Genomic DNA, 57,500 nt, shown 5'->3' on the forward strand with positions numbered 1-57,500 from the left:
TTTCTTCTGCAATGGAAGTGGCGAGACATATTTGTTCTATTTAAACAATTGAAATTTTAAGTGTCCATTCCTGCAAACGATGGCCTCGCAGCAGATTCTCCTCGATCTGGAACGGCGAAGTTCTTCCGATGTTGAGCTTCTTGCTGAAAACCGTAGCTGAGGAAAATCCAAAGGAAACTGCTTGTATGTATATATTCATGGAAAGCGGAATCAGTGGAGATGATAGTGAGGAACGAAAAAACGTGAAGGACAGAGTACAAAAGAGAAGTGAAAGAAGGCGCTGAGAAGGGTAGAAACACGAAGGAAAAGAGAACGAGTGAAAAAGAAAATCCCAAAATACGAAAACGGATTGAGTATAAAACGAGAGGATTCGGTCAAAGTGAGTAAAAAGGTAATGAAGGAACGACAACACAGCTGTCCCCTGGCGGCAGAATCTGTCACACACACACACACACACACACACGCACGCACGCACGGGATACAACATGAAAGGGATGCCGCCTCACAGTTAGCTAGCCATTAAAACGGTGTAAATTCTGGCAGTGCAGATATTTTCATTGAAGAGTGGAGGGACTTCAAAAGTAACAGGAGACCCTATGAGGGTGGCGAGGGTGGGTGAGGGGGAGGCTGGTGGAGGAGTGATGCTTGGTACACGACACAACTTGTGTGTGTGTATGTGTGTGTGTGTGATGTAAGTATGCATGCATGTATGTGCGTGTGTGTATGTATGTATGCATATATGAGTGTAATGTATGTGTGTGTGTGTATTAGCTAACATACTTTTGCCAGTATTTATATGCGTGTGTATATGTGCAGTTATGTATGTGTATGTATTCACATATTTGTGTGTAATTGTTTGTGCTTGTGTGTGTGTGTGTGTGCGTGCGTGCGTGGAAGCTAACATAGTTGCGTTAGTGTCTATATACGCATGTGTGTTTGTGTGTTAGTTAACACAGGTGTATGAGTATCCGTGTGTGCGTGATTGTGTTTGTCAACTTACACACTTGTGTGTTAATCTATGGATGCGTCAGAGCAAACACATTTATGTACGAGTATTTATCTGTGTGTGTATGCACGTATGGGTGCGTGTGTGTGTTGGGTCTCACAATTATGTATTTGTGTATTTGTGTGTGTGTGTGTGTGTGTGTGGATTATTTAACAAATGTGTGTGCCTGTGCGTGTGAGCTACGTTTGTGTATTCTGCGTGTATGTGCATGTATTAGCTAAAACACACACACACATATGTGTATGTGTGTGTGTTTGTATATGTACCTATGTATTTATGCATTTGTGTGTGAACTCACTTGTGTGTGTGTGTGTGTATAAACCTCGTCTTATGAATATATCACCATTTAACATCCGTTTTCTATGCTGGCATGGGTTGCTCATATGTATATAGTCTTTTCAAAGCCCGAAATTTTGGGGGAGGGGATCAGTCGATTAGATCGACCCCAGTACGCAACTGGTACTTAATTTATCGACCCCGAAATGATGAAAGGCAAAGTCGACTTCGGCGGAATTTGAACTCAGAACGTAAAGAGAGACGAAATACCTATTTCTTTACTACCCACAAAGGGCTAAACACAGAGAGGACAAACAAGGACAGACAGCCGGATAAAGTCAATTAGATCGACCCCAATGCGTAACTAGTCCTTAATTTATCGACCCCGAAAGGATGAAAGGTAAAGTCGACCTCGGCGGAATTTGAACTCACAACATAACGGCAGACGAAATACCGCTAAGCATTTCGCCCGGCGTGCTAACGTTTCTGCCAGCTCGCCACGCCTTTGTATATATTCGTGTGTGTGTGTGTTTGATCCCATAACAACTTAGTGGTTCAGCAAAAGAGAAGGAAAGAATAAATAACAGGTTTTCATCCTTTTTCGGTGGGAGGGGGTCAATAAAATAATTACCAGTTGATCTCTAGGGTCTATTTAATCAACTTAGTCCCATCCCCTCCTCCCGAAATTGTTGTCCTCGTGCCAAAATTTGAAACCGATACGGAAAAGAAAGAGAAAGCGACGCGTGGGCAGAGTTGTTAACACGCCGGACGAAATGGTTTGTAGCATTTCGTCCGTCTTTATGGTCTGAGCTGAAATTTCGTTGAGGTCAACTTTGCCTCTCATCCTTCCGGGAGGCGATGAAACAAGCACAAGGTCAGCAATTTCGGGGGTGGGGAATGGGGCTTCACATTTGACCACAATGCCAACATGCTGCACCCACACATCTTCTCTTTAACACTTCCCCTGTCCCTTTCTCTGACCCCCATTCAAAAGGTTTCTGAAATTCAAATCTCGACTTCAGCTGAAATATTCTTAAGCTTCCATTTCTTCTTTTACCTTTAATTTTCCAAGTTCAACGCACTTTCCAGGCTAATGCATATACGTACCATACGTACATACATACATACAGACACACACACACACACTCATACATACATACACACACACACACATACATATATACAGACACACACATACATAAACATATAAACCTATGCATGTGTATGTACGTAATACACATGTATAAATTTAAATATATATATATACACACATATATATGAATATATATGCATATATATGTGTAAATATGTATATGTATATATATACATATATATATATATATACATATATGTATATAGATATATGCACACACACACACACACATATATATATATATATATATATGTATATATACACACACCTGTCGATATGGCCAAGCATTGTATCGGTAGATACGCTGAACCTGTGCGTACATACATACATGTATACGTACACACACACACACACCGCGCGCGCGCGTGCATATATTTGTGTGTGTGTGTTTATGTACAAAAAAGAGTGATAGAGAGTTAGTAAAAGAGAGAGAGTGGTGGTGGTGGGGATATGTGTGTAAGTTCGTATCGTGTGTGTGGATGTGAGGGCATGGCTGGAACCCCTGACGCCTCCCTGTGTCAGCAACAGGCTGTAATTGTGAATGCAGACGATGCGCCCAATGCCCGGCATTGGCCTTTTATCTGTTGTAACGGATAAGCTGCCCGTGTTTTGACATTGAAAACCGGCTCTTTGATCAGAAGCCGTCCTCCCGGGTAGGCCGAAGCCGGTCTCCACCCACCGAGCATAGGGGGAGAAGTGGGGCGGGGTTAAGCAAAGGGAGACATACAGACAGATGTGTGATGTAAGTAATATGGGAGGAGAAAGACAAGAAGATGAAGAAAAAGAAAAGAAAAGAAGAAAAAAGAGGAAGAGGCGCAGGCGTGGCTGTGTGGTAAGAAGCTTGCTTACCAACCACATGGTTCCGGGTTCAGTCCCACTGCGTGACATCTTGAGCAGTTGTCTTATACCAAACCTCCGGCCCCACCAAAGCCTTGTGAGTGGATTTGGTAGAAGGGAACTGGGAAAGACTTCCTTTTGTACCCCGCCAACACCCCTTTATTTTTTAATGTTTTAATTATTTCTTTTTACAGAAACCCCCGTTTATTTCAGAGAAATTTCCCGCGGTAAAAAAGAGGTATTATAAAAAAAAATTATTGCCAGGAACTTGGGCCCCTAACCAAACAAATGCATTGCCCATCTTGTAAAACTATACAGAGCAAAATTTACAAAGGCACAGTCTTAGGGGAGGGCGCTAGTCGATTACAGTGCTTGACTGGTACTTTTTTTATCGACCCTGAAAGGATAAGAGGTAAAGTCGACCTCGGCTGAATTTGAACTCAGAACGTACAGGCAGACGAAATACCGCTAAGCATTTCGCCCGGCGTGCTAACGTTTCTGCCAGCTCGCCACCTTAATAGTGAAAGTAATGATTTCTTTATTAACCACAAGGTTTTACATTCAGAAAAACATTACGGAGAGCACAGGAAAAAACAAAGAATATGTTTGTGTGGATGTGAGGGTTTTGAGTGCAAACAAGACTAACAAATTTTTTTAAAATCAACAATGAGTGATCCTCAACAGGGAGGAGACGTTTGAGGGCTTCTCATGGAAAACCCCCGAAAGAAACCATGGGTTCCCTGACTTTTGGGGTAGGTGCCTTTTTCTCCTTCTCCTTTTTTTTTCCAACTACAGGTGTATGCTCAGGGCAGGCCAATTCATTCGTACCATTCTCATCCCTTTCCATAAACTGGTCACAAGACAACTCTTCCCTCTCAAAACCTTATTTTATTTTCCAAATGAAGTTTATCAAAGATTGGTGTAAATGCAGGCTCATCAAGTTTCACCGACGGAAGCCTCCCCACTAAAATGTATGTGTGTGGCTGCTATTTCTAGCAGATCGAACAACTGAATAGATGTTTCTTGGATGGGTTCTTCATAACATTTGTTAATTCTCAAAGTAAAACTACAGAAGATGTTGATGAGGACGATGTCAACGGAACCGTTGGCGTGTTAGTGAAAGTAGTTTAGAGTTGCCTCCCCTACACTAAGTTTCTCCAAAGACGGTGAACACAAGCGTTCGTCCGCCCAAGCTTTATGGGGAAAAGTCTCTAGTTACTCCTGAAGGTCGCAGATATTTTGATGAAACTATTTTTCTACTGAACCAAATCTAAAACTATTTATGCCAAAGTGTAGCTGAGGAGGTGTCCTCTTTAAAACTGTTAACAGTTTGCAATTTAGTCGAGAACTGAATTAGTGGTGGAGCTTGGAAGTTGCTGTGATTGACAAAATGGTGGACTTATGAATATATTCAACCACTGCCGTGGTTGGATGGTAGGTAATATAGAAGCCATGGCAGTGGTTGAATGACATGTATATATAAATATAATTTTCTTTCTTTTTTTTATTTGTTTCGGTCATTTGAATGCGGCCATCCGGGAGCACCGCTTTTAGTCGAGCAAATCGACCCCAGGACATAGATTGTAAGCCTAGTACTAATTCCATCGATGTCTTTTGCCGAACTGCTAAGTTACGGTGACGTAAACACACCAACATCGGTTGTCAAGCGATGGTTGGGGGACAAACACAGACATACACATATATATACGACGGGCTTCTTTCAGTTTCCGTCTACCAAATCCACACACAAGGTTTTGGTCGGCTCGAGGCTATAGTAGAAGACACTTGCCCAAGGTATCACGCAGTGGAACTGAACCCAGAACCATGTCATTGGTAAGCAAGCTACTTACCACACAGCCACTCCTACGTCTCTCTCTCTCTATATATTTATTATACACACAAGTATGGTGATGCAAGCAGAGCTCAAAAGATGAATATATTTATTAATATTTAGCAGAAGCAACTCATGTGGCGAGAATTTGGTGCGTTGTCACGTGTCGTGCCAATGTACGAAACTTTCGGCACTTGAGTCACTCTGTTTGCTTCTGCTAAATATTAAAGCGCGTGTGTGTGTGTGTGTATTGCTGAGAATTACATTTCCCACACCAGGCAGTGTCTTCCACGATGCAGTAAAGTACGGTGATGCCGACAGACTGAAGAAGGTCTTTCTACGGAAGAGATCCCAAGGGTAACAAGGGAAGTAACTCTTGACATTACTAAATGCATTTTTGATTTCACTTGAAAAAACGGCTGCTTCCAACATTTTTTGTTTTGAAGCCTATTCTGTTGTGTCTGAGGAGAGTAATTTCCTTTTTGTGCCCAGACACAACAGAATATGCTTCAACACACGAACTCATATAAAAAATGTTTTTGTTTTGTCGACATTATCGCAGCGGACGCCAATTGGAGTCGAAAAGGTGAAGTTTGCTTCGTAATCGCGAAGTCCCCAGTTCGAAGCATCTTGGACAAATGTTTTCTGTACCCTCGGGAATTGAGCAGGTGGAAACTACATAGAAGCCCATCGAATGGATTCTAATTAGTAATTCAATTAGTACAGCTCATCGCTTCCTTGTTCCAGTCCTTAGACCGTTCCCATGCTGGAGCACCACTCGGATGGTCTTAATCGACCCCAGATCTTCCCTTTTAAGTATTGTCGTACCACTAAGTTATGGGGACATAAACACACAAACACGGGCCGTCAACAAAGACGCATAAATATATATGTATATGTGGCGAGCTTCTTTCCGTCTACCAAATCCACTCACAAGGCTTTGGTCGTCTCGGGGTTATAGTAGAAGACACTTACCCAAGGTGCCACGCAGTGGGACTGAACCCGGAACCATGTCATTGGTAATCAGACTTCTTACCCAAGGTGCCACGCCTCCAGATTAAGCGAAAAACGAATGTCTGAAGAATACTCGACCATTTAGACGTTAATTCATTTGATCGAATAGAATTCCTCATCGTCAAACGACGGAGATCCACTATCACCATTATCAGAACATGCATTCTCCCCTGCATCAAGCTTTTCCATTTAGCCAAGAATAATGGTCAGCAAAAGGTTCTGCCGTTTATTTATTAGAAATGGGATTAATTCCGATCTTTTAATCTAAGGTTTTTCATTGAATATTTTTCTTTATTCTAAGAACAACTTACGGAACCCTCGACGTTCAAAGTTGTCTCCCTTGCATACCAGATGGGCGTCGGTTATTTAATCGTTTTCGACGCTTGTCATTCATTATCCACTCCTCGGTAGTATACCCGCTTGTCACACGGGAGACCTGGGTTCAATTCCTTGCCGGGGAGGTTACTTTTCTTTAGTAGATAATAATATACCTGACGGCTGCATGGTTTTGGGTTCAATCGTACTGCATGGTACTTAAGGGTAAGAAGGTCTTTTATTTGTCGTTTGGGTAAAATTTCGTAGTTGGAAAATTCTAGGTACAAGGTCTGAGATTTTGGGGAAGCGGGTAAGTCGATTACATTTATTACTACAAGGGCTCTTGATTGACCTTAAGGGTAGCTTACTCTGTTGCAAGTATTCTGACTTTGCCCCTTGCCTGAAGACAAATATTTTAAAAAAGAATTTTCAATTTTTAAAATAGTTATGGGCAAACTAGAATTTCTGAATGCACCTATTTTTTTAGTAGTGCGACCTGCTACTAAAAAATAGAAAAAGCCTGGTCATGGGGAAATATTATCTTGCTTAGAAACAGGAGAGGATCGGTGACTCTGTCCAATCCATGCAAGCATGAAAGAAAAGTCATCATCGTTTAACGTGTTTTCCATGCTGGCATGGGTTGGAAAGTTTGACTGAGGTCTGAAGAGCTATGATGTTGGTTATACTTGACTCAACAGAGGGACTCTTAACTGGGCCGAACATGCATGGCTCTAATCTCTGTCACGTATGCACAGACATTACACATCCAGCAGATCAAACTAGCTTCATTTCTTTCATGTCCTCAGCAGTCATGGCCCATCTGTCACTGCCGTGTAGCATGGCTGTTTGCACACATGCAATCAGTCTACCTTTCATCCGGAGAGAGAGGCCTTTTATTGCCAGCAGAGGTAGGAGCTCTCTGAACTTTGCCCAAGCTATTCTTATTCAAGCTGTTACACTCTCAGAGCATCCACCCCTGCTACAGACCTGGTCGCCTCAATAGTGGAAGCTATTAACTACTAGTTTCTCCTCCCTGGCATGCGATGGAATCTGTTTTCTGTACATCTTCAGTGTTTATTGCTCCTGAGCATCTGCCACATACAAAAACTATCTTCCCAGTTAGCCTTCCTTTGATATTGCTGCACCTTTTATGTGTCCATAGCTTACACTGGGTGAGCAGGGTCATCTACTTGAAAGGGTTTTTGATTTGACAGCCTTCCTACTCACTAAGACTTTGGTCTTTGCTAGGTTAACCTTAAAGCCCTTCGATTCTACATCTTACTTCCACACCCTGAACTTTGTCTCTAGTTCTGGCAGTGAGCCAATAGACCAAGGTCACCAGCAGAGAGGAGCTCCCAGGGGCAGAATGTCTTCAATTCCTCTGTTATTGCCAATGATAATCATTTTTGTCTTTAAGCAGTTGAAATACATCACAAACATATTTTAACTAACCTACCTTTTGATTATATGTGTGTGTGGTGTGTGTATATATATATATATATATGTATGTACAGGTATGTTGGTGCAAACAGAAAAAGTAGAACTCAAAATACGAGTATATGTATATTTTTATTAATATTTGGCAGAAGCAACAGAGTAACTCAAAGTTTGAGTTTCGTGCATTGACTCTCATCAACATAGGAAACTCTCAGACCTTGAGTCACTCTGTTGCTTCTGCTAAATATCAATAAAAATATATATATATGTATGTATATTGGTGTTTCTCTTATTTGTAAACTTAAATGGGATTTGAAAGCCCCACACACTTGTGTTGGCACCATAACCATCCATAAGGATTGCAATGCAGACAGTAGCACAGAATGCGGCAGCAGAAGGGTTCCTAAGAGTCATGAACTGGATGTGACCCAACCCCTTAGAGTGTAAGGAGTAAAGGGCCTGAACGCTACTCTATGGTAGTTGGTTTAGTTCTCTGCATGCCATGAGACACACAAGACCACAATGTGATCTCTGCAACCAGCTCTGCTTTCTGCCTCTCTTCTGCTCTCATTCCAGCTTCTCCACTGTCCTTGTCTATGGTCCTTCAACATGTGGTTTTAGGGTACCCTGTTGCTCAATCTTGTCCGATCCAGTTCCAGTGTCTGTGTTTTATTTTGTCACTGATTACAGTAGGGATGCGAGGGTATTCTCATCTGAAGACCGTCTGCTGTTCAGCTCTCCCTTGGGTCCCTCACTCCTCTATACCATCATCATTATTCAATGTCCGTTTTCCATGCTGGCATGGGTCGGACAGTTTAACAGGCAGCCCCAGGTCACCATTGGCATGGTTTCCAAAGCTGGATGCCCTTCCCAATGCCAACCACTTTACAGTGTGTTGGTGGTTCTTTTTCATGCCACCAGCACTGGTGAGGTTGCAAGACAGAAAAGAGAAAAACCTGCAAGACGAAGGGTTAGCGTGGGTTTTGACCGGATGCTGAGAGGCTGAAGTAGGATGGAGAGAGACAAGAACATGTATTTCTTTCTCACTATCAAAGAGATACATAACTACCCGACATTACAAGGGTGAACAGCAGAAATTGGAAATATATATATATACATATATATACACATAGGTGCAGGCGTGGTAAGAAGTTTGCTTTTTACCACCGTGTGGCATCTTAAGCAAGTGTCCCCTACTCTTAGTCTCAAGGCAACAAAAGCCTTGTGGGTGGGGTTTGGTAGATGGAAACTGACAGAAGTCTGCCGTGTGTGTGTGTGTTTGTTCTGCACCACTGCTTGACAACTGGTGTTGGTGTGTTTACATCCCCATAACCTAGCAGTTCAGCAAAAGAGATCAATAAAATAAGTACAAGGCTTGAAGAAAATAATAAGGACCGGGCTTGATTTGTTTGACTAAAAATTCTTCAGAGGGATGCCCCAGCATGGCCACAGTCTAATGACTGAAAGAAGCAGGAGACAAAAGATTAAAAAAAAAGATACCAACAAGAACAAAGATAAAAAAAGAAAATTTTTGTTTTTTTTTAAATAAAAGACTTTTCTTTCTTTCTTCACAAAGGAATTTGTAAATCCACAAATGTTGAACGATGGAATTTGGACTGGTTTGTTTCTTTGAATTAGAAAAGCACAACAGCACCAGCGCCACCGTGAGGACGCTTCCCCAAAGTCTTGTCAGTTCTTCTTGTGTCCAGTTGATGCTGTTGCTGTGGTGCCAACCAATTCCTTTACACAACAGTCTCTCTCCATCTCTCTCTCTCACTCATTCACTCTTTCTCTCTCTCTCTGTGTTTCTGTCTATCTGTTTCTCTCTCTCTCTTTCTCCTCCCTTGCTCACATTTCATCCACTTCGACTTACTCTTCTTCTTCTTCTTCTCTCGTATTGTCAATGTTTCACTCCCGCACTTTCCCCCCACGCCCCCTCTCATGAGTTCACCTGCGAATTTATCCGAATCATCTCCACGACAACATCATCGATTTTGTGTTCACCAAAGTCAATGTTTGGCACAATTATTTCGATCAATCTCTTCACATTTTCGCGCAACTCATTCAACCGTTTCTTCACGCAATCCAGGTTCTCCTCTTCCCCGTCTTCGCTCGCAGCAGCCTCGGATGCGAGCCTCGAAGCAGAAGCAGAGGAGGAAGGTGGGGACGAGGCAGTTGCACTTGCTGCAGATGCAGGAGGCGCCGCAGCAGGGGACGCATTGTTCTGTGGCAGTGCAGCAGAGACAACAGAATCGGTTGCAGCCGCCTGCGCTGGCAACGAAGCAACAGAATTCACAGAGATTATCTTTATGCCGTCGTCCTCATTCCCTGCCCTGTTGGCCGATGGCAGCACAGAGACAACCTCGTTGGCACCAACCGAAGACCGATTCCTTGTTACCTCCATTGCTGTTACTTCCATGTCTATTGGTGTTTCGCTGACTTCAACAGCCACCGACACGTCTGAGGTAGGCATCATATTGCTATTTGATGCTGGCAGAATACCATTGGTACCGTCCATTTTGGGGTCATCTTCGTCTGTCAAATCAATCACCCCAACAGGCTCCTGGTTACTCTTCTCTTTCTCTTCTCGCCGACGAGTGGCCAGGTCAGGTACCGGAGCAGTGTCCTCGTTCAACGTCACTGTCACATAGTTACCATCCTCTGTCTTGATGCGATGGCGCTTCACTAAAGTGACCGTTTCTGGTGCTGCGTCTAAGGAACGTTTACTGGGAGGAGTCACGCCAGCTGCGGGTATCATGCGGTTCGGTTGGCTGAAAGAGAATGAAAACAGACACACGGTTACAAGAATGCTATAAACAGACATTAATACTTTAGCATTTAAACTGGCTATATCTGGCCTCTCACACCTATGCTACAATGTCATTCTAAAAATAAACATGTCACATCATTGAAATTTTGAAGCTGAGATAATCCACGATAATTCAAAACATGGAAGTGGATAAGTGTTACATCCATATTAAGTACAGCAGAACCTCGCAGTATGAGTGCCCCATTGTACGAGTCTCGGCTCGTACAAATTTTCGAGTGGAAATCTGCAGTACAAGCAGTTTAATCAAAGAATTGCTGCCTCCTCATCTTTGAAGAATAAACTTGCCACTAAAACTTTTCCTGGGTAGAATCATCACAAGTGATGAAAAGTAGATTCTCTATGATCATATTCAACGGAAAAGGCAATGGTTGGCACCGAATGAAAAAGGAGAATCCATCCCCAAACCAGGACTGCACCTGAAAAAAGCTATGTTCTATGTTTGGTGGGATGTCATGAAGTGTTAAACTAAACCAAAGAAGTTCATGCGGAGAAGTATTGTTGTCAGTTGGAAACATTTGCAGAGAAACCATCCGTGACTGGTCAGTCCGTAAGGAGGGGCTGCTCGGACATCACAAAGGGTCCCAGTTACTAAGAAGAAAAAAATTATGATAGTAAATACAGAAGTTTCCCCTCATTTGCCTTACTCTTCTCATCTTCATCCATCTTTGCAATTATTTTTAAAATAAGAGAACAGTTAATTAATTATGAAGAAGATAAAAATGATACAAAGGGTTTGGTTCCAGATTCGAAGAATTTTATGCCCAACGGATGGAATTATGTTGAATAATGGAGGGGGAATATTATTTTGGTTAAATTTATCAATTAAGTCCCAAAGAGGAGGCAGTTATTTGTTTCCCATTTTGAAATAGGAAAAGACTTTTCTTTCCAAAGCTGGAATGGATTTTATATTTATATGCTGAGGACGGCCACCAATGCCTGTCTGAACTATTGGTTTGTTTTGGTTATCAGTGCTCTGCCCATGCTGGAACTGTGTACACACCAAACATACAAATATAGAGAAGTGATCAAGTAGACAAGGGTTTGATACACTTACCTTGTGGAGCTGACATTTGACCAGTTTGTGTCGAGGTAGTTCTGCAAATGAGATTGGACATTTCTTTAGAAGAGATCAGCTTTCAAAGTCAATCAGGGAATTTAACAACTAAAACAGTCAAAGTAATTCTTGGTTATGGAGAAACTACTTGACTTTGAATAACAGGAAGAAGAAGAAGATTAATACAAGAAGTCAATGGAGCGGAAACAAAAAATTGTGTTCAGCAACAAAGAACAGCAAAACACAAGAAGAAACAAAAGCGAAGCTGGGGGAGGCAGAAAATATAAAAATAACTTTAAAAAAAAATGAAACAAAAAAAAAGGGTAAAAGTAGAAAGACTGAGAATTACAGAAAAGGACTGTCTTTTTTATGAGTACAACATTAGTGTGTGTATATGCATAAATATAGGCATATGCGTGTGTGTGTGTGCATATATATATATATATATATATATATAATATATATATATAATGTCTTGTTCATTTTATAGCAGTTTCTTATCCACAATGGCATGGGCTGGTCAGAGTCATACTAAAGTACACTACGGCCAGATACCTTTTCTGTTGTCAACCCTTACTTGCATTCTCAGGTAAGGGGTTTTCCTTCTACTGATCTTCAAAATGGTAGAGCTACAAGACATTGTCTTCAGGGAGTGTTATCATGACATCTTCCCTTTCCTCAGACAGTGTCAATGCAAAAACATGCAACGTAAGGCACTGATATATACACACAACAGGTGTCCATGCAGTTTCCACGCCCAAGGTTTTGGTAGGATTGAACCGAAAACCATTTAGTTAAAGAAGCTAACTTCTTAACTGCACAGCCATGTCTGTAGACAATCTCCAAGAATCCCTCAAACAACACACATTGCTGCAAGAACTCCTCTTTAAAGACGAGAGAGAAAAGAAAAGACGAAGATGCTCACATCGTTACGTCGTTGCACCATGTGAAGAACTTCAGCTGCTTTCAAGATCTCAACTTGCTTCGTTTTGATGTGGTCCTTTTGTGACTTTAGTTTTTGGATTATCTTTGCTTGGGTTTTTTGTTTTTGGATTAAGGATTCTAAAGCCTTTTGAGCCTGTGTCAATTCTGTTGTGCTGGGTTTCTTCTCTGTTGAACTGGTTACCTAGAAAGAGAGAGAGAAATAAGAATGAACATCTACCGTAATAACCATTGCTTAATCTCCACTTTTCCATGCTGGCATGGGTTGGATGCTTCAAGAGGAAGCAATGAACCAAAGGGCTGCCCCAGGTTCCATGTCTGTTTTTGGCAGGGTTTCTGCAGCTGGATGCCCTTCTCAATGCCAACCACTCTACAGAGTGTATTGGGTGCTTTTTTCATGGGACCAGCATTACTGAGGTCAGCAAGTGTTTGCAAGACAAGAGAGACCCCTTAACTGAGTTGGGTGTGGTACTGAAGGAAGGATGCCAGAGAGAGGAGTGTTGCCGGAATAAAGAACAGCTTTGCCACAAGTCTGTTCTGTCTCTTTTCATCTGGAGCTAAACAACAACAACAACAGCATCAATAATAAAAATTGCTGAATCGTTTTCTTACCTCCACAATGCCTTGCCTCATGTCTCGGTCTCGCCTTTCCAATTCCTTTTTCATGGCCACCAACTGGGAATCTTTTTCTTGCTGTTTCTGGAACTGAAAACAAAAACAAAGACATTTTGAAATTTTTACCATTTTACAACCATATTTCCACACTGGCATGGAAGTATTGGAGGTGGGGGGGGGGGGGGCAGGAGAGCTGTCATTTATATATATACATATATATATACAGGGTGGCCCAAAAGTAGGTTTACAGTTATCACGTAGGCACTTTAAATTTCTTTTAAAACATTTCATTATGCACAAACATTTGATCACTATAAACAAATCATGTGTGGTTGTTCGGTAAGAAATTGCCGAACCCTCATACGTCGTCTAACAACGGGAGAGTCCATTATATATATATATCATCATCATCATCATCATCATCATTTAATGCCTGCTGTCCATGCTGCTGGCACAGGTCGGAAGGTTTGACCAGGGCTGGTAAGCTGGAAGGCTGCACCAGACTCCAGCCTGATTTGGCATAGTTTTCTATGGCTGTGCAGGTGCCTCTTAAAAAGTATTCAGTCCATATTGTAAATAAAGTGGTTAGAATTTGGGAGGGCATCCAGCTGTAACAACTGTGCCAAAACTGACCTCACCTGTGCGAGTGCCACGTAAAAAGCACCAAGTCCACTCTGCTGAGTGATTGGTGTTAGGAAGGGCATCCAACTGTAAAAGCTGTGCCAAAACACTAACCCATGCCAGCATGGAAAATGGACGTTAAATGATGATGATTTTATATATGTGTATATAAATATATATATATACATACACACACACACAAAAACACACATAGGTATGTACATATAAACACATTCATACACATGCAATATGCACATATACATGTGTATATATATACACACACGCATTGTTAACATTCCATACTCCTTCACATTGTTTCACACCCACCCACCCACACGCATCATTTCAGAAATAAACAATGCAACACTTACTTCTTCAATTTGTTTTCGTTTTCTTTGGATTTCTCTGAAAAACACAAAATCGACAATTAAGCATCAATATTTCTTCTTGAATGGTTGTGTGGTTGTTTCCAGTTCAATCCCACTGCGTGGCACCTTTGGCAAGTGTCTTCCCCTACAGCCCTGTGCCAGTCAATATCTCGTAGGCAGAGACTGTGCAGAAGCCCATCATATAGTCAACACCCCGCTTGGCAGCCGATGTTGGTTTGTTTACATCCTTGTAACCGAGCAGAAAAGGCTGATAGAATAAAAACCAAACTTTAAAAAGAGAATATTTCCTCATTATTAAACAAGCCTTGGAAAACTGAAAAAGATGGACAGTGATGTCCACAGCTGCCACACACAACAGGCTTCTTTCAGTTTCCATCTCGGAAATCCACTCACAGGGCTTTGGTTGGTCTGGGGCCATAGAAGAAGATACTTGCCTAAGGTGTCATGCAGTGGAATCGAACTTGAAGCCATGTGGTTGGAAAACAAACTTAATTACATCAATGTGCTGCACACAATAACAAATATTGTTAATATATTTACTGCAGCAACTATTATAATGGTGATGGCATGGGAGGAGAGTCTGAAATGAAATGTATTGAGGAGGAGATTGAACCTTACGTAGATGATACTTACTGAGCTTTTTTGAATGTTTTTTCGTAGGAGGGTCGACGGAGGGCTTCATCTTCATCTTCTGGTTCCTCTTCAACATCACATCGACTGAAAATACAAAGTGTAAGAGTTACACCAACACTAGACACACAACTACATATACACACTCTACACTAATATTACACACTCACACACCAATATTAGACACAAGACTACACACACACACACACATCAAAACAATGAGGCACCGATACTACACACAGACCAACATACACGTCACAATGATTGGTAACAGGAAGAGTAAAGTTACAAACACACCAACACCAACTGATTTATATGGAGGACACACACGAAGTACCAGCCTAATGTATTTGATGGCATATAAGTCACAATTTCTTCCCCAAAACAACCTTAACAAGACAAAAAAAAAACCCCACCTGGATCTTGTATGTGAAGTTTCGACCTATATTATTACATGCTTGAGTGCACTAAAAAATTTTCCTCTGAATATCTGTTGTTGAAATTGGGGTGTGCCTGAGATACCCAGGGGTATTTTTTGTCTTCAGGTACAGTAATTAGTACACACACACACATACAACAATAACAGTTCTCACACACATCCATGACTGATGAAGATGCTGACCAATTTAAAGAGTTGGAAGGAAAAATTCTTACTTATGAGAGGCATCAGGGTTCATGTGACAATACCATTTCTCTGGTAAGTCTCGGAACCCAATCCCAGTTGGCAGACGGCGCCATTTCAAGCAGTTATCACACTGCACCCATAACCAGTCAGGTTCTGGAGCAACTCTGTAAAAATAAATCAAAGAATTTTGGTGAACAGGCAGCAAATTACAACCACTCTTAGGCAAATATTTGTATTCACTCTGCTAAAAATAGCAGCCAAATCTCACTTGTCTTCAAAGGTGAAGGACACATTGGATAATGTGGTCCTCAGGGTCCTATATCTGAATAAAAAATGGGATAGTCATGGATGGAACCCTCTGGAACTCTATGCTCATAGGCCTGCTTCATCAGGGCTAATTAAACAACAACATTAATAACTGCTGTTAAGATTGTAATTAATCTCGTCTTATTCCTGGATAAGTACATCCTTTAATCCGATGTAGCATTTACCATTTGTTTAGACATAAAAAGTTCCAGGTTCAAATCCAATCTGCTATTATGTACACATCCATGAATAAAACATCCTGATGACGATTAAAGAATTCATTAATCAACCCTTTTGGTACCAAATTGCTGCTTAAGAACATTGCTTTTGTCTGTAAATAATTCTGAAAAACCATCTGTTCGTGGCCGTTGCCAGCCTCGCCTGGTCCCCGTGCCGGTGGCACGTAAAAAGCACCCACTACACTCACGGAGTGGTTGGTGTTAGGAAGGGCATCCAGCTGTAGAAACACTGCCAAATCTGACTGGGCCTGATGCAGCCTTCTGGCTTCACAGATCCCAGTTGAACCGTCCAACCCATGCTAGCATGGAAAGCGGACGCTAAATGATGATGATGAAGAATTTTGTTGTTATTAAGCTGACATTTGAAACAGATTCACATGGAATTTTTATGGAAGTTTTAACCCTTTCATATTTAAATGGCCACATAAATAGTCTAAATAGTCTCCTTGTTTTATGTTCAAATCAGCCACATCTGGCCTCTCACACCTGCCCTACAATGTCATTATCTCAATGCTTTGAGATAATCCATGATTAATTTAAAACAAGGTCAATAAATAAGCATTAAATTTGAGACAGGATAATCTGAATGCCAAAGGGTTGATCAAGATTACTTTAAAACCAGTTTGTACCAGATAATCAGGGATAATCTCAAGCAGGATGGTACCAAAATGGTTGCAACATAGAATAAATATGAAAGTTTTGAATTTACACTCTGAAGATGTAGTTAAGAAGCTGGGAAATGACAATGTCCAGGTTCAAATCCTTGTGAATCCCCAGGAAGAGGACACCTGATTAGGAGCAGAGATTAACCCGATTAAAATGTAATGAGGATAATTATAATTTTAAGTAATGATGACTCATCTCAGAGATTTAGATCATTAACCATGCCTGGCCCAAATGATCAAACCAGCCAGATTTGGCCTTTCACACCTACCCTACAATGCCATTCTAAAAATAAACAATCACATCATTGAAATCTCATGATATGAGATAATAATGCAAGATTAATTCACAACAATATGAATAAATAAGTATTACATTTGAGACAGAGTGATCTGAATGCTAAAGCGATAATTAATTACAATCTTAATTAACAACAAGTAAAATTCAGAAATTTAGACATTTAATCCAATAACAGTATTTGACTGGCAACATTCGTGCTGCCACCTGGAATCAGATGGAGTGACTCTCATCTCCATCATAATAACAAATATTAGAATAAGGAATAAGCTTTGAGGCAGAAAACAAGAACAAACACAATACTAACTAACCCCCCCCCCTCTCTGACCATTCAAGAAGACCCTCAGTATGGTGACTTGACTTACTAAAAAGAACAACAAAATCTCCCTCAAATCACAGCATATAGTCATTAAAAAAGAAGGGTCACATTGGATAATGTAGTCCTTGATACACTACATCTCAATAAAATTCAGGGTGGTCATGGCAAGATTGACTTTGGCCCTGTTCAGTCAGGGATGATGCAAGGTTCCACAGTAATAAACCAGTGTACACCTCCATACCAAACTTGTAAAACTGTCGGGTGTATCTGTGTGCTGTGAAGAAGTAGGGCCCTTCCTAACACCAACCACTCCAAGAGTGTGTAATGGGTCCCTTTCACGTGCCAAATTGCGTGGCACCAGTACCTTGCATGACTGCAATTTTGCTTGGCCTGATGGATCTTCAGCTCAAGCACAACACAATGCTAAAGGCCCCAATCATTGCCTCCATGGGGCCCAATACTTGAAAGGAATATTAATAATAATAATAATAATAATAACAATGGTTTCAAATTTTGGCATAAGGCCAGGAATTTTGAGGGTGGGGGTTAAGTGGATTATACTGACCCCAATGCTCCACTGCCACCAATTGTAATGACCCTGAAAGGAAGAAAGGCAAAGTCAACCTCAGCGGGATTTGAACTCAGAATGTGAAGATGGATGGCATGCTGTTAAACATTTTGCCCAGCATGCTAAAGATTCTACCAACTCTCCAAACCATGGAAACCAAATGCTAAATGATGATGATGATGATGATGATGATGATGATGATGTATTTGCAATGGATGTGGTGGAATAAAATGTTTAGGAGTCACTGGTTAATTCTTCTAACTTTAAGAAATATCATCAAAAACACAAGACAATAATATTGCAAGTCCTCTACAATTCTCAAAGAATGGATGCAAAGAACCAGTTGAGTTCTGAGATACTCGGAGTAACAACAGAAGCTGCTACGATCTACTGTTAATGCAGATTTCATGGCAAAATGAAGACTTGAGAGAAAAACGGACAACAACTAACTACGGTTGGAAGAACTCTGCTGCGAACAAGCGGAACGAAACGATTGAGGTGTGGCTGTTAGGATGCTGATCAGTTGGCATGGCTGAGGGGAGAGTGAACCTGTTTTGGCAATTGTACTTTTGGATGCTGAAGCAAACACACACACACACACACACACATACTTACACACATCTGTGTGTGCATGGAAATACTGTGTTTTCTGGCATCAAAGTCGAGATTTTCAGACCAAAATCTACAGCCAAAACAAGCAGACAGACTTGACAACACCAAAACGAGTTTGGAGGACCAAAGATTCCATGAGAAATGCAGCAAGAATTGGGAAGATAGTGAAAAATGGTTGAAGGTTTATACTATACACTACATAAACTTATTTGTTGGAAAATATGGTAGAGAGAGAGAGAGAGAGAGAGAGAGAGAGAGAGAGAGAGAGAGAGAGAGAGAGAGAGAGAGAGGCATACACACACACACACGCATGAAACTGTCTGGTGTTAGAAAAGTCAGCAGGGAATCAGCAATGCCAAATGGGGCAGCATCAAAATGGCCAAATGCCAAAACGTCTCTTACTCTGTTGCGCTACAGAGGTGGAAAGTGGAAGGTTTAGGATTTAGTGAACGACAGAATGATACAGCTAAAAGCATGGACTACGGTGGCTGGCAGGATTGGGTTGGAATTATTGCAGTGGTGACTGATTATGTTAAGACAGAATTAGTAGACATTCATGTTAGTAAAATTGTATGGAACAAGAAAAACAAAAACAACAAAATCATGATACAGTATGTAAAAAAACAAAAAAAAACCCAAAAAACTTTTCATGAAACACAGTCTGAAATCCTACATGCATGTGTTAAGTGAATGACCAATGGCTGACTGCCACATGTTTCACAGTAATTGGATAAGAAACAGAACAGCAGCTGGATTTACATCAGACCAAACTAATCCATCAGATGACATGACAAATCAATAGTTTTCTAGAAGACCTCTGTGTGTGTGTGTGTGTATAAACCCTTGCCATCATCTGCCAATTGTAAATGCTCATCACCATTAAACAATGTTGCTTGTTTCCTGTTTGTAATGGTGAAATGTTTATGTTGTTGAAAGCTGGTAAGGGTTGGTCACAGTAAGGGCATCGGGCCACAGAAAATCTGCCTTGACAAAACCCCTCTCACGCATGTGAGCCTGGAAAAGTGGACGTTAAATGATGAGGTGAAAACACTTGGACACTGAATTAATTTGGTCAGCATGTCTTTCCAAATTTCTGGCTGAGTGAATTGCATCATGGTGCTGTTTTTCTCACAGACGGTGCCCAACTGACCCTACTATACTGTGTAGTCGACGAAATCAAAGACAATGTGCATATGCGAAATTAAGAATATAAAATGGCGACAATTTATCCATTGCACCATGTATATGTGTAACAAAATATATACATATATACCAGGTATGTTGATGCAAACAGGAAAAATAGAGCTCAAAACATGAGTTATGTATATTTTTATTAATATTTAACAAACTGACTCAAGGTCTGAGAGTTCTGGGAGTTGGCACTCATCAAGCTTATCGATAGGTGCCACTGCATGACATTCCAAGGCCTTGCATCACTCTTTTACTTCTGCTAAATATCAACACACAGAGATAACAACACTCACCACCATTATCTAAAACTGATGTAAAAACAGCTGCTGACATAAACAAACCAAACAACGAAACATATGTAACATGGATGTGAGAATCAGTGTAGAGTGGTATGCTGGTGGTTGGGAACACAAACGGACTACAATCTAAGGAGCAAATATCCAGTGATGACAAGAGAAACAAAAGGGAGAAAGCATTCAGCTACAAACTAGTGTAAGAATGAGGCAAGGTGAAAAGTAGCAGGCAAAAAGCAGGAGGAGTAGGAGAAGTAGTAGTAGTAGAAGTAATATGAGGTAATACATACGAAGGAAACAGCGTTCTAGAAGTCAGGAGGGAAAAAGATTAGTAAAGCAAGTGAAAATAATAATAATAATAATAATAATAATAATGGTTTCAAATTTTTCCACAAGGGCACCAATTTGGGGGGAGGGGATGAGTCGATTACATTGCCCCCCTCCCAGTGTTCACCTGGTACTATTTTTATTTACCCCCCCCCCCCAAAAAAAAGGATGAAAGGCAAAGTTGACCCTGGCAGAATTTGAACCTGCAACGTAGAGTTGGATGAAATGGTTCTGAGCATTTTGCTTGCCTCAGCAACAATTCTATCAGCTCACAGTCTTAATAATCCTTTCTGCTATAGAGAGGAGGGGGTAAGTCGATTACACTGACCCCCCCAGTGCTCAAATGGTAACTTATTTTATCAACCCCTAAAGGTTGAAAGGCAAACATCGACCTTGGCGGAATTTGAACTCAGAATGCAAAGACGGACAAAATGCTGCTAAGCATTTCATCCAGCATGCTGACCACTCTGCCAACTTGCCACCTTAATAATAATAACAATAATCCTTCCTACTAAAGGCACAAGGCCTTGAAATGGGAGGTGGGGATTCGATTTTATTGACCCTCCCCCCCCCGTGTTTCACTGGTACTTAATTTATTGACCCCCAGTGCATAACTGGTACTGAATTTATCGACCCTCAAAAGGATGAAAGGCAAAGTTGACCTTGGCAGAATTTGAACTCAGAACATAGTGGCAGACAAAATACCGCTAAGCATTTCGCCCGGTATGCTAACGATTCTGCCAGCTTGCTGTCTTAATTATAGTAGTAATAATATAACAACAATTGTTTCCAATTTAGGCAAAAAGCTAGCCATTTTCAGGGGAGTATATTTCATGGACCTCAGTAAGTGACTGAGGGATTTGAACTCCTTCGAGGGATTTGAATTCAGAACATGGAGAGCTAGAACAAATACCACAAGGCATTGTTCCAACATTAACAATTCTGCCAAATACTGGTTTTTATTAATTCAAGCACAAGGTCAGTGATTTAGAGCCGGATGAGGGCAGCAGTAGGCACCAACGATCCCCAACCGCTTGACCGAGATTTTATTTTATCAACCCTGGCGGGATTTTAACTTGGAAAAGTTAAACAATAAACACCACAAGGCATTTTTTCTGACACTAACAATTAATAATGATGATGATGATGATGATTGTTTTTACTTGCTACCAGGGTGACAGATGCAGGGACCAATCTCAAAGATATACATAATGGGGGTATTTACATGGAAAAAAATCAAATAAAGAAAAAAAGGAAAAAAGGAAAAAGAAAACATGAAATACAAATATACATGGCACACAAATAATGGTTTCATATTTTGGCAGAGGGCAAAGAAGTTTTTGAGGGGAGGGGCAAATCAATTACATCACTCCCCCCCCCCCACTACTTGAGTGGCACTTATTTTAACAGCCCTAAAATGGATGAAGGGTACAGATGACCTCGACAGAGATTGAACTCAGAAAGTAAGGATGGACGAAACTCCGCTGCTGTTAAGCATTTCGTCCCCTGTGTTGCCAGCTCTGCCCATTCCCTGCCTTTAAAGAATGAGTCTAGAGGTCAGGGGTCATGCAATTGGGGGCCTTTCGCTTGCAAAGCAATACAGGGCACACAAATAATAACGAAAGAAGATAATGATGTACTTTATGCCTCCTGGTACAGGAAGACCTTCCTCTAGAAACCCCACAGATCCAGGATCACTCTGAACACTAAGGGCAAGTCAACCCCATGACTGCTGTGGACTGCATCCAATCTGGCCATTTTCACCACCCTCATCCATTCTTCATTAACCCTTTAGCATTTAAACTGACCGCATCAGACCCAAATATTCTACATGGTTTACATCCATGCAAACATGGGAAAGGGGATGTTAAATGATGCTGATGATGATGGTAATGATGATATCCCTCATGCGACTTTCTAAATAGAATATCAAACTTATTGTGCTACATATGATTGTGTAAGGCCCTGAATGTATTTGATAGCAGGCATCAAGTAGGGAGTAAACAAATTTGGGAAACACAAGGGCAACATGAACCAAATTTTTTCAAAACAACCTCTAAAAGAAAACCAACAGAATTTTAGATGTAGCTAATCCCTCAAGCAAAATGAGGATTTTGTTTTAGTTCCCCGAAAGAACTGAAGGATTCCTTGTAACAATCTGTTAAACCAGGAGAAAGTGGTGGATGTTCATAGCTGCACCTTTTCTCTCGCTCTGGTTTCTAGTTGCATCTGAGATGAATTGTCTTCAGTGAGTGTCCCAAACATCCATCAGACAGCAGAGCAACAAACAGGAGATGAAAATATTTAATAGAAGACATTGAACAGGGGGTGAATGTATCTAAAAGAGGTGTCAGCTAGAAGGGGAGGCACATAGCTTAGTGGTTAGAGTGTTGGACTCATGATCATAAGATTGTGGTTTCGATTCCTGAACCAGGCAATGTATTGTGTTTTTGAGCAAAACACTTCATTTCATGTTGCTCCAGTCCACTCAGCTGGCAAAAATGGGTCAGTCTGCGATGGACCGAAGTCCCATCTAAGGAGGAATTTATACACCAGAGGAAATGGGAAATCGGGCCTCGGCTCCTTATGGAGTTATGCAGACAAACCAAGAACAAGAAGGTAAAATATATTTAACAGAGAGCATCAAGTTGGGGATCCACCATCAGATCCAATCCTTGTTGCAGTGAAATGATTTTGTGTGCTTCCGTGATCCTGAGAGCTGTGCCAGTGGAGCATAAGCTCCTGGTAGAGTTATCCTATGCTGTACAAGTAGAAGGACAGAGGCCAGGCTAACAGGGACCACCTCTTCCTAGACTTAGAAATGGGGTCGCATAGGACCAAAACATCTTAGAAAACAGTAAATTTACAGAAGCATCAATGAAAATTTCAAACCAAGAAGACCTGGGCAGAGGTAGGGCTTCCCTTAGGGAGAGCATGATGGAGGCAGAAGAGAGGATGAAGACAGGATGTGACTGGAGAGAAGCAGAAAAGACAGCCCAGAGTTGAGAAGAGTTGTTGAAGGCCTCTGCTCGATAGGAAGCAAAGGGTTTTAGTAAGAAAGTAATCAAGCAGAGGCTGAACATATTTAACAGGGGGCATCAGAGTAGGGGATCAATGCATTTTTAACAGATGGCATCAAGTATGGAGTGAACATTTAATAGAATGCAGTAAAAATATGAAGAGAGAGAAACAACCATAAACTCAATGACCAATGCTTTTCTGGCAAGAAGGGAAGACAACTGCAGACATGTTTCAGTCCCGTTATACCTCTTCAGCAAATAGGCTTCATATTTGCCAGTGGTGATAGAAGACACGTTCTACATAGATGACAATCTTCTACAGCAATTCTATGCAGGGTTCTCTCAATGTGCTATGTCTCCATGAACTCACTGTACCTACTAGAAATAGCTGTCAAAAACACTCCTGCTAATCAGGCCCTTATAACTTTAAAAACAAAATGCACATTCTTTCATTCTCTTACAGGTTTCAGCTCTAAGGCTGTGGCCATGCTGGAGCAGTGGCAGTATGTAGATTCTTTTATAGAAGCCAAGGGTATGTACACATGTGCATGTGTATATATATATATATATATGTGTGTGCTTATGTTTACCCATCATAAAAGCAAGAACATTCTGTAATCTAGCAGTTCAAAAAACAGAGATCAATAAAATGAGTATCATTGGGACTCGATATGATCAGCTAAATATGTAAAAGTGATGCTCCTGCATGGCCTTGAACTGATGACTAAAACCAATAAAAGAATATGTAAGAACATGCCAGTGTGTGTGTTGTGTGTGTGTGTAAGCTTCTTTCCTGTGAAGCAACCCAATTATTTTATATCGCAATTTCAAAGAAAGGGATTTGTTCCACAACATCTCCTACTCACCCAGTGGCACTAGACACTGACTGGATCTTCACACTGCTGCTACCACCACACTTCTCATTCCAGTAGTCGTTTAATTTGGTCCCTAACGATGTCATGAATGTACTGCAAAAGACAAACAACAACAGAAATTAGAATCAGCAAACAATAAACATTTGACGGTTGGGGATCAATAACGAGCTTCAAACTAATTAGTAATTCATTCTAATTCTGGCACAAGGCCAGCAATTTTGAGAGGAGGAGGAGGAGGAAGTTGGTTACATTGAGCCCAGTATACGACTGGTACTTTATTTTATTGACTCTGAAAGGATGAAAAGTAAAGCAAACCTTGGTGAAATCTGAACTCAGAACATAATGAGCTGAATGAAATGCAATTAAACATTTTGTCTAACAATTCTGCAAGATTACTGCCATGATAATAATAATAATAATAATAATAGTAAGGGTTTCAAATTTTGTCACATGGGCAGCCATTTTGGGGGAGGGGACTAGTCGATTACATTGGCCCCAGTATTCAACTGGTACTTAAATTTATCAACACCGAAAGGATGAAATGCAAAGTTGACCTTGGCGGAATTTGAACTCAGAACATAGCGATGGGTGAAATACTGTTAAGCATTTCGTCCAGCGTGCTAACGATTCTGCCAGCTTGATACCTTAATAATAATGATGATAATAATAATCCTTTCTACTACAGGTACGTGGCCTGAAATTTTGGGGAAGGGAGTCAATTACATCAACCTCAGTACTCAACTGGTACTTATTTTATTGACCTTGAACAAGTGAAAGGCAAAGTCAACCTTGATGGAATTTGAACTCTGAAGGCAAAAATGTACAAAATGCCACCAGGTATTTTGTCCAGCGTGGTAATGAGTCTGCCAGCTCACCTTCTTAATAATAATAATAATGATTTGCATCTGGCATAGGCAAAAGACCTGTGATCTTAATTGTGCGATGGATCAGCGTCCTGTCCAGAGAGGAACATATAGACAACAGAGAAACCGGCCCTGTGCTCCTTATGAAGTAAAATGGACTGACCAGTGATTGGTGTAATTGGAAAATTGTAACCAACAACCCAACGGACATCAATTGTTCTATATTAAATACATATAAATAAAAGTGTGTTTGGACAGGGATGGGAGAAACACTTACTTATATCGGTCTGTTCGTTTAAAATCTTGTTTGTTGTGAATGGGATCAAGAAAATCCACTTCAACGACTCCGACAACACCAACACCAAGTTCATTGGCCTGGAACAAAAAAAAGAGAATGTTGTATTTTATGAGGGATGGAGAGAAAGCGAGGTGAGGAGACTGTAAAGAAGCCTGGTTAATGTCAGCCCTTTAGGTCCTGTGCTCAAATACTGCTGACTGTTTGTGTGTAAATAATTACACATGCTTGACATTTCGCCAAGCATTCTAACAACCTTGCACCTCCCTGCCATTTCAATTAATATTGAAAATAACGAAGTGAAATTAATATTGAATAACGAAGTGAAATAACCATTATTATCAAGATGGTATTTGAGACGTATTTTTAACATGAAATTTAGATAGAAGCTTAAATTTAGCACTTTAAAACAGGAAGTTTCTATCATGGGACCAGAGGAGATCTCAGACAGGTTGGCACCAAAAGGGTTAAACAGTCACATAAGACTGCAAAAAGAAAGAGGATAACAGAAGCTTACCTGTCGCTGGTAACCAACTTTCTCATAGGCTTTGATCAATCGGTTCCGATGATACATCAACACACCATAATTTTCTGAATCAAACTCATTCTTGTTTGGACTGAAGCCGAACGTAAGCAGAATTGGTTTTGGCTGGAAGCAAAGCTAAGGAAACGGACAATTTCTTCATGTCGTAGTAAATAATAATGTAGATTCAATAAGGTGCATACCTCACAATAGGAATAAGTGGCCCAAGGGAAACACACAATGTCTTAACCCTTTAGCATTTAAACTGACCAATATCTGGCACAAATATCTACCAGTTTTAGGTTTAGGTTTTAAACTGGCGAGATCAGGCCTCTCACACGTACCCTACAATGTCATTCTAAGGATAAACAGTCATCTCATCAAAATCTTGAAGCTATGAGACGAGGCATGGATGATTCAAAACTGCGAATGAATAAACCTTGCATTTGACAGAATACTGAAGGGTATTTTGAAGTCACTGTCAGTAACACACACACACACACACGTACATACCTACATGTAAAAGGGTCATTTTTGGTCATTTTGAAAAGGATACAAGCCATGTAGGTCGATAGATGTCTGTTTCTGTTCTGGACAAACTCTTTGAAATTAATTTGGTTTGAACTTTTTTACCTCGAAGTATAATCTTCATCCTAGGTTTCAAATAGAGGATGGAACAGTATTCCTGAAAGTCAGAGAAGATGGAGTTAAAGAAACAGAACCAAAATTAACCAATTACTATAACAACAACAACAACCACAAGAATCACCACCATTTGATAGAGGGAAACTGAAAGAAGCCATTGTATATTATATATATATATATATATACATTTGTATGTGTATGTGTCTTTCTGTGTTTGCCTCTCAGAACCACTTGACAACCAGTGTTGGTGTGTTTATGTCTGTGTAACTTAGCAGTTTGGCATAAGTGATTGATGGAATAAGTACCAAGCTTAAAGAAGAAAAAATAAAAGAATAACTACTGGGGTTGATTTGTTTGACTAAAAATTCATCTAGGTGGTGCCCCAGCATGGCCACAGTCCAATGACTGAAACAAAGAAGACTGGAGAATGTAATTACATTTGCCCAGTCTCTGATGGAACATGTTCAGAATGAATATCGTCAGCGTCATCAAATGTCAGTTTTCCCATGTCGGTCTGGGATGGACAGTTTGACAGGATCCGACGAGCCAGAGGGGGACTACATCGAACTCCCTACATCTGCTTTGCCATGGGTCTAAGGCTGGAAATCCTTCCTCACTGCACTGTACCTGGGGTTAAACAGTCTTCTAACATAGCCCCCAGGTTGACCAATGCCATTTCGAAGAACTTTTTAATAGATGGAAGTCTGTTGTTGTGAATCATCCTTTGACATTTTCTATCCAAAAGGAGTTTTCCAACTCAGTATTTGCTAGTATTTATAGCTTTATGTGATGTGTCTCCAGATCCAATGTTCCAAAAAAGAACTGCTTTGCATCTTTCTAAAGTTTGTAAAATTCTTCTTTATATTTTATGTGGTGATGTAATATCAATTATGCAATTAACAGTTGTAAACTAAAGGAATAAACATCCGTGTTCTCACTTCACTTCTCTTATCTTATCTGATCAATCCACATATAGTGCTAGTGCCATGGAAAAAGCACTGGGTCCACTCTGTGGAGTGGTCGGTGTTAGGAAGGGCATCCAGTCATAAAATCCCTGCCAAAACAGACACAGTAACCTGGGGTAGATTTTCTACATTGCTGGCTCCTGTCAACCGTCCTACCCATGTATGCATGGAAGATGGATGTTAAAACAATGATGATATATATATATATATATAAATAATCATATATATATATAGTCAATTCAAATAAAAAAGTAAAAATTTACGGGTAACAAGATGTGCACAAGAAATGCGTTACTTGATGCTTGGCGAAAAGAGAGAGATTGACATTTTGAGCATAGCTCTTTGTGCAGAAAGGAAAAAGGGAAAAGTTCAAAGAAAGAAAAGAAATCACCAACAGCACGTGTGTAATTACATTGCTGAAGTGTGAGCCATCATCATCGTCATTGTTTAAGGTCCGCTCTATGCTAACATGGGCTGGAGGGTTTGACTGAGGACTGGCAAGCCAGAAGGCTATACCAGGCTCCAATCTGATTATGTATATATATATATATATACACACACACACACACATATATACATGCGTCTGGTGTATCTATGCGTGCGCATTCACTCACAATCAATGTACATGTATGTTGACATTCCTTGTTATCGTTACGACTGGTAGCTCTGCACTTTCAAAGTGCCAGTGGAATAAAGGAAACCCTTACTTGAAAAGCAGGTATGGTTTGGCAAAAAAGGAAAGCATCCAGTCATAACACCCTGCCCCATGTTGCCCTCTGTCCAAACTCATACCAACATGAATGATGAAAAAGATTTTAAAAAAATGTTGGAGGAAGAAGAGTAATCCATCTTACTCTAAGTGATCTACGGTACTCGGGTGAGTACTGGCTGAGAGGACGGTTGATAGAGGAGTAATCAAACTCGTGACTCTCTGGATTTCGGATGTCGGCAGAATCACTTTCGAAGTCCAGTTCGAGCTTGCCATCATTGCCCCTGAAACAAGGAAACAAGAAATAATACAATGGTATAACTATGTTCTTACTTGGAAGAACAAGACAACAAGAATCTGAGAGAGAGAGAGAGAGAGTTTTAAGTAGTAAAAATGATTGTCATGTGATAAAACTTATAGTTTGCATAAAATTTACAGATTACTGAAGAGTAGGGGTGGGGAAACTTTTTAGTGCAACGGTCAAAAATTTCCAAAGAAAAAGGTCCATGGGCAGATCACAAGTCCTAATTCTTACAGGTGTAAATCTTATACGTATATTTATAATTCAATATTCATTATTAATAAAGGTAAGTTTAATACATTAAATTAACGTGTAACATCTTCATTAATGCCGCCACTGAATTTAGGACTTATATTACTTATGAGGTATTCTATGTTTTTCAAAAGGTACCAATCCTAATGTTGGAGAAATCCTAACAATCAAGCACAGACCAAATTCAATTTTGGAAAATTCTACACTTGTAGAGTAATAAAGTAAAAAAACAAAAACTTTCTTACCTTTTCAAATTGTAGATAATAATTTTGGTTCCAGTTTTGAGCATTTCAAGAGTGCCAAGTTCCTCAAGTAAGCTGCTTTCTTTGCGAAATATAGAGTACTTGAGAATTGCTCTTAAGTTGTTTAAACTCCCTTGGTTGGCAGAGCGAGTTTCTAAGAGGAACAGATAAGGAAGCAGAGACACGGGAAAACCAGAAATACATACAAGTACGAACACAAAGGCAAGGGCTGAGGCAGATACAGGGACCGTCTGGTTGGATTCTTCTCTCAGGCCACACATTCCTAACAGTTCTACAAACAGATACCATTCTGTGGTGTTTTGGTAGAACAAAGAGAAATACACCTGAAGTCTGCTGGATAACACTCCAGGCTGAATGCTTTGTTTGAGTTTGCTCAAATCATCCAGGACCCCAACCATATTACTGCTAATGTCTTTAGATCTGGTGATTATGGATAATATTGATTTCAAATTTTGGCACAAGGCCAGCAAGTTCAGGGGAGGGGTTAAGTTGAATACACTGACCCCAGGGCCTGACTGGCACTTATTTTATCAACCCTGAAAGGATAAAAGGCAAAGTCAGCCTTGATTGAATTTAAACTGAGATCGTAAAGATGGAGGAAAGGCTGCCAAGCATCTTGCCTGGCAGGCGAAGGAGTCGGCCAACTTGCTGCCTTAACCATGGTTAAGAGATGAGAGATAAAATGTTAGAATTACAAAATGATACACTCCAAAATTTCAGGCAGTCCACCATCACCACCGCCAATACACACATTTTACAAATATACATCTTGCAAATTGGTGGTCTGGGGTTCAGTCTCAGCGCATGGCATCTTAGGCAAGTGTCTTGTACAATGGCTCTGGGCCAACCAGTGTTTTGCGAGTGAATTTAGTAAATGGAAACTGTGTGTGTATCTGTCCCACTCACCCATCCGTTTGGGAACTGGTGTTGGTTTGTTTACATCCCTGTGACTTAGTAGATCATCAAAAGAGGGTGACAATAAATACCAGAATTAAGAAAAAAAAAGAAACAAAAGTACTGCATTTGATTTTGTCTCACTAAACCATTCAAGGCAGTGCTCCAGCATGGCTGCAGTCCAATGATTGAAACAAGTAAAAGAAAAAAAAAAAAACGATTTTTATATAAGAGAGGATACTCTGAGGAAGTTTCCAGGTGACGATAGGGACAAGCACAGTCTCCTCCCGGACAGCTTCGAGGTATGATTGTGACAACATGCCGACACTCATACTGTTCAGATTTCGGGTAAAAACAAGAGCATCACGACCGAGACGCATGGAACCAGACTTGAAGCCGTTGCCATATTGCCCGATCGGTTTGTGTCCGCTAACGGCAACCTTTTCACAGAATCCAAAACTGGAAAAAACAACAATGAGATTTAAAAGAAGAAAAAAAAACATCACATGTTAGAGGAAATTTTAAAAGAATGCAATTAACAACAATACACTAATTACTTTTCAAATGGTTACTTAATCTAAATGTCTAAAACAAGATATCAATGCAATTTTAATTTTTCAGACACGCACAGGTGCAGGAGTGGCCGTAAGGTGAGATGCTTGCTTACCAATGATATGGTTCTGGGTTCCGTCCCACTGTGTGGCACCTTGGGCAAGTGTCTTCTACTATAGCCTTGGGCTGACCAAAGCCTTGTGAGTGGATTTGGTAGATGGAAACTGAAAGAAGCCCACTGTGAATTTGTGTCTTTCTGTCTGTATGTCCCTCACCACTACATGACAACCGGTGTTGGTGCCTTTATACCCCTGTAACTTAGCAGTTCAGCAAAAGGGTTCAACAGAATAACTACCAGGCTTTAAAATAAAATAAAAATGTCCTGGGGTCGATTCATTTGACTAAGAATTCGCTCCAGCATGGCCGCAGTCTTATGACTGGAACAAGATAAGTAAGAAGATGTCATTTGAAACGTTTGCTTTACAACCATATGTGGTTTATGCCCAATTCCATTGTGTGACCCTTTGGGTGCCTTTCACTATAGCCAGAAGTTAGCCAATGCTTTCCAACTAAAATATTGTTGTCATCATCATCCTCCTCACCATCACTTCACATCCATTTTCCAAAGCTTGCATGTGTCAGGGAGTATTTGCTGAGGCAGATCTTTTACAGCCAGATGTTCTTCCTGTTTCTAAGCAAGGTAATATTCCCCATGGTTACGGTTAGACATGTCTTTTTACGCAAGACTGGAAATGAATGACAATGTTTGTTTACAGCCAACGCATAATGTCATGGCAAGAGTCATCTTCTAACACCCACTTTTCCATGCTTCAATGGGTCAGACGGAGTTTGCTGAGGCAGATTTTCAGCAACTAGATGCCCTTCATGTTGCCAACCCTTATTTCCAAACATAACATTCCTCTTTGCTAGACAAAGGATATGGTCAGTATAGTAAATAATACTAGACACTAGTAGTACTTGTGGAAATTCAATGGCTATTTTGAAAATTCTAAGATGACTGGAAGTTTATACAGACCCATCAAATATCAGATTTGGGGGAATAAAAGACAAACAAACCAATTAGACCCCCACCCCCCAATTTCAGCTGTACATATTCGGGGGGGGGGGGATTGTTTTTGATGCACATGTGCAGCAAAAGTGCATTTTATATAACATCAGTTAAGGCATTAATTTCTGTTGAGATTGTATTTAAAAAAATCCTTAAATTAGTGGTTGCCAACCAGGGTCCATATAAGATTATTTTGTTAAACATTGGGTGTATTCTTTGACATTCTGGTCCCCACACAACACGAAAGCAATGTGAAATGAAGTATTTTGCTGAAGAACACAAAACGCTGTCTGACCTGGGGATCAGCCCGCCCCCTAACCACTAAGCCATGCACCTTGATCGTTACCTGTGCCGCTGGACTGGCTCCTGTGCAGGTGGCACATAAAAAGCACCATTTGAGTGTGGCTGTTGCCAGTACCACCTGACTGGCCCTCGTGCTGGTGGCATGTAAAAGCACCCACTACACTCTCGGAGTGGTTGGCGTTAGGAAGGGCATCCAACTGTAGAAACTCTGCCAGATCAGATTGGAGCCTGGTGCAGCCATCTGGTTCGCCAGGACTCAGTCGAATCGTCCAACCCATGCCAGCATGGAAAGTGGGCGTCAAACGATGATGATGATGATGTATATTTATTTATCTCAGGCAACCAAAGCAGAAAGAAATGAACAATCAAAAGAAATTCAGAGAAAGTAAAATATCTAAGCAGAAATTTCTGTTGGAATTTAGTAAAGAAAGACTGAGAGAGAGAGAGAGAGAGAGAGAGTAGAAGGGGAAAATGTGAAGCAATAGAGAGAGGGGGAGAGAGTGGTAGGAGAGGTTTACCTTAACATTCTAAGTAATTTCTCTGGATCCATTCCATTTCCATTATCCACAAATGTCAAACAGATTTTATTATTAAAGATTGTTTTGTCAATCCACAGCTGAGATGCGTTGACATCTGGATCATAGGCATTATCTGGAAACACGCAAAAAAAGGTGACGGCTGACAACGACTGATAATCTTACACCAAAAACTGAGTAGAGATCAAAATTACATGCAACAGAATTGGATTAAAATAGCCACCTGTGTATCATATAGAAAGACATCTCAAAAAAGGCAAATTTACTGTGGCATTTGTCCAGGGATAATATCTTTTATGAATGTGCTACATTTAAAAACTATATATATATATATGAATAAATAAAACATAAGCATATATACATACATATATGTACGTACCTACCTCTACATGTATATATACATGCATATATGGGTACAGGACACCGAAAAAACGTCGAACACAATGAGAAACGAAAACATAAACACAAAACCAAGGAAATGGACATTTTTTTAAACAACGAAAAAATAGAGTACAGGACATACAAAACAAGGAAAATTCCCCTTCTTCAGTCGCCTTAGATTCATCTACTCCACGTTTTGAAGGTCAAGGCAATACATGACTTCAATGAAAATTTCCTTCCCACGAAAATCAAATTAAATAAAATTTGAGATTTTTTTGCGGAGGGGCAAAAATGGTAACAAAAACAGGACAGTAACGACAGTACAAAATATAAACAGTAAAGGACAGGACACAGAGAATAACAGTAACACAAACAAATATATATATATACACACATATATATAGGATCAGACTGGATCCTGGCACAGCCTCCCAGCGTGCCAGCCAAGTCAAACCCATACCAGCATGGACAATGGACATTAAATGATGATGATTGGATGATTTTAAAAATAAAATGTAAGTGACCTTGAAAGAAAATAAAGTAAATGCATGCTGGACTGAAAATTTAGATTCAAACTCATATTCCGTATGCGACAACATTCCAATGTATGCACGGAAGATTGGAATACCATTTATACTGCAAAAAAGAATTCTGAAAGATTTTCACATTGGACATTCAGGAATGTTGCACAAGAAAGCACTTATGAGAAACTATGTGTATTGGCCAAAGACGGATAAAAATATGGAAAATCTCATAAGATCCTGCAGAGGCTGTGCTCTGAAAATGAAATCATCTACTATAAGATATTAACTGTGGCCAACGACTGAGACATGGTGGCCCAGGTTTCACATAGATTTCTTGTGAATAGCTACACAAAATGGCCAGAAGTATGTAAATGTAGACTTCCTACATCCTCTGCAGCATTTGATTTCTTCCATGACACATTTGCTCGATATGGTATACCAGATACCATTGTATCCGATAATGGAACACAGAGATTTCTGTCAGATGTTCCAAATTGATCATAAAACCATGCCACCATTATCACCCACGGTCAAATGGTCAGGCAGAATGGCCTGTGGACACGTTCAAGAGGGTATTAAGAAAAGCAAACAACAGAAAGATTGATGACCTGGCATTAATAAAATTTCTAAGGTGGCACGTAAAAAGCACCATCCGAACGTGGCCGATGCCAGTGCCGCCTTGACTGGCTTCCATGCCCGTGGCACGTAAAAAGCACCAACCAATTGTGGCCATTTCCAGCCTCCCCTGTGCCGGTGGCACGTAAAAAGTACCCACTACACTCTTTGAGTAGTTGGTGTTAGGAAGGGCATCCAGCTGTAGAAACACAGCCAGATCAGACTGGAGCCTGGTGCAGCCTCCTAGCTTCCCAGACGCCCGGTCAACCATCCAACCCATGCTAGGATGGAAAATGGACGTTAAACGATGATGATGATGTATAGAGTTACCCCAAACCCAAATGCACCATCAGGCAAATTCCCAGCCAAACTAATGTTCACGAGAAAGATGAAGTTGATATTCAACAAACTGCTATCAAGCAGAGAAAAAAACCCAAAAACTTGGAATAACAACAATGACTAAAGCATGAGACTGAAAAATTTCGAAAGTAGGTAAAAAAGTGCTTTTTAAAGCATACAGATGTGGAAACCAATCATGGGAGGACGGTATTATTTGTAATAGAATTGGTAAAAAAGGCAAAAGGACAAGGGTTCGATTTCAAAAGATATGAAAACCAGTTGAGAAAAAGATACACTGGGGATAATAAAAGAATTGAAGAACCGATGGATTTTAGGTCCCCTATGTTTGAAAGTACCATTATCAGGTAAAAGTGACACACCTGTTGAGGGTAATACGAGAGATTTCCAGAGCCTTTAATGGTTGACCCAGAAAAGAAAAAGTATTGAACCCCATTCAGAGTTGATTTTTGTTTTTTAAAAACAGGGGAGATGTGGGGGAGAAATTTAAGAAAAAAAATGTGTACACCCACACTCTCTGAAAAGTGTGTAGCTTAAAAGGAGAGTTGTTGTGGAGTGAAGTGGCACCTCTATACCTGACCGTCAGTGGACTGGATGAGTCTTATAAACTGATGAGCCAGTAGACAGGTGAGGTCAAACTGTGAGAACGTTAGTCTCGTTATTGTGCAAACGGTTATAATAAGATAACCATTTCACAGGATTGGCCATGTTATAAATAGCTTGCTTACTAGCCACATGGTTCTGGGTTCAGTCCCACTGCGTGGCACCTTCTTCTACTATAGCCTTGGGCTGACCAAAGCCTTGTGAATGGATTTGGTAGCTGGAAACCGAAAGACGCCTGTTGTATGTGTGGGTGTGTATGTATGTATATATATATATATGTGTGTGTGTTTTTGTCATCCCCCTCAACAATGCTTGTGTGTTTATGTCCCCGTAACTTAGCAGTTTGGCAAAAGAGAACCGATAGAATAAGTCCTGGGGTCAATTTGTTCGACTAAAGGCAGTGCTCCAGCATGGCCACTGTCAAATGACTGAAACAAATAAAAGAATAACTCGTTACATTGCTTGTTGTTATACTGTTATATATGGTACTGTGATGTTGTTACACACACACACACACCATATATCGTCACTGACGATATAACATTTATATACATACATCATCATCATTTAACGTCCACTTTCCATGCTAGCATGGGTTGGACGGTTCAACTGGGGTCTGGGAAACCCGAAGGCTGCACCAGGCCCAGTCAGATCTGGCAGTGTTTCTACAGCTGGATGCCCTGCCTAACGCCAACCACTCCATGAGTGTAGTGGGTGCTTTTTACATGCCAACCGCACAGGTGCCAGACGGAGCTGGCAAACGGCCACGCTTGGATGGTGCTTTTTACGTGTCATTGGCATGGAGGCCAGGCGATGCGGCACTGGCTACGGCCACGTTCGGATGGTCCTCTTATGTGCCAGTGACACTGGTACCACAACTATAAATTCCATATACATATATATTCTTTTTATTTTTATTTGTTTCACTCCTTTCACTGCGGCCATGCAGGAACATCGCCTTTAGCTGTATGCAACAATAACATCAGTCACTGGTAAAGAATCTGGCAAGTGCCTATTTCGTGTGGTGGCAACATCTCGGTATTTTCTCAGCACACTTGTATATACACACACACAGACGCAAGGCCTAAAGTGGAGAGGTCTCAGAGTAAACTTAACTAAGACTAATGTTTTAATTAACAGTAAAGAAAAAAGGATTCTACAACTACCTGGGAAATACCTGTGCACAATATGACCGAAACAAGTGTGGCCAAATGGACACTGAAATGATCACACACATACGTCCATCAACATTATTCAAATTAGCCAAGGCCCTTAGCATTCTTTACTCATTTTGCATATAGCTAGGTTCTATCTGCTGGAATCAAAGTAAGACAGCTGATGTGCTGATGATGTCTGTTAAGACAGAAACAAGCAGTATATCTTTTTCATAAAGTCATATCTTCTTGTCTTGAGACAGCATTCACCTGGGATGGGATGAGCTTGCTTTATTCATCCTCAATGCTGCATCTCTCACAAACACCGACCAGACCTGGCGATTTGAGGCTAACAACCACGTGATCTTCAACCACTCCCTATTCCAGCGGCGAACGCCGTAGATATGGGGGCCTAGGTTGGGTTCCAGATCAGCCTTGACTGTTATCAGCCAGGTTTTTCATTGTCCACCACATCGCTTTTGCCAACCCTGAAGGGGAGCTGGGGCAATTGCTTCGTAGATGAATTCTCCTGCTTGATGACGGAGGGCATGACCCAACCAATGCAGACGTCATATCAATTCCAGGGAATCCTAATCCCTGAGATCATCTTTATTTCTCATTCAAAGACCATCACTTCTGCTACCAAGTGTTTGTTCACCTCTCACAGTGAAAAATCAATTCAGTAATTGGCAAATTAACCTTCGATTGCCAAGTAACGAGATCCGATTGCTGCTAATTTGTTTAACACTGACGTTTCATCATCATCATCATCATCCTCGTTTAACGTCCGTTTTCCATGCTGGCATGGGTTGGACGGTTCGACCGGGGTCTGGAAGCCAGAAGGTTGCACCAGGCTCTGATCTGATCTGGCAGTGTTTCTACGGCTGGATGCCCTTCCTAACACCAACCACTCCGAGAGTGTAGTGGGTGCTTTTTACGTGCCAGTCAGGCTGGCAACAGCCACGATTGGTTGGTGCTTTTTACATGCCACCGGCACAGAAGCCAGTCAAGGCGGCGCCCAAAACATAAATTAGCTGTAATTAGAATTGGCAAATTTCAAGTTCTTCATAATGCAACGAAGTGTTTAGGAGAGAAATCTGACTTACCGATGAGCTCAGCCATCGCACTGAACGTCCATGTGTGACTCGTTGAGTTGGCTTGCAAAAACGAGGGGCTCACCTGTCAACAACAACAACAAGTAAATACGAGAAAGCAAAACAATGCAAAAGAATTGAGAGAAAGAAAAAAAGAAGTAAAACATGCAAAAAAAAAAACCTAGCATGGGGTCACTCGACAACACATTCCAACCTGAACTCCCCACCCCCACCTGCTGCACCCTCTCCATTTTGTTTTTACTGCTACGACAGTGTTCTTTGCTCCTTCAAGCTGATTAGTCTCATATTGACTCCTGATGTCACCCCTAACCCTAATCTATCTTTCAAACTCCTGCATGCAACCCAGTGTGGAATCTTTTCTCCCCAGAACATTCGACCCCTTTAATTTCTTTCTTGTTCATGTTTTTTCTGGATAGTTATTAAAGAAGAACATCAACTCCATTGCTCACCCCAGGCCTTAGACGGCCTGCCATCAGCTGTATGCACAAGAAGTAGCATTTATCAAGCAGGCCAAAGGTTAAAGGCATTCCAGCACTGGCCATTCCATCTATTCCTTCTTTTATATTGCTACAGAAAGTAAGGCATAATTTGAGGCTAACATGGTTGTTATTTCTAGAACGTCAGGGGCTCAAACAGAGGTTCCCCTTGACCCCTTGATCAGCTTCACTTGTCATACTGGCCTTGATATTCAACAACAACAACAACTTCACATTTTTGGCCCCTTTGCACAAAGAGACTGAGTGCTGAGCTCCTGGAAAGGATATTGATTTACTGTTGACATTTCGGTTCCTTGAATCCTACTTTCACTTTAGGCTATAACCCTTCACAGCATCTGAGGGAGAGAAGTTCCATCTTTCATACTCATGTCAGAGAAATTAGATGACCAATATTTTCATTTCATTTGATTTCCCTTAATTCATTCACACTTAATCCTATTCACTACATTCATTTTTTCTCTTTTTTTTTGTTCATATCAGGCAATTTTGTTGTAATCGACAATGTAAAATTAACTGATGTAACTGACTATTATTAGTGTTTAGGGTCCACCTGGATAACTTTACATATAACAGATGAAAAATAGCCCCCATTGAGGGAAAAAAAGACATTGACAATAAAAAAAAAGGAAGAGAGAGAGAGAAGTAGTAAAAAGGGGAAAGATGAAGAAGTGACAAAAACACAGCATCGATGAAAGATTGGTGAAACACAATCACCCCAGAAGTGAATGACAGTGACTGATATCAATATTTCATAACCACGAAATATTGATATCTGTCAGTCATTCACTTGTGGGGCAATTTGCGCACACGGCCGACTGTGAACCAACAAACTGCATCTGACCCATTGAATATTGTGTAAGTTGGCTGTCGGAAGAATCAAGAATGAAGAAAATTATCTGCTTTGATTGGTGCAGGGAAGACTTGCTTTCGGACTGAGCCTGCTTCAAACTATCTAAGGATGAAGATGCATACATATTCTTTAGAGCCATGAAGATGTAGGGCAAAGTGCTATGAAATGATGTTCAGATATTGAGCTTCAGGGAAGAGATGACAAGGGACCGAGACTTGTGGCAGTTTGCTATGGTGAAGAAGGCACAAGCTAAGTAAAATAGGGGCTATATAGGAATACCCTTTATGGCCATGCACCCACCGCAGTCAAAACACCCCTAAAACCCATGTGATGTGGGAGTGTATATTAAAACCTTTTTTTTACCTGAAAACAATACCCCCCCCCCCGTTTTTGTCAGCTTAACAAACTTTCACACATGAATGGAAACATGTTCCTCTCTCCATTACTTAACCGAGAATCTAGTCGAGGAACGCTTTCTATGTCCAGATACCGTTCCTGTCACCAATCTTTACCAGTTCCCAGGCAAGGTGATATGTCCCCATGACCAAACATGTTTACATCAAAGTTTTCACACAAAACAGAAATGCTAATACACACACACGACAGGCTTCTTTCAGTTTCCATCTACGAAATCTACTCATAAAACTTTGGTCAGCTCAAAGCTATAGTAGAAGCAGCAAAATACACTTGCCCATGGTGCCTGCCACAGAGTGGGACTGAACCCAAAACCATGTGGTTGGGAAGCAGACTTCTTACCGCACAGCCTTGCCAACACCTTACATACAGAACTAAATCTTGACACACATATTTTGATATGGCTGCTGTGTACGTCCTCCAGCAGAACATGATACCTAGTGGTATTTCTTCCAGCTCTTTGCATTCCGAGTTCAAATCCTGTCATGGCCTACTTGTGCAATAGACTTAATCCATCACCTGGTACCATGTGGAGCCCTTTCAGCACACTCCACCCTGTTGCAAGCAGTCAAGCCTCAGGGTTGGGAATACCTCCCTTCCAGTGGTCTTGGAGGTCCCACAAATAGTTGTGGGAACTAACTTCTCTCTTGATTTAACAGAAAAAAAAAGAGGTATGCAATTAGATACCCACATGGCTGTGTGGTTAAGAAGCTTGCTTTAAAGTCATGTGGTTGTTGGTTCAGTTCCAGTGCACAGCACTTTGGGACCAGTGCCTTCTGCTACAGCCTTGAGTGAATTTGGTAGATGAAAGCAACAGAAGCGTGTCATGTGTGTGCGTGTATGGGTGCTACTTTAGCATGCAGTCTATTGCAGCATCCATAATCAATGCCAGTGCTTCTCAACCATTTTTTTTTACCTATGGACCCCTTTAATTCCTATTTTACTCAGATGCAACCCTCTAGCAATTCCATTATATTTTTCATAATTAAATATTAGCAATTGTATAAAAACAGAAATTGTTAAAATATTTTGTGCATTGTAGAAGAAAAACCAATTTATCACTCATAAATTTAAACAAAATCATCAATGGGCCCCACCAAGGGTCATGTGAACCCCCAAGGGCTATGTGGACCCCCAGTTGAGAACCCCTGGTCTACAATGAGATGACATGATCTGGGTTAGGATTAATTTGTTTAGCGTTAGATAACACCTATATGTGTGTGTGGGGGGGTGCCTTTGATTTTGGACCCACCCTCCATCAGCTTGACAAGCGGTGTTGGTTTGTTTACGTCCCCTTAGCGGTTCGGCAAAAGGAAAAAATAATCGAAAGAGATCATAAGCACTGTTCGACTAAACCCTTCAAGGCGGTGCACCAGTATGGCCGGAGTTCAATAACTGAAACAAGTAAAAGATAAATAAAAAAATTTAGCAGGGAAATGGCAGATAACCATTTGTGTCGTCGACTACAGTTGATGGTGCTTGCTATTTACTTTTGATATTTGTTCTATGGAATATAATAAAAGTTAAACTGCCAACGGGATTCGAACCCACAGAGTGTAAATACGGAACTAGATACAACAGAACTCCATGCTGTTGTTGTTTAACCCTGAGTCAGCGATGACTGAGTACAACCAGTACCAAAAGCATTCCAACTGTGATCATTTTATCTTTCATTCAGACTAAGGTGTCCTTCTTGGCTGGAATTTCTCGCAGATCAAGCTTCCAGGTAGAAGATTCTCTGACACAGAACCTCGTGTATTTCCCTAAATGGCATTTGAACATCCAAGAACAACAAAAGACTGGTTACACGAACAGCTAGAAACAACAGCCAAAGCTCGTTTCACTCACACGTTAATCTAGTTCTAGATATACATGTTACTAGAAAAGACGAAAAGCAACATGAGATTCGTCACGGGTGGAATGCAGTTCATAGCAAAAGCCTGACCTGGGGCTAAACAGCAAGGTAGCCGGTACCTGGTCGATCGATGTTCTGCAAACAGCAACCGAATGATTCTCAAAGCACAACCTTTAAAAAAAGGCAAGGGCCTGGAAAAACCGTTTTCAGTTCATAGGTGTGTTTTATCGGGACTGACCAGACAAGATAACGAAATGGCGGGATAAGTTTGCGATCGTTGATAACTAAATAACCACTGCCAGCCAGGGTGGTTGCACTGATTGGAAATGCACCCAAAAGGGGCACCAATTATTTAATCCTTTCACTTACACACACACACACATTTATTAAGGGATTTTTAAATACACACGTGTGTTTATATACTTGAATCGAAGGGGAAAAGTTACAAGAGAAATATACATCACCGATTATTTTTATCGAGTTCATTATTTGATAAAAATTTTGGAAGGAAAACGTGACCCCCCCCCCTCGGCATAATATATAAAGTCTTTAATTCCATTTTATAAATTGTATTGCCATTACGTGCAAAATCATTTACGAAACGATTTAATTCCGAGAAATCTTTCGGGAGAGACAAATACTTTCACTTTTCATACATTTCCCCGAAAGACTGTCTTTCGGTACTTTAAACTATTATTTATGGCATTAAAAGGAAATGTGAGTTGCCATTCTGTAACTTTTCCCTCGCCAAAATTTTGTCTCGGTTAATTTATCCTCGATATCGAAACACTTCCGAGAAAAGTCCAAGTTCTTGGAAGCTTGACCACCCCTAACAAAAAGCGGTGCAATCAAGACAACATCATTTAATGTCCATCTCTCTACAAAAGACACGAACGTGTGGTTCAATAGAGATTTGGCTGTTATTTCTAGCAGATCGTCATTAATGAGCCAGATAGGGGAAAAAAGTTTAATTATCAGGCAATAATGAAAGGTGACAGAAGTTCTTATTAAAAAATCAAAACAGTGTTTTGATTTTTTACCCCACACCCCGCGACAAAAATATAAAATATTTATTTAAAATATATTTTAAATGAAAGAAAATATTCAAATTAAATTTTGGAAAAACGAAGAACAAAGATTGGAAGCCACCCGAGAATACATTCAATTCATTACAAATACCCTCAATCGATAGACAAGATTTGAAGAATTCGACCAATTCCTCCATCTATTTCGCTCAGTCTACCTCACATGGTCGCTCGACCCGCTAGAAATAGAAGCTAAATTCCGCCAAAACACACATTATTGCCTTGAAATGGGTGGGGGAAAGAAAAAAGAAAAAAAGGGCAGATTTGATAATAAAGTTTCAGATAGTCCCTAAAGAAATAGAGAAATTAATTAATCCTAGGTTTTTGCCCCTACAAGGGTTTGAAACAAGCAAAACTCCATCAAAACATAATTGTCTTGAAATGGGATTAAAAAAGAAACTGAAAGAAAAAAAAGGACATTTGTTAAGGAAGTTTTAGACACTCCCTAAAAGGAATTGGCTAATTAATCTTAGGTGTTGCTCCTGCAAGGATTTGACCTGGGGCCAAATAATAACCTTTACTTGTAGTAGACAGCACCTAACGGTAGTTCACTACTAGAACCAGTTAATAAATATTACTCTAACAGAAGAACACGTAACCAAAGAGAGAGAGAGAGAGAGAGAGAGAGAAAGAATGAAGGAAGCTGACAAATATTTTCGGGGAAATTGTTCTCGAAATGAAAGACAGACTTGAGATAATAATAAAAATAATAATAATAGTTCCTGGAAAAAACAACATCGAATTCCTATCGTGAGGTTTCGATATTCACCTCTTTTGTTTTTTCGAAGAATACCGATGTAATTAAAAACTGGGGAACTAAAATCATTGACCAACTGGAAATTTTGTGTAAATGTAGAGAATTATAAAAGAATTATAATTGATTAAAATCAGTTTCATAATTGTTAAAATCGAGGTTTGTCTTCGAGGAATGCGAACCTGGCCCACGGTGGGCATTTATTTCATTAACCCTCAGGTTGACCTCGATCGAGCATTACCAAATTCTGTGTTATCAATATCCGAAGCTTTACCAATCCATCGATTCGGTACCTTTAAAGTTGTTTAGTCCCAAGTCAGCCATGATTGAGTAGGCAATATGATGAAAAGCTTTCCAGCCCTGACTACCCACCCTCGCTTTTGGTATAGAACAGGAATTACATTGTCCAGCGTTTCCCACTTTTTCGGACAGCGGATACCCTTGAGGGTAAAATTTTCGATTTTACCAATTTGAGGGGGATTTAACTGCTGTTTCTAACAAGACCAGCATCAACAGAGGCTCTTTCTTTGGCTCTGCTACATTTTACATAAAATCTATAAGAATTTCAACTTTGAAACAGCGAAGAACCTCAGCCGTTTTGTGCCATTCCAGTGCATTTAGAACAATCACTTGGCCGAATATTTTAGGAAAATAAGCAAAAATGTCCGAAAAGTGTCGGCAAAGGTTTCTATGGAGGGACGCGGAGGTATTTTACGAGGAAGGAACCTTATCATGGCTTGGATCAGAAGAGGAAAGATAACGCTCGTGGTGGTGGTGGTCATTTTGAAAGCGCCTCCCCAGGATTGGTCAAGGGACATTTATTCTCTCAGACCGGCAACTTTAAACAATACTTGAGAGCGGTCATTAGGAATAAGGAGAAGAATCAGGTACTACTTTAGAACAGTGGTCCCGGTGCGCGCACTCGCGTAGTCCCGCATCCGCGCCAGCTAGTCGTGACTAGTCGATCCTTACTTTGTGTTTTATTTTGTTTTAAAAAAAATTATATATTTTGTGTTTTATTTACTTTGTTAGGTAGTCGTTGTAGGGATCGAGTAGGGACGAGTTCTCAAGTAGGACCCAAGACCACAACAGAAGAACCCACAAATTCAATATAAAAGAAAAGGCAACTTTTATTATTCTTTCGATTATTTCTTTCTTCTCTCTTTCTCTGTCAGTCATTGTGAAAAAAAATCTGTGAGATGCGTGGAATTGGTTTAGAGAGAGACGAGAAGGAATCGGGGATAAAAAGTTGGCAGCGATCATGTCGCGAGAAGTTTGATGCAGTTTAGATATTTATTGATGTTTTAAGTTTTGGGATGAAAAAAGAATTTTTTTCCTTTCTTTCTTTCTCGGTACCAAAATATAAACAAAAAAAATAATAATAATTCAGAGGATAACAAAGAAAGGAAAATATGAAAACAAACTAATAATAATCGGTGTGGTCAGTGAAATTTGGGGGGTAAAGAGACTGGACGGTGGGGTGTAGGGGTCCTTTATAGGGGCGCAAGGGTGTTGGATGCGGTGGGGAGTGATTTTATGTTGATGGTTTGAGGATGGAGGGTCAGGGATAAAATATATTGAGAGAGAGAAAGAAAAAAACACGTTTCGTAAAGCGAGAAAAAATATAAATATGCAGATATGTGCGTGTGTGTGTATATATAAACACACGCATATATAGCCATGTACACATGTATATTAGTCATGTACACATGTATATATACGCACACAGTCATGTACACATGTATATAAACACACGCATATATAGCCATGTACACATGTATATATACACACACAGTCATATACACACGTATATATAGCCATGTACATAAGCATATATAATTATATATATATATGTATAAATGTATTTACTAATTTCAGTCCGCTGGACTGCGATTGCATACAGAAAAACACACAGAAAAACACGACCATGTTTACAAAAACGCATTGAATAGGTGGTCGGTATATTAATTAATTAATTAATTAATAAACAATCAAGAGATAAATGATAGGAAAGGCTACAAACTTTGCTCAGCTGAATCCCCTGAGTCGAAGCCATCTTCGTCCGTTGCCTACCAAATGCTTTATTGTTGCTCTCCACTACTTTTCCTTCCTCAACACTGAAGAGTTACACACCTTGCTAACAACATTTTCCTCTTCTTTTTTTTTTTTGTATTGCTTATATTTCTTTTTTATTTTTATGTTTCTTTTTATTTTTCTCACACAACGCGACTTCCGCTCTCCAACATCATTCACTACAAAAACATCTTTCCTCCTCCTCCTCCCCTTCCTGTGCCCCCTTTCACATCCCCCTTTTTCCCGTTCCCCCCTCTCTCCTTCTTACCTGCCGTTCCTCCTCCTCCTCCTACTACAACTCCTCGCACTCCCCTTCCTCTGCCCATCCCTCGTTCTTCCCTTCATCCTCCTGTTTCCCGCCTCTACCTTCCTCCTCCCATTTCTCTTGCTCTCTCTCTCTCTCACTCTCTGCCCATCCTCTACCTATTCCTCGTTTTCCCCTTTCTATTTCTGTCTCGGCTCCCCTTCCCCTACATTCTACTTTGATTCGCCCTCATCCCCTTCCTCCTTTATATACATATACATATATATACATATAAATATACATATACATACATAGACATACATACACAGGACGCCATCTTTATATTTACTCCTAGTCATTTTCTACCATTCCTCCTCCTCCTTCCTTTCTTCTTCCTCTTTCGCCTCGTTATTCATCGTCAACGCTCTCCTCCTACTCCTACTTACTCTACACTTATACCTCTATCTTCTCCCCCTCGTTGCTGCTCATCTCACTCACCGTCAGCAGGCAGCGTTTTGCTGTTCTCACAGTTTTTTCAAATACCACTCACACAACGAGAGAGTCTTTTCCCTTTTCGCACTAGCATTGTTCTCCACATTACCGTGATTACCAAACAAATCTACACACACACTCACACATACACTAGAAGACCATTTAGCGTTGTCAGGTTATTAAAACATTTTTTAATTGCATCGTCAGACAATTCGAGATTTCGCCAGTTATCTGACGAGGCCGAAGATCGTCGAAACGTTGAATCCAATATCATTAATTTTCTTTTAAATACATGCACGCGTTCGTGTGTATGTGAATATATATATGTATATGATAGATCGTTAGCCACTACACACATTTTTTCCCTCCTTTTTTCTCTCCTTTTTCTCTCTCCTTGTTTTTTTTTCTCTCGTTTTTTTTTTGTCTTTTTCTGTAGAAGAGCGTAGGCTCGAAACGTAAAAGACTTTTCTATCCCTGAGCGTTATACTAATACATCTGTTTGTTTTGTACACCACCTGTCTTCATCTTTTTTTTTTTTTTCGGAAACTCTCCCTATATATGCATATATATATATATATTATATATATATATATATATATATATATACATATATATATATATATATTTATTTATATATATATATATATATATATATATATATATATATATAATATATATATATATATATGTCTCATTTGGTCTAAAGTCGTATGACAACCACCGTTATATATATTTTGTTTATTCATTACTGTTTTCAATTTCGTTTTCGTCTCTTGTATTCACATCCGTCTTGTGCGTTCACATTCCTGTCTTCTACCAAGAAATCTAATGCTTACAGCTTAGTTTTTTTTCTTGGGGCTGGCCGAGTTGGAGCAAATATCAGAATTGAACAGCCGAAATTTGCTATGATGATTCGGTGTCTGACTGAAGATTGAAGGCTTCGAATGATTTGTCTGTGTTCCGTGTTCGTCCCTTCCTGTATTTCACGTTCATTATATATAAAAACATTCATTCTTATATATATATATATATATATATATATATAATATAATATATATATATATATATATATATATATATATATATATGGTTATCCCATAAATAATGCGGTTTTTTATACTTTTATTTTCAAAATTAAGATAACCAAAGTTCTTTTTTTAATCTAAAATATACTCTCCTTCATCTTCTACAATGTCCTTCCATCCATCTGGTAAACTTGCAAGGCCCCTCTTCCAAACTTCATTTATCCGTGACGGAAAATACTCCTCCAGACCTCATTTACAGGATTCATACTTTTTTCCGTCCAAATGATTTTGAAGACTACAGAATAAAGGATAATCAGATGGGGAAATGTCCAGTGAATGTGATGGGTGGGGCATCATTTCCCATTCAAACTACTCCGGCCTTTGGAATGTCATCTTCGCTGTGTGGCTGAGCATTATCCTGGTGGAAGAACACCTTTCATCTTGAAACCAAAGATGGTCATTTTTCTTCTAGCACTGGCGTCGATGAATGGTTGAACGACAAAATCCAAGCTTTTCTGCTAGTTCCTCAACAATTTGGATGGGATTTTGTTCCACCAGGGTTTGCAGGACGTCCTCGTCGAGCTCTACAGATCTTCAGGACGAGGCTCGTCTTCTAGGCTGTAGTTTCCAGCACCGTTGACACTGGCCTACGCTTATTGTCCGATCCCCATTTACTGCATTAATATTCCTCGCACTTTCAGTTGCGTTGTTGCCTTTATTGAACGCAGAAAGCTACTTCCATTATAGCTTTGAAAAAATAATTGTTAAAATCGAACTGCACTCTTCAAAACTTGCACTAAGAATAAGTACAAAGTAAAATTACTACCTGCTTTTACAGCATTCTGAAATTGCGTTTGCTACGTCGTCTGGCGAGAGCGAACCTGAAGGGTTTGGGCCTTCAACATTCCAGTAACTGTTGGTATTGTTGCTGTTGTTGTTGTAATTGCTGCTGTAACTGTTGTTGCTGTTGCAACTGCACCACGGAGGCTAATAAGTTCTCCTTGTTAATTAATTATTTTAAAATTTTTTATCAAAAGAAAATGTTAACGTCGGACGCAAGCTTCGAATGAACTGGTCGCCACTTTTATGAATGGATCTCCTCGCCGTTACTTTTATATTCCTCTATACGGTGGATAAAACGATTTCACGAAACGGAAGATAGACGCAACTGTTTTCACACGATGTACTTCAAAATACTCCTCTAAACACGATACTCCAATAAATACAACTCTCAATGATCTCAGCGATTTCCTACAACTCCCACGAACTCTCAACGACTCCCACGATCTCTTTTGACTCAACTAATACGCTACTTTTTATAATCGTTTGACTTGCCCATTCTTCCAATCCCATAGGAGTGTCAATCACTCTCGTCACAACTGTTTACTACGGTTGTTTCGACCCATCATGCACCAGTGCCTTTCCGGGTCATTTGCAGTCCAAACAATTGTGGTGCGTCATAGGTGCAGGTGTGTCTCATCAGGTGACAAAAGTTACTTTGTTTTATCATTTCCGTTTCGCTTATTTCTCTAAGAATACATTTTAGCATTAGTAATCCGCTACTCGTCTACACGAGAAACTGGGTTATAATATAGACTTCTTCTCATATATGCAATAAAATGCCTTACAAAGAATAAAGAAGGTGAATCATGTTGGTATATATATATATGTATATATATATATGTATCAAATGAAATAAAGATCAGAACACAAAGGATGTCGCGGTACACATGTTTCGAGCTTTATAAAACAATTTATTCTTACATCAATGTATAATCGACATAACAGATAGTTTAAAAGCCCTCTTCAGCCGCATGCAATTGCTACACCAAAGACTTGCATCACATTATGAAAGGTCTGAAAAAGAACATTTGGTATTGTTTATAATGGTAGGTAAATTGAGTATCACTGAGAAAGTATGTTTGTAAATCTTCATAATCAAATAGGTGTGCAGGGTATTATTGGACTCCACAAATCCGTCCATACTGTTTTCTCACTCAATATAGAGTGAATGTTGGGTAGATTCCTATGCCACTAGCTGGCATATACAGGTGCTTATACTTATCAAGTATTCACCCTGAATTTATGTATATATATATATATTATATATATATATAATATATATATATATATATATATATATATATATATATATATATATATATATATATATATATATATATACATACACACACATACATATACATAACTCTGTCGGCGTTCTGATTTGTTTGCACCAAAAGCAGAACCGTTTGGCTCAAAACAAATCAGAACGCCGCCACAGTTCAACGTGACATGTTTTGAATTCTCTCCTCTCGGTAAGTCGTGCTGAAGATATTTGAGGCCCGTGAGCCAAAGATTAAAATCATGGTACACGAATATCCGAATGGCACTATCTTTAATGATATGGTTTTAATTCCTTAACCGTTCGTCCGCTTACTATTGTTCTCTGTAATATTTCCAATTATATATATATATATATCTATATATATATATATTATTGTTATTATTACCGTTAGTAAAATTAATAATAATATCTACGAAAATATATGTCAACACAACGCTATCAAGGTAATCCAAATTGGTGAAATTCCAATTGAACATCTGAAAAAATTTCAACAGTTAATAAACGCTGACAAAAAAGAAACGCTTAAATCAAATTCAACTTCAGACATTTTGTTTCAACCAGTAGTGACGTCATTAAATTACTAATTTATTTTATAATAAAAATAAAAATAAAAATGATTATAAATAATTACAAATACCCAACTGAATAAACTTACCATTAATGCCAGTGAACCAATCTTTAATTATCCAGCGAAGTCATTAATAATTGTATATATTATTTCAATTATTATATAATAAGGTTAATTCCTATATTAAATAAATAAGCAATTAATTATTGTGACGTAAAGTATCTAAGATTCTATTAGGCAAACGTAGAATTTTTGTCTGTAGTTTTTATTCTTTCGTCATTCAGTGACGTCATCGATAATTGTATATAAAAATACTAATCTTTTTTGTGGTACTATTTTAGATTACTTATCTATCTAGGTTCCAAATTGTCAAAAAATATAGAATTAGTATGGTATTTTTTATTTTTTATTTGGATTTCATCATTTGTAACTTCACTGTGAAGTTTCCAATAATTGAATTTTTTTTTCTCAAATACGTTTATTTTTTTTATTTTGGGGTTTATTTTTATATTTATTTTTATTTTTATTATAAAATAAATTAGTAATTCAATGACGTCACTACTGGTCGAAAGAAAATGTCTCAAGTTGAATTTGATTTAAGTTTTTCTTTTTGTTCCAGTTTATATTAACTGCTAAAAATTTTTCAGGTGTTCGGTTGGAATTTCGCCAATTTGGATTACCTTGATAACGTTGTGTTGACATATATTTTCGTAGATTGGATAATCCAAGAGTGATTGGATTATCTCCAGTTATAACTTGAATTACCTGGGCGAAAGTTCGTTGCACATAATATGCTTTGAATGTAGAAATCACTCCTTGGTCCATCGGCTGTAGTAAAGAAGTCGTATTTGATGATAGAAATATAACCTTCACATTGCTATTTAAATCATTAAATGAGGTGGGATGCCCAGGGACCTAAAATCAAAAGAATTTTGAAATCTAAATTATTATTATTTTTTTTTTGCAATATTTTGCAAATGTGGAACAAAAATGCATATTGAACCATTCTTCAAACAACTGGTTTGTCACCCAAGCCCTTTTATTCGGTTTCCAAATTACTGAAAGGGATTGCTTGTTAATGCCTTTTAATGTTCTTGGGTTCATTGTACGATTAATTAGCAACGGTTTTAATTTGCATTCAACTTTGGCATTACCTCCAAGAAGTGTTAATCTATCCTTATGTGCTTTAGAACCTGGTGTCGTCGCCTCTTTTCTTGTCAGAAAAGTTCTTGCTGACATTTTTTTCCAGAATAGGCCAGTTTCGTCGACATTGAGGATTTCACGATAATCCTACTACTTTTCTTCCATTATATATGTGCACTAATGGCCAACCGTACTTAAAGAATAAAATATGACACAAATAAATAAAATTCTTTCAAAAGACACCTATTATTTTTTTTATTTAAAAATTGATCAAAATTTACTTTAGTTTGTATATTTTATTTTTATTACAGCGAGACAAAAGATACTAAAAAAAAACAATCAAAGAAGCAGTAAAAAAACCTCGAAATTCGTGGACTGCTGTTTTAGCTTAGAAAAACGCCAATGACCGAAGATTAGAGTCACGCTTGAAACTCAAAGTACCAAAAAGTTTGAATCAAACTGTCCCCCCCCCTATATATATATATATATATATGCATATATATGTACGTACACACACACACACACACACACACACACACACACACACACACACACACATATATATATATATATATATATATATATATATACATATATAGATATACATACAATATATAATCATACGCATATGTATAATATATATATATATAATTAATTAATAAGGGTGAGAGAATTAGATACTAATTTAATAGTATTCCGATTCAACACCAAGTGGCCCAGTGCACAGAGAAACCTGGATTATTATAATATTTTATATTATACTAGCAGTATCGCCCGGCGTTGCTCGGGTTTGTAAGGGAAATAACTATATAAGCATTTTTAGAGAGTTACTTCCCTTATAAATTCGGGCTTTCTTAGCCATTTTTATTTTGGTGTCTTCAAGCCATGAAGTCGTTGTTCTAAAAGAACGCTGGTTTCCTTCACAACGCATTACGACGTTGATTTATTTACACTCCCTTCCCCACAGCTTCACGAGGGAGGGAAGGGGGAGAAGCAAACAGGTGCAGCTGTGAGCGTGGACGCCAACTCCGCCGCCATCGACATACGATGCATTTTATGCATTAAAATGGAATAAAAAATGATGTTAAATTATTTTTAAAATCGTAGACTCATCGTTGACGCGCGCTAATAGTCAGACGGGCTCGATATGAATCACGACTATAAGATACCCGAATTTGGTTAAACTGCACCGCAAAATGTGGGAGGAGTTAGGAATCTAAATCGAAGGGGACAGACACTCACACAACTAGAGTTTTATATATATAGATATATATACATACACATACATATGCTCACACTCTCACACACACATACATAAGTAAATACATTCAAAATTTCTGTAAGTGACAGATAAGTAATAGATTAAATAGCTTTACGGCACGAAACACTTCCATTTACTTTTGATGTTCCATTTACCATCGATGTTGCTGCTATATGTATAGATGCATGTATAAACATATACATACATAAGCGCGCGCGCGCACATACACAACACACACGAAATGTGTGTGTGAGCAATGATGATGGATTGCAGAAATGTTGAATCCTATAACCGATGTGAGTGGTGTAAGTTGCTGCATCAATTCACTTTACCTGTTTTACTGACCAATTACCTGATAAATCCTCAACAGTCTGTCAAAGAAAATGCGCCAAAGACAAAATCGTTAATGACATTCCGATATCTTGCTTATCCTAAAATGTTTCAGATGTTTACAACAACAGGGAACTCAAATGCGTTCAGCATCCGCTGGGCCGGCTGTGTTTCGACTGTTTACTCAGCAACTGATAGAAACGACTTCTTAATGTGTCTACCAAGACCCTGAATAGTTTGTTGCCTGCTGACGTCATCAGTCCCTGAGAAGATCCCCTGTTGTTGTTTACAATTACTTTCAAGTCTGAACCCAGTGGTTTCAGGTGCTATGCCCAGGTAGGGAGTTGATTTGTGGGACTCTGCCAATTTCTTGCTACACGTCAGATTCCCAGTGGATAACCAGCCGGGTAGATGACTGTACATATATATCCTCTTCGAGGATATATATATATATAGTCTCGACCGAGGTGTCTCATTGTTAGCAGTACTTAAAAATTTGCTGCAGACACCTCCAGAGGAACACCATCCTTAATTTTCAGTTGATTCATGCCTTTAATAGCATTCGGTATTATTTCGTTGTGACTTTCTGGCTGCTTATAATTTGGCGAATGGTAGGATTTGATAGAATGAAATAAGGTGCACTTGTCACAATGACTGAGCGGTGACTCAGAACGGATGCATTGAAGGGTGCCATCAGCACAGACTTAAAGTGAATGCTTTGAAAGGTGCGGTCGGCGGTGACACGAAGTGAACGTATTCAAACGTGCAGCCAGCGGCGATTCAAAGTGAATGCATTCAAGCGTGCTGCAGTTGTAAAACCACTGTCGTAAACAACGAATGTCAGACCACAACGCAATACTTTTTTTCAACGGAAATAGAAACGAAAATCTGGCAATTATATTCAGAACTGTTAATAGACAATGGTTTGTAGTTGATTGAGCCGAAACCTTTTGTTTAATCATACTAATGCCAAAAACGCTTGAAATCTGAGGAATATTTAATAACGTGTCCTCTTGTTTCAAGTTTTTTAAAAAAACCTTGGTTTACATTTTCTACGAACGATTTGAAGAACTACCGAACAATTTGAAATGCTACTTCTATAAGCGAATATGGTAAAAATTATGCCGTTATACACGATAGTACTTACATATCTTCCTACACTGGTTTCCTTGGCGTATAAGTAACCGAGATCACAGCATTCTTTCTGAATGGGACGCCGGGTCCGTTACAGGGTCCAAGACCAGCAATTTTGAGAGAAAGGGAAAGTTGGTTACATCGACCCCAGTATTTGACCTGTACTTTATTTTAGCGACCTCTAACAGATGAAATGCAAAGTTGAACTTGAAACGTAAAGAACCGGAAAAAATACTGCTAAGCATTTTGTCCGATACGCTAATGATTCTGCCAGATCGCCACCTTTTTTCAGGACTACACGCTTTTATTTTTTTAAATTAGGGTTACTTGATAATTTAGAGCAGTGATTCTCAACCGGAGTCCATACAAGATTTTGCTGGGGTCCACATAAAACCTCCTTGGGGTCTACATAAGATTTTGCTGTTTAGGGCGGCGAGCTGGCAGAATCGTTAGCACGCCGGGCGAAATGCTTAGCGGTATTTCGTCTGTCTTTATATTCTGAGTTCAGATTCCGCAGAGGTCGATTTTACCTTTATCCTTTCGGGGTCGATAAATTAAGTACTAGTTACGCACTGGGGTCGATTTTACCTTTATCCTTTCGGGGTCGATAAATTAAGTACTAGTTACGCACTGGGGTCGATGTAATCGATTTAATCCGTTTGTCTGTTCTTAATTGTCCTCTCTGTGTTTAACCCCTTGTGCGTAGTAAAGAAATAGGTATTTCGTCTGCAGCTACGTACTGAGTTCAAATTCCGCCGAGGTCGACTTTGCCTTTCATCCTTTCAGGGTCGATTAAATAAGTACCAGTTACGCACTGGGGTCGATGTAATCTACTTAAACCCTTTGTTTGTCCCCTCTGTGTTTATCCCCATGTGGGCAATAAAGAAATATACATACGATTTTGCTGTTAAAATCTACGATTTACAAAATATTTGAACATTTTTTTGAAATATAATGCCTAATAATATTGAATGGTTTTGAGGGTCCAGTAGAGTAAGATAGGAATCGAAGAAGGGTCCATAGGTAAAAAAAAAGGGGGGGGGGGTGAGAACCCCTGCTTTGGAAGGACCACGATCTGCTATTTTACTATTCTATTTGGAAATTTATATCAATATTTTTGGCTCTTCAGTAAAGTTTATAAGAATAAATAAAAGTGGTTTTGTCATATTCATGTCGTATGAATGTGCAACCTTGCAGTTGCCATAATTACTACACAACTTAATGACTTGTACATTAATTGACCAATGTCGTTCGTATAATTAATGCATAAATCAGGAAGAGTGAGTAAAGTGGAATTCTACAAACTTCTACTTTCCATTGAAATTTATTGCATTCGTAATCATTTATTACTGATTACATTGTAAAACAGCTTCTGTGGCGCTACCAATTATATTCCATATTCAGCAGAAATTGTTCGAGCAATCATTACACGAGTGCATCAATATTTTAAAATATTTTCTCCATAAATTCAATACAAAGATTCAGTAGTATTTAAAGTTAATTTGAACCTCAAAATATTTTGGAAATTATAACATCTCAATGCATCGTAATGGCATTCACGTGTGATAGAAAATTATTGAATCCACGAAGGAAACTTTTTGTTGACAAACACTTTTAGTGTTTGGCTACCGTTTATCTCTGAGTAAAAGATACAATAATGTTGATGTAATAGGTGTTTATTAAAAAATTACTCTAGCGCTTCTATGCTATTTTAAAGATAGCAGGTTGACCAGTTTTTAAAAGTGTATCTCTCTTTATTAAGACGGAATTGTAGGATGTTTAGCTACTGTTTTTAGCATGTTGAGCGAACATTTAAACTTTCCAAGATGTAATAAAATGAAGAGATATCTGAACAAACCAAAGATTTTCATAATAAATGTCAATTATTCCAAAACGATACTCATTTTATACAATTAGCAGAATGCGATTAACGGCGGCTTTAAAAGTCTTCGTTAACAAATTCTCAATTTTTAAATGAAGCGAGAGAGTGAAACCCGAACCCGTCACCACTCTGTCGGCTGACCGACTTCACTCTGAGAATCCATATTGATTTCACGTTTTGGCACAAAGCCAGCAGTTTCGGGGGAGGAGATAGGTCAGTTATATCTACCCCAGTGTTCAACTGGTACTTATTTTGTCGACCTCGAAAGGATGAAAAGCAAAGCTAACCTCGGCGCCATTTGAACTTAGAACGTAACGACGGACGAAATGCCGTTAGGTATTTTGTTCGGCCTGCGAACGATTCTGCCAGCTTTCTGCCTGACTCTGAGAATTAATATTAAAATTGCTTTTTCAATGACAGCAGAATAAATTTCAAATGTTTGTGGTGCTAATAATTCTCTCTAAATGTTAATGAATTCAAGGAATCCAAAATTGATTCGCTGCACTCTCTCTATTTAGCATGTTCTTATGTTGCTGGAAAATTAGCTTCTGACATGGAATATCCATTAAGAAATACTTCCACCTGGTTCTACAAGAGAAAGCTGGGAACAGAATCTTGTATGGACATACAGGAACTAATCAACGATGTTGAGGAACCATTGGTCATCCTTTCTACTATAGACAGAAGGCCTGAAAATTGGGGGGCAGGTGACTAGTGTTTCACTGGTGCTTAATATATCGAACCCGAAAGAATGAAAGCAAAGTCGATCTCGGCGGAATTTCGAGGAACCATTGATAATGATTCTACTTCCGGCCGGAAGATTGCCAGTCTACATCTGTTACTTGGTACAGTCATAAGACTGTGGTCATGCTGCAGCACCGCCTAGAAAGGTTGAATCGAACAAATTGACCAAAGTTAAACCAAAGTACTTATTTTTTAAAGTCTGCTAATTATTATATTGGTCTCTTTTGCCGAACCGCTAACTCACTGGAACGTAAACAAAAAGACACCGTTTGTCAAGCGGGTGGGTAGAACACCTAGAGAGGCGCGCGCGCGCGCACACACACACACAGGTTTCCTTACATTTGCATCTACCACATTCAAGAATTTAAAAATTCATTATTAAAAAAAAATATAAAAAATAAAGAAAAGGCAAATCACCAAAGTGTTTAAGTCTTTAAATTTCCTGTACTCACGTATGAATCCTTATATGAATCCTCAAACATTTTTCGACATTGACTCAGTTACTCGCAAAGGGAAATTGCTTTGGGTCTGAGTTCTCTAACATTTTGACCAGTATAATTTCATCAGAAAGAATCTTCCACGGACAAAGAAACGATGTACAAAAATGGTGCCTAATATTTTAAAGACAGGCGAAAAAAGAATTTTCTTTACATTGATGAATCTAAAATTGGTGAAAAAGAAAACTCGCTTCACGCTGATATTTTTTTTTTTTTTTTTTAAGGCGGCGAGCTGGCAGAAACGTTAGCACGCCTGGCGAAATGCTTAGCAGTATTTCGTCTATCGCTATGTTCTGAGTTCAAATTCCGCCGAGGTCGACTTTGCCTTTCATCCTTTCGGGATCGATAAATTAAATTCCAGTTACGCACTGGGTTCGATATAATCGATTTAATCCGTTTGTCTGTCCTTGTTTGTCCTCTCCGTGTTTAGCATATATACATATATGTACATATATATATATTTATATATATTTGAGTAGTAGAATGAATTATCTTGTTATGGATAATTCGGTTAACCGATACCTGGGTAGCAAATTCACATCAGAGAAGACTCGTTTGAAGTTACGTGCTTTCGTGTGGAAATTTGTATGTTTTTAAAAAAAAATATATGAGAGAATGAAGTTGAACGACGAATTAACAAAATTCCTTTATTTTCGACATATGTTTCGAAGGCTGCATATTCCTAATTGCGAAGGAATAAGGAGTATATTATGCCGCTTTCTCATCAGGAAAAGCAAGGAACTTATGTCAACATCAAGATGCACAAAAAACTTTTAGACTCATTATCGCTATGGGCTCCGTGTGAGCAGTCATCTAAAAGTTTTTTGTGCATCTTGATGTTGATATCCTGATGAGAAAGCGGGATAATATACTCCTTATTCCTTCGCAATTAGGAATATGCAGCCTTCGAAACATATGTCGAAAATAAAGGAATTTTGTTAATTCGTCGTTCAACTCCATTCTCTCATATATATATATATATATATATATGTATATACGCATAGAGGAATTTACCCTTATTGAGACCCCCTTCGGTCATGACTGACCGTGGAATTGCACCTAAAAAGTTACCCTCCCAGGCACAAGTCTGGGCAAGGTTGTTTATGGAAGACCAGCAGTCGCCCATGCATAACCGGCCGCCTTTCTCCACGCCACCATTGTTACAGCTTGGCACCTGTGACGTCGCAACTTATTTCTACAGCTGAGTGAACTGGAGCAATGTGAAATATAGTGTCTTGCTCAAGAACACAACACGCAGCCCGGTCCCGGATTCGAACTCACAAGCTCACGATCGTAAGCTCGACGCTCTAACCACTGAGC

The 57,500-nt window shown here is 39.5% G+C and overlaps 1 protein-coding gene across 4 annotated transcripts; it reads right to left on the reverse strand.

Moving 5' to 3' along the window:
• Nucleotides 1–9,384: 9,384 nt before the first annotated feature.
• Nucleotides 9,385–44,915, reverse strand: LOC115223954 (MORC family CW-type zinc finger protein 3). Of its 4 annotated transcripts, XM_036513111.1 has the most exons (19): nucleotides 44,683–44,915; nucleotides 37,196–37,268; nucleotides 32,438–32,570; nucleotides 30,237–30,454; nucleotides 29,084–29,234; nucleotides 28,431–28,569; nucleotides 26,523–26,651; nucleotides 25,961–26,092; nucleotides 25,426–25,523; nucleotides 24,277–24,378; nucleotides 20,354–20,368; nucleotides 17,965–17,997; nucleotides 15,605–15,739; nucleotides 14,954–15,037; nucleotides 14,303–14,336; nucleotides 13,308–13,400; nucleotides 12,679–12,879; nucleotides 11,754–11,794; nucleotides 9,385–10,640 (listed from the first exon to the last, which is right to left on the reverse strand). In XM_036513111.1, the coding sequence occupies exons 1-19, from the start codon at nucleotides 44,713–44,715 to the stop codon at nucleotides 9,809–9,811; spliced, it is 2,676 nt and encodes an 891-aa protein (XP_036369004.1). In that variant the 5' UTR covers nucleotides 44,716–44,915; the 3' UTR covers nucleotides 9,385–9,808. The 4 variants fall into 4 exon arrangements, with proteins under 4 accessions (XP_036369004.1, XP_029650563.1, XP_029650564.1 ...); XM_029794703.2 differs by lacking the exon at nucleotides 20,354–20,368; XM_029794704.2 differs by lacking the exon at nucleotides 17,965–17,997 and having other exon boundaries at nucleotides 44,683–44,914.
• Between the last annotated feature and the right edge of the window lie 12,585 nt (nucleotides 44,916–57,500).

Source organism: Octopus sinensis, linkage group LG24 (genome assembly GCF_006345805.1).
Source record: "Octopus sinensis linkage group LG24, ASM634580v1, whole genome shotgun sequence".
NCBI classification, from domain to species: Eukaryota; Metazoa; Mollusca; class Cephalopoda; order Octopoda; family Octopodidae; genus Octopus; species Octopus sinensis.

What these genes read in the sequence shown, in the direction of transcription:
- LOC115223954 (XM_036513111.1), bottom strand. Translation starts at nt 44,715, where the DNA reads ATGGCTTCGACTCAGGGGATTCAGCTGAGCAAA. An exon ending in CACCTGGAAACTTCCTCAGA is followed by an intron (nt 29,235 to 30,236) that starts GTATCCTCTCTT and finishes TGTTCCTCTTAG; the next exon opens with AAACTCGCTCTGCCAACCAA. An exon ending in AAAACATTCAAAAAAGCTCA is followed by an intron (nt 14,337 to 14,953) that starts GTAAGTATCATC and finishes TGTGTTTTTCAG; the next exon opens with AGAAATCCAAAGAAAACGAA.